The 70,609-nt window shown below is 50.7% G+C and overlaps 1 protein-coding gene across 2 annotated transcripts; it reads left to right on the forward strand.

Moving 5' to 3' along the window:
- Window positions 1-15,923: 15,923 nt before the first annotated feature.
- Window positions 15,924-55,380, forward strand: TMEM185A (transmembrane protein 185A). Of its 2 annotated transcripts, XR_008665528.1 has the most exons (8): window positions 15,924-16,115; window positions 39,387-39,563; window positions 42,092-42,299; window positions 46,785-46,868; window positions 49,993-50,169; window positions 50,700-50,823; window positions 51,943-52,372; window positions 54,286-55,380. XR_008665528.1 is itself a non-coding variant. In XM_055333836.1 (7 exons), the coding sequence occupies exons 1-7, from the start codon at window positions 16,078-16,080 to the stop codon at window positions 52,185-52,187; spliced, it is 1,053 nt and encodes a 350-aa protein (XP_055189811.1). In that variant the 5' UTR covers window positions 15,924-16,077; the 3' UTR covers window positions 52,188-53,623. The 2 variants fall into 2 exon arrangements, 1 of the variants encoding a protein (XP_055189811.1); XM_055333836.1 differs by lacking the exon at window positions 54,286-55,380 and having other exon boundaries at window positions 51,943-53,623.
- Window positions 55,381-70,609: the final 15,229 nt, after the last annotated feature.

The following is a 70,609-nucleotide window of genomic DNA, read 5'->3' on the forward strand; positions in this document are numbered from 1 at the left end:
ATACGCGTGCACAGGACACCCACTAGGTACCGAGGGGCGCTGTGTTTGTCCCGATGACGCAGCACGTGAGGGGGAAACTCCCTGCAGTGGGCCCCGCAATGCTGGACACCCCTAGACACCCTTGCGGCTGCTCGGCCGCCCCCGGGAAAGTAAACCCTTCACAGGACGGTTCTAAAGTCTGGCTGCTGGCCAAGGGACCCCACGGGAAGGGGCGCTTCCTCCCGGCCCCTGCCCCGGGGCTATGGGCGCCGCGGCCGCACAGCAGGCCTGTGTCCTGATGAGGGCCTCCTGGGTGAGGACTGAGAGCCCACCTGTCCCCGGACGCTGGGGGCCGCCGAACCCTGCGGTGCCCCTGCCAGCAGCCCTGGGCCGCCCCGGGACCCGCGGAGCCGGTGGGGCCCGAGCCGCAGCAACCATCCGTCAGGCGCTCAGGGACGTCGGGGCCTGAGAGGCTCGGCGTAAGGGGCGCGGACTGAGGTCTGCAGAGAGCCGGGGCCCCAGCCCGCCCGAGGCCAGGGAGGGAGGACCCGCGAGAGGACCCAGGGAGCCTCCCGCCCTGTCCTCCGACCACCGCCACGCGGAGCCCACCTGCAGCGGACGTGCCGTCAGCCCTTAGGGACCCTGGCACGGGGTCCGGATGTGACGTGGGCCGACTTCCGCCTCGGAGGTCTGAGAGAGCGGGGGGCCTCGTGTGAGGGGGCGCAGTGGGGTCCCCTGGAAGGAGGCCAGGCCCGGGCCGGCGGCAGCCAGGCGAGCAGGTAGCCCCGGGAGGGGGCTCGGAGGGCGGGGGAGGGGCCCCGGAGGGCGGCGGGGGGTGGGGGGCCTGTCGGGAACCCCCAGAGACCACGCGGGGAAGGCGGGGTCGCGGCCTCGAGCCCAGGCCTGGAAGATGGGGCCTGGGGCAGTGGTCTGAGGAGGGCAGGGACACAGGGGGTGCCGGTGGGGGCGCGGTGAGAGGGCGGGGACCCAGGAGCCCAGGACAGAGGGGACCCGGCGGAGGTCAGAGCCCACGGTGAGCCCGGGAAGGCCGCGTAGGAGGGGAACGGGGACGGATGGTGGCGGCGGGTGCGGCAGGCCTGGCACATCCGGGTACCCGAGAGCCTGGGGCCTGGTGTGGTGGGAGCAGACGCTGAGGGGGGCGGAGGGAGGGTCCAGGGGCTAAGGGGAGGCGAGGGATGGACCCTGAGGACGACAGAGGGGACCCGGCGGAGGCAGGGCCCTCGATCAGTCCGGGAAGGACACGGAGGAGCCGGATGGGGCCGGATGGTGGCGGCGGGTGCGGCAGGCCTGGCACATCCGGGTACCCCAGAGCCTGAGGCCTGCTGTGGCGGGAGCAGATGCTGAGGGGGGCGGAGGTAGGGTCGCGGGGCTAAGGGGACCGAGGGGACCCGGCGGAGGTCAGGGCTCATGGTGAGCCCGGGAAGGCCGCGCAGGAGCAGGATGGGGTCGGATGGTGGCAGCGGGTGCAGCAGGCCTGGCACATCCGGGTACCCGAAGCCTGGGTGCAGAGCCTGGGTGTGGCGGGAGCAGATGCAGGTAGACGGAGAGGAGGGCCCCGGCGCGAAGCAGGAGGGGAGGCAAGGGATGGACTCTAAGGGGAACAGAGGGCACCTGGCAGAAGGTCTCCAGGGAGGGGAGCACCCCCCACTCCAGGCCGACTGGAGATCTTCCGTTGGGCAGGTGCCACTCAGACTTTCCCGTCTGGGTCCCTAAGAGACTGGGGTTCCTTGGCGTCAGGAGCTGGGCCTGGACGGTGGGCAGAGGGGGGGGGAAGACCCAGGTGCCGCAGGGATTTCCGGTGAGCATGGGGAGGAGGGGTGGGATGCGGAACCCTAGACTCCAGGGGGGTCTGTCCCCGGACGGTGGGGGGGGTTGATGGGGGATCAAACACGTGATGAGGGCCCAATTCCGCATCCGGGTCTCTGAGAGACTTGGCGTTAGGAGCGGCTCTTAGGTGCTCAGAGTCCACGGCTGAGGAGCTACGGGGAGGCAAGGTACGAACCCCGAGGGAGGACAGAGGGGACCCGGCGGAGGTCAGGGCCCACGGTCACCCCGGGAAGGCCGCGGGGGAGCGGGATGGGGCCGGAGGGTGGCGGCGGGTGCGGCAGGCCTGGCACATCCGGGTAGCCAGAGAGCAGGAGGCCTGGTGTGGCGGGAGCAGACGCTGAGGGGGGCGGCGGGAGGATCCAGGGGCTAAGGGGAGGCGAGGGATGGACCCTGAGGGGGACAGAGGGGACCCGGCGGAGGGTCTCCAGGGATGGGAGCACCCCCCCTTTGCCCTCTGGAGATCTTCCGTTGGGCAGGTGTCCGGCGGTCGGACTTTCCCGTCTGGGTCCCTAAGAGACTGGGGTTCCTTGGCGTCAGGAGCTGGGCCTGGACGGTGGGAAGAGGGGGGCGGGGGACCCAGGCGCCGCAGGGATTTCCGGTGAGCAGGGGGAGGAGGGGCGGGATGCGGAACCCTAGACTCCAGGGGGGTCTGTCCCCGGAAGGTGGGGGGGGGGTTAATGGGGGATCAAACACGTGATGAGGGCCCAATTCCGCATCCGGGTCTCTGAGAGACTTGGCGTTAGGAGCGGCTCTTAGGTGCTCAGAGTCCACGGCTGAGGAGCTACGGGGAGGCAAGGTACGAACCCCGAGGGAGGACAGAGGGGACCCGGCGGAGGTCAGGGCCCACGGTCAGCCCGGGAAGGCCGCGGAGGAGCGGGATGGGGCTGGATGGTGGCGGCGGGTGCGGCAGGCCTGGCACATCCGGGTACCCGAGAGCCTGAGGCCTGGTGTGGCGGGAGCAGATGCTGAGGGGGGCGGTGGGAGGGTCCAGGGGCTAAGGGGAGGCGAGGGATGGACCCTGAGGACGACAGAGGGGACCCTGCGGAGGGTCACAAGGGCTGTGAGGCCCCCGGGGATGGGGACCTGCCCTCACGTGGGAGTATGGGTGCTCAGACCTCCACATCCGGGCCTCCCGAGGCACTGGGGCCCCTGGCGTCAGGAGCAGGGCCTAGGACATGTGGCCAGAGGGGAGGGCCCCGGGTGCTGCTGGGAATCCCGGTGAGGATGTGGAAGAGGCCCGGGGGACCCCACACCCCAGCCCAGAGTCGGTCCCGGGAAGGTCGTGGTGGGGTGGGAACACGTGGTGAGGCCCCCTCCCCATCCGGGGTCTCAGAGACCAGGGGCTGGTGTTCAGAGCAGGGCCTCCCTGAGGGGGCAGAGGGTGGGCCCAGGTCCTGCTGGGTTCCTGGCGAGGATGTCCATGGAGGACGGAGGGACCCCGCACCCCAGTCCACAGTCCGTCCCGGGAGGCAGGCCGAGTGGAGCCAGGCAGAGGCCCAGGCGCCCAGGGAGCCCCGCCAGCAGGGGTGGGGAAGAAGGGCCCAGGGAGCCTGTCCCCCGCCCCCAACTCAGCCCCCTCTGTGAGCCCTGGGAAGTCCCCGGGCTGGGTCGCGGTCCTGATGGAAAGACGGTCACTCCCTGTCCCCGTTGGGGTCTGGGAGGAGGGGAGGGCCTGGGTGTGAGCGGCCTGGCCTCGGCGTCGGCGCCGAGGGGCCCGAGGTCTCCTAGGGCTGGAGGGAGGACCCCCGAGGGACTGAGACCCCCGAGGGAGTGGGTTCCCAGGGAGCCCCCAGCACCGCGGCCCTGCCCCTGCTTCAGCCTCGGGAGGCTGCAGGGGTGGACAAGTCCCGAACTGCGTGGCCGCTTGGTGCGATGGGACCTCCCACACTGTGGCCATTGGGCTGGAGCACTGCCTCCAGGGTGTGGGCAGTGGTGGGGTCGGGTGGGGTGAGGGGCAATGGCCCACGTGTGGCTGGCAGCCAAGGCCAGTACCACAGGGGCACTGAAGCCCTAGGGACACAGACTAGAACGGGTCCTGGGAGTCCCCGGGCCCGATGACCACCTTGGGCATGCCCTGGCTTGCCAGCCAAGTCTCCTAGAGACTGGGGGCTTGGCGGAAGGAGCAGGGTAGGAGCCTGCCCAGGGCCGACCTGGGTCCTGAAGGGATTGAAGGTGAGGACCACAGGGAGGACTGACGGACCCTGGGCCCCAGCACATTCAGCTCCAGGGAGGAAGGAGGCCCCGTGCAAGATGAGCCCATGCTGCCGTCCTGATGTCCACGTCTGGGTGTTAGGGCCTGAGGGCTTGTGCTTCAAAGTGAGCAGGGCCTCGGGTTGGTTGGTGAGGGTGTGTGTGGAGGGCACTCGGCCTGCGGGGAGTCAGGGTGAGGACCTTGGGGACGTCCTGGCTGGCCCCACCTGGCCCATGAGCAAAGAAGCCAGTGCAGTGGAGTGGGGCCGTGCCCTGTGGGCAGCCCACGGAGGATGGGAGAGCGCTGGCCCTCAGTGGCATGCTCACTTGTCCCTGGGGCGGGTGGGCGGCAGGAAGGTGGCCTGACCTGGGGTTGGTATGGTCTTGGTGTGAGGGGCACGTGTCCTCTATAGGGGGTTGGGGGACCGGAGGAAGAGCAGGTCCTGGCAGGATAATGTTTCAGGGAGGGGAGGGCCTGGGCCTGAGGGTGTGGACTCAGGTCAGCAGAGGAGGCGGGTGCCCTGCCCTGGCCCTGGACCAGGCACTGGCGACGGTCGACGTGACATATGAGGGGATGCCTCCCACAGCAGGATCCCTAGGGACCACGTGTGGGCCATGGGGAGAGGCGGGACGGGTGGCCCAACTGATTTCTCTGGACTTTGGCTGGTGGGGGGTCGTGGCAGGGGCCCTTGCAAGGAAGGTGCAAGGAGGGTGGCCTCAGGGCTAGCCGGAGAATCTTCCCAGGCCTTGCGTGGGGTCCAGGTGAAGACCCAGAGTCGCTCCATCCCAGCCCAGATGGAAGCCAGAGCTGGCCCATCCCTTATGCATGATCCAGGAAGAATCCTGGAGACTTTGGCAGGTGTGGCCACGGCTGAGCCCCTGGCTTCCTCCTGCGGAGTGTTGCGGACCTTTTGATCTTGCAGGGACAGTTTGGCCTGAGAAGGACAGGGCCGGGGCAGTCTTTTAAGAGGCTAAGGAGGGGACTCCCCACCTTGACTGCTGGAGACCTCCCAGACTATGAGCCAGCCCTCCTGTCCACACTGGGGCCCAGGGCTGGGCTGGCAGTCTGCACCCAGAGGCGCCTTCTCCTTCCTTCCTGCAGGGACCTCAAGAAGTGACAGCAGAGGCCTCAATCTGAGGCAGGGGTCCCTCAGGTCAGAGACCAGAGTTGATGCGGGCCAGTGCCACTTGTCCAGGTGAGGTGCACGCTCTCTCCGTCCCTGGTTTCAGGGGTTCTCCCAGCCCAACACAGGGTAGCTCTCTGCAGGGGAGCTGGCACGGCCCCCTGTCAGCCCTGGCACCTCAGGGTATCTTGGTCGGGCTGCCCCATGACAAGTTCTCCCAACTCTATCTTCAGGTTCAGCCTGAATGTGTTACCATGCCCCTAGGTAAGAGCAGCGAGCTTTGGAAGCAGGGCAGAAGACCTAGAGGAGGCCCAGGGCCTGGTGGATGCCCAGCTGTCTGGGGCTGAGGTGGAGGAGGAGGGGAGGAGGAGGTTCCATCTTCCCCTTCTCCCCCTTCTCTTCCGTACCCCGTGTCTCCACTCATTCTGTACTCCTCCTCCTCCTCCTCCTCCCCCCCTCCTCCTTCTCCTCCTTCTCCTCTTCCCCTTCCTTGTCCTTTTCTGGCATGGTCTTTGGCCCCCCAGAGGAGGGGTCTGCTGCTCCCGTGGCCCTGAGTGCTCCCCAGAGCTCTCAGAGTGCTGACCCCTCCCCCAGTGGTGGGGCAGCTGGTGGCCTTGATCAGCCTGAGCCTCCTGGCCCCAGCATCCCAGTGGAGGCGGAGATGAGGAGTCCTTGGTGGAGGGCGTTTCCACATGAAGACTGCTTGCCCTGGTGATGTTCCTGCTCCTCAAGTATCGCATCAAGCAGCCCACCACCAAGGTAGATTTGCTGGAGGTTGTCACCCCAGAATACCAGGACGACTTCCCCGCCATCTTGAGCCAAGCGTCCATCTGCTTGCGGCTGGTCTTTGGCCTAGACGTGATTGAAGTGGATCCCAGCGAGCACTCCTACGTCCTCAACCCCATCCTGGGCCTCACCTGGGATGGGATGCTGAGCGATCAGTGGGGCCTGCCCAAGACCAGCCTCGGGCTGTCCTGGGTGATCCTCCTGCAGGACGACTGTGTCCACTGAGGAGGAGGTGTGGGAGGCTCTGGGGGTCACGGGGGTGTACGATGGACAAGAGCACATCGTCTATGGGGAGCCCAGGGACCTCCTCACCAATGTCTGGGTGCAGGAAGGCTACCTGCAATGCCGGCAGGTGGCGGGCAGCGATCCTGCCCTATACGAGTTCCTGTGGGGTCCCAGGGCCTACGAGGAAACCAGCAAGTTGCAGGTCATCGACTATGTGCTCCTGGTCCGTAGCAAAGACGTGGGTCCTCCCTGGTCCTGTGAGAAGAGATTGTGAGATAAGGAAGATGGGGCCGCAGCCCCAGGGGTAGCCAGGCCCTTTCCAAGCTTTTGTGGGGTCGGCATGAAGGGAGGCCTTAGGGTGCTTCCTCCCTGTGTTGTCCTGCTGGGTGTGTAAAGAGAAAGTCCTGGGCGTTCTCAGGAGTTAAGGGCCAGGGCAGGTTGGGGAAAGCAGGGCCAAGAGCCTCTCTGGGGCCCTGGGCTCTGTGATGACCCCGACATCCAGAGTTGGTTGCTTTGAGGAAGCTCCCCATGTTTGTTCTTTGGGATAGAAGGTTTCCGCAGCCCAGTGTGAGTGACATGCACCCCTTCGCGTTCGTACTTCCCCAGTTCAAGAGTTAAGAGTTTTGTCATGTCCTGGATACAAGTTGGGAGACCCTCCCTCCTTGTTTGGGTTCTGGATGAAATCACAGGGCAATGGCGTTGGAATTTGTTGGAAAGGCCAAGAGTGCAGCAGGCAAGTGCTGGAGTGTGCAAATAGGAAAATAAACCTTGTTCACTTTTGCTTCTTACCCTTGCCGTGTGCCATTTTTCCAAAGTAACGTCGATGTGCGCTCCTGCATTCACTTGGTTTTTCAGGAACGGAGAGAAGGGTCCTGTCTGAGGCCAAGGGAGCCCTGCTGGCAGCTCCCTCATGGCCACACAGCAGCTGAGCTCTGCTCCCTGCAAGGCCCTGTGTGTGAGCAGAGAGGACATGAGGGGCCCGGGTCACACTGCCTTCGGGGACTGTGTCTAGCGGCCACTATCCCACAGGAAGGCAGGGAGGGGTGCCCTGAGACCTGCGCCAGCCCACCAGCCCTGAGCTTTTCCTGGAATTGTGGGAGGTCTGAGTTGCCCCCAGCGGGCAAGAAGGCTGCCCCAGCGTCACGGCCATTGAATCCTATGTGGTCTGGGAGGGTCGTGTGCAGACAGCTCGTTCTGCTCAGTTTCTCTTCGGTTCCCCTTGCTCTCCCATCCTGGGATATGTCACGAGAACAGCAAATTCTTAGGGCAGGGGTGTGGTGGTGGACGTCACAATAAGGCTGGACCTTCTCCCAACCACTAACGGTCCTCATTTGCCAGTGGTCCCGTGTGCCGGTCTCTCCTGAAATGGGACAGTAGCAGAGACTGGCAGTGGCAGTGCATCAGGGGAAAGAGCACATTGTCAGCCCGTGGAGATTTTCGAGGTTCCTGCCATGGGAAGTGCAGCAAGGTGCTAGGAGTGAGGAGGATCGCTGCCCCTGAACCACCACAGCCAGGTGAGTGTGCAAAGTAGTGACAATCAGATGTGATCCTGCCTTGGAAGCACCTGCCCCACAGCTGGTGGGCGCTTGGGGGAATTCTGCAGAAGAGCCTCTGTGCCCCACAGAGAGGGCCGGTGGGCAGTCCTTCCTGCCACCTGACCCTCGGGTCCCCGAGACCCGGCCATCAATCCCCTCAGGCCCAGCACGAGGCTCCTTCAGGAGGCCGGCTGCCCGCTGACCAGTTGCCGGGCTGGATCGGGGGCGTCCTGCTCCTGGGGCCAGCTGGCAGCCCCCACAGCCCCTGCTGCCCGCCCTGCCCTGTCTCTCCTGACCGTGGCCTCAGCCTGCAGACCTTGGGTCTTGGTCCTGTCTCCCCACTGCCAACCGCTCCCTCCCCAGTGCTGCTGCTCACTGGCGCTCATCTTGCTGTGGGGGTCCCCAGATGGGATCCCCTCTCTGCCTACCTGTGCTCCCAGGGGTGCTGACCAGGCCGTGTCGGCGGTGCGTGTCCTAGGGGCCGGTAAATGACACTCCTAGCCTGGTGACTGTGGAGACTGTGCCTGGTGGTTCTTGTCAGAGAACTCCTGGGTGATAGCCATCGCTCCGTGAAGCTGGTGTCCTCGTGAAGGCCACTGTGAGGTTGGCTTTCTGAGGCTGAGCCAGAGAGGGGTGTGGACCTGTCAGCCATCCCCAGAGCTGCCTGGGACCCTAGGGTCCTGAAATGGCACTTTGAGCAGAGGAAAGTGTAGTGGGTGAAGGCGGTGGTCACCGGATGCTCCCCCACACCCCACAGGCCCCAGGCTCACATGAGGATTTTGCAAGCAGGCGGGCAGGAGGGCCTTTGGGTCCCCAGGAGGCAGGCAGTGCAGAAGGTCGGCCCCTCACGAGAGGGGGGAGGAGGAGCACCCAGCATCCTGAGGCTGGTGGCCTTGGCACAAGTCCCAGGAGCAGGCCCTGTGGGACAGTCTGCAGTTGGATGCCGGGACCCTGCATGCTGTCCTGGGAGGAAAGTGACTGCTGGGGCCCAGGGTTTGATCCAGGCCACCATGGACTGCTGGCAGGAGCACTCAGGGCACCCGAGCACCAGCATGAGGGTCCTTGGGGAGGCATCTCCAGGGTGCCAGGTCCTATCCCACAATGTCTGTGTTCACACACAGTGGCCAGGTGTCTGGCAGTTGTCACCAGGCCAAGGTGGATTATGCACGAGATCCCCTGTCCTCAGCAGGAAGTCTTGACTTTCCCTACATGCCCCAAGCCTGCCACTTTACATTCTGCCTTGGGGCGTCTCATCCTTGGTTCTGCTTCTCTGTTAAGCCCCCATCCCCCAGCCATGACACATCCTGCCCTAAATTCCAGCCTCCTTGGGGAGGAGTTGACTTCTTTCCTGGGTCTTGCCTGCCTTCTTCTGTGACAGATTCCCGGACAGCTGCCCTGTAACTCTTCATGAGCATGTATGGGGTGTGACTCCAAGGGACCTCCTGAAATAGCATCCAGGGTCAAAGGCACATGTACCTAGCACTCAGATGAAGAGTCTGTCCTAAGTCACTATAAGAAACTCTCACTGTGGGGATGCAGTGAATTTGCACAGGCTGGGTGGGTATGTTTTTCAAACTACTGGCCTGCTGTGTGTCTGACTTCCAACCTCTCCAGGCAGTGGGCCTGCAGGAGAACATTGGGTCTCCCAGTTGCCTGGAAGAGAAGGGGACCAGACTGGAGTGGAAGCCCCGAGAGCAGTGGCCAGGCCTGAACCCCTGAGCAGCCTGCAGTGGCCACAGTTCAACACTCACCTCCAAGTGAAAACTATCCTTACACCTTCTGTCCTAGAGCCCATCACTCCTCATCTCTGTTTCAGAATACATAGTGATCCAATTGGGTTGTGAAGGGACACATGAGCTGGTCCAGTATCTGGTTCTCTGTTTCCTCTTTGGTAAGATGGGGAAGATTTGTGCCTTGACTTGAGACTATACTCATTTCCTAGGACTACCTACCAAGGTACCACAAATTGAATGTGGGCGGATTTCTTTTCTCACAATTATGGATGCTCACAGTCCACACTCAAGGTGTTTGTAGGGCCATGATCCCCCTGAAAGCTCTGGAGAAGGTTCTGTTCTTGCCTCTTCCAGCATCTGGCACCCCCAATTTTTCCTTGGCTCTTAGTCTCATCAATCCAGGCTCTTCCTTCTCACATGGCTGCCTTCCTTCTGTACTTTTGTATGTCCAATTTTCCCTCTTCTTATGAGGACACCAGTCAGACTCATTATGGCCCCCTCTAATGAGCTCATCTGACCTGGAGTACATCTGCCAAGATGGTATGTCCAAATAAGGTCACCTCTCTTTTCTTTGGGATTAGTAGTTCAGCATAATTTTCAGGGGAGTGTAATTCAACCCCTAAGAAAAATTATATACAAGTTGTTATCTGTATATAAAATTACTGTCAAAGTAGGTGGGCACTAAGGAGCTATTACTTCTGAGCATCTGAGATATACATTCTCCCCCACATTTTAATATTGTTGAATCAGTTTATGTCCGATCCAACAATTTACACATTTACACAATTTACAATCCACATGTAAATTGGCTGATGCAGTGTTTTCCTCCCTTGACAATCAGTTAACAAATGGATGGTCCATCTCAAGTAGATGGGCATGTGCAAACGTGTCTAACTTATTATATAATAACACTTAAAAACCCTCAGTGTCAGTGACCTGGAGAACATGGAGCAGAAAGGAGAGTGGGTGCCTGCAGATAAGCCTGCAGCTACTACAGGCTGAGGAATAATAGATCATTGCTCCTGGCAGATGCCGGGGTCCCAGTTTGAGGCCTGGGGGAGGGAGCCCTGCTTCTTTGAAAGGATCTTGGGACATTGTGACTCCCGCCTGTATCTCCCAGGGGCTCCCTGGTTACTGACTGGATGCAGGATGCAGGGAGGGAGCTGCTGGCTAATGGGATTCAGGAGCTGAGTCCTCACTGTGCACAGGCCTAGGGTTGCAAATAGACCAGGGTAGGGGGGAGTGTGCTGTATGTCAAGCCAGAGAAAATAATCATTTTAGGCCACAGGATCCCAGGATGGACTGGAGACTGAGAGAAAGCCACCCACCTGTATTAGAAATGTATGGATCAAGCTCACTGAGACATGGCTTCATGTTGCTTGGCTCAATATGCTGTGTTTACACACAGGATCTCGCATGGCCCAGGTCAGTTCCTGTTCTGTTTCAGGGTCAGGCTGAGGAAAACACTTTTTAAAAAAATATATATTTTTATATATTTGACAAAGAGAGAGAGCACAAGCAGGGGGAACGGCAGAAGGAAAGGGCTCCCACTGAGCCGGGAGCCTGACAGACGTGGGACTCGATCCAGGATATTCCAGGATCATGACCTAAGCTGAAGGCAGAGGCTAAACCAACGGAGCCACCCAGGCACCCCAGGAAAACACTTTTTTAAAAAAATAAAATAATTTTTATTGGTGTTCAGTTTACCAACATACAGAATAACACCCAGTGCTCATCCCGTCAAGTGTCCCCCTCAGTGCCCGTCACCCATTCACCCCCACCCCCCGCCCTCCTCCCCCTCCACCACCCCTAGTTCATTTCCCAGAGTTAGAAGTCTTTATGCTCTGTCTCCCTTTCTGATATTTCCCACACATTTCTTCTCCCTTCCCTTATATTCCCTTTCACTATTATTCATATTCCCCAAATGAATGAGAACATACACTGTTTGTCCTTCTCCGATTGACTTACTTCACTCAGCATAATACCCTCCAGTTCCATCCACGTTGAAGCAAATGGTGGGTATTTGTCGTTTCTAATGGCTGAGTAATATTCCATTGTATACATAAACCACAGCTTCTTTATCCATTCATCTGTCGATGGACACCGAGGCTCCTTCCACAGTTTGGCTATTGTGGACATGGCTGCTAGAAACATCGGGGTGCAGGTGTCCCGGCCCTACGACCCAGCAATTGCACTGTTAGGGATTTACCCCAAAGATCCAGGAAAACACTTTTGTGATGAGCTCTCAGAGCCCAGCCTAGAGGACCTGCCTGAAAGGAGGGTGCCTCCACACTCCACAGAGACTCGGACTCCATAGAGAATGAACATAGATGACAGTTTTCTCCAAAGCTCCACCTGCCTCCACTTGCATGACCTCTGTGCCTTTGCAAGTGTTCTCTCTGCCTATAATCCCCTTTCTTCTCTTACTGGCTCAGCAGTTCTCCTGTCCTGGAAGGTGATCACATACAACATGGTGTATTAACAGTGCTTTTCACAGCACCAGGCACAAAGCGGATGCTTTGAGAAAGACATTAGCTGAAAGTGACAGAAGGAATGAAGGCTGCAAGCTGCCCCAGCTAAGAGTGCATTAGGAGAAGACATGGGGGAGGATGCCCGGGTGGCTCAGTGGTTGAGCGTCTGCCTTTGGCTCAGGTTGTGATCCCGGGGTCCTGGGATCAAGTCCTGCATCAGGCTCCCCGTAGGGAGCCTGCTTCTCCCTCTGCCTGGGTCTCTGTGTCTCTCATGAATAAATAAATAAAATATTTTTTAAAGGAGAAAACATGAGAAATAAGAGGGCATCTTATGTGAAGGGCAGAGGGTCCCAGAGACATGTGGCAGAAAGCCAGTATGGAATCACAAAGGGCAAAAGGCAAGCCATGAGTGGAGATGCAGGAATGAGAACATGACAGGAGTGAAGAGAGAAGGGAATTGTGTGGGCAGCTGCTTGGTGACCTCTTACAGGGACGTTTCTTCCTGTCTGTCCAGGAGGCCTGGCCACATGTACTTGACCTGGTCTTTACAGGTGCATCTCACTGGAGGACGGGGTCCTAGGAGCCTCCCTCTCCACCTGGGAAGCCTTCCTGGAGCCCCTGGTGACAGGAGAGGTCCAGGGAGGATAATACAGGGACACCATGGTGGCTCTGTAGGCCCAGACACAGCCTGCCCACTCCACCTTCCAATAGGAAATAATCCCTGTTCCCTTCACTGGGAAGTGTGCTCCAGAAAGGATGCTGGCCCACTTGCTTCCTGAGCTGCCCTTGGTGACAAGAGGGCCAACGGTGCTTTGGGACTGCCTTCCTTCCCTCTCATCTCTCCATGGTTGCAATTTACAGGTCCCTGGGGACATCTCAATGATAAAGAGTGGTTCCTTCTGGGCCCTTGAAGAAGACCAAGGATTTGCAGCTTGAAATCCAAGCAGAACCATACATATTACCTTCTTGGCTTCTTCCTTTGCTCCTAGCCTCCTCCCCAAGTTCCTGGAGTTCCCAAACCCAGCTATATGTTCTACAGCCCCCCTGTCCAGACTCCAACCACCTCTCAGGGAGATCTCAGGAACAAAATGATGACACACTTACCCAAGTCAACTTGAAGTAGCCAGAAAAAGGGCTGCCTCAGGAAGCAAGTGGTGCATAGCAGAGTCCTGGGGACTCCTGTGATTCTCTAATTGGTGGAATTCAGGATGTGGACTTTGGGGAACTTAGAGTGGAGAATGTGGGGTTGAAAGTGATTTAGCCTTCAGCTGGCATCTTGTGTCTCTTGGCTGAAGACATTGTCAAGCTGATCCCCCCCCCCAGGGAGTTTAGGGGGCCTGCTGGCCTTCCCCAGGATTGGATCCCAGCTCTTTCTCCTTCCACTGGAGCAGTGGTGAAGCTGGTTTGAGTCATAACTCCATGCTCTGTCCACCCTGCTGTGCCCCAGGCCACAGCCACTTCTTTCCCCTAACCCAGGCCCTCTATGACCCAAGTGTCTGAATGTACCAGATTCTCTCCTTCACAGCCCTGCTCTTCAGAAGCCTGCCCTCCACACAATCACTTTGGAGCCAGTGTGAATGTTGAATTGGACAAGCCACCAACTTATCAGAAGGATGGTACAAATCCAAGGTAGTCTTCAAAACCATGTTATATGCTGATGTTTCTGGGACACTGTAACATGTACCCGCTCCAAAGCCACATGGATGTGCTTTCTGGCTTATTTAGGGTCATGCTTTTTCAATTCTGTGCCATTTCATGCCTTTGAATAGGGAACATTAGGAATCTGTAGTAAGATGGCCCTGAAATTTGGTGGTGAATCAAAATTTGCTAGGGGAGATGATGTGGGCATCATCCTGTGTATGGCCCAGAATCTTTCCTCAATGTCTGGGTAACTCATGGGTCTGTGCACACAGGCCAGTAAAGCTTTGGGCCTTTGGTCAGGGCGAGACACTGAATGAGAGGTCCGGCGTTGGCAGTACATTGGCAGCAGGGTCTTTTGCACTTGCCAGAGAGAGGACAAGAGGGACACCTGGATATTCTGATTTTCATTTCCATGAGTGCACCAGTAGAGTACAGGGCTGGGCCTCCTGTGAACCCAAGGCAGTCCAGATACATCCACTTCGTGAGGATTGGTGATGTGAGGCCTTGGAATAGTCCAATGCTTCCCTTATGTTCCCATGGACAGGCCTATAAGCTCCCCTCAGCAATTTGGCTCGTTAGAGCAAAAGATTACAACAATTGGTTTGTACATTAGTGTTCTGTTCCTCAGGCCGGGCAGCCCTCATATCTGGTCATGTCTGGGGGACTGTGAGCTGCAGAGCTGTGCATCAGCTCTGGGACTCCCTGGGACCTTACCAAAGTAGTGCCTGCCCTCAAAACTCTGGCCTCTAAGCAGCCTACTTGGTCTCGGTCGGTGAAGTTTTTGAAAGGGCAAGAATAGCTGTTGTTAAAGCATCTTAGCACAAACCATCTTAATGCCTGTTTATGGGAGGTCACTGGTAATTAAGATGGTGTTGGCAAGTACTTCTTTGCAGAGTGCGGGCTGCAGTTCCAGCAGCCTCCCACTTACCTGTACTAGCTGGGTAGCCCAAGACATACCATAGAAACCTCTCTGTGCCTCAGCTTTCTCTTCTGTATTTAAATGTTCACTGAGAACCTCCTCAGGGGTAGACACTAGACTGTACCCAGAGGATGGGTAAGGGAGCTGGACCAAAAAGCCTGGGACTGGTTTCTGGTGCTTCAGCAGCTGACAAACCTGATTCAGGTTACTCATCCTTAAAAGCAGCTCCTGTGGTAATATCTATTCTCCAGTGGGTTTGGGAAGCCTAATTATCACTTGTGAAATGTTTTCAGTTTCTCAGAAGAAAGATGATACATCATGACAAGGTATGACTATCATAATAACTGTGATCTTCTCAAGCTGCCCCCAGGGCTAACCCATATAAAAATTGCCATTCATGAAACTCTGTTATTGTAACAAAGTACAACTATTATCCATAATGATGCTAGACTAATGTATAAGGTATTGCTGTGCTCATGGAAAGTCTTAAATAAGCCGGAAGTGAAGAAGGTAGAGTAGGTCACCTGCTGTGAACTTGTCCAGCTCTCGAATTCCAAAAGTAAATAGACTCTTTGAGGAGGTAGGGCCTGGGAAGAGCGCTAGAGAGTAACAACACTCCCTGAGCACCTGGCGTGAGCCAAGCAGTGCTATGCATGCTATGCCATCAAAGTTTAGGAAGTTGGTTTTATCATCTCCATTTTGCAGAGAAGAAAAATTGAGGCGTAAAGATGTTGACTTGTCTAAGGGAGATGAAGCTAGCAGTTATAAATAGGATGGCCAAGAGTGGAGGAAGAGTCCAGGTGGGAAGTGACCACAAAGCCTAGGCAGGGGCCAAGGAGTCTCTAACTAGGTTAGCAAATGGGAGGATGACTACCCGATCCCCAGCGTGGCATGCCCCCATGAATAGGTCTGCTGCCAACAGAGAGGGCAGCCCAGGAGGAGAAGGCGGTTGGGAGGAAAGATGACTGTGGCACAGGGTAACCGGAGTGTGGGACCGCCCAGCAGCATGTGGCCATATGCTGGTCTGGGCCTTGGGAGGGAAGTTGAGATGCAGACTTGGGAGTCACCGACAGGACACGTGAAGCCTGGGGTAAGATCGCCAAAGCGCAACGAGTCCCCGTGGCCGCAACTCCGCCAGCCCCACCGCGAGTCTCCGGGGAAATCTCCCGAAGGCAGCGCGGGCTAAGGTGACGGGCGCCTGCGAAGACCTTTCCGGGTGGTGCGCTCCTTTCCCGCAGGACTGGACCGAGCCGCCTCGCCCGGGCTCCCCGTCTCTCACAGCCTCCACGGCCCCCGCACGAACCCGGGGCCGCGTGCCGCCAGTTGTGAGGGCAGCGTCGCACGAGGCTCGCTCGCGGCACTTCCCCGGCCGACGGGGCGGGGCTGGGCGCATGCGCCGCCGCCGTACGGAAGCCCGGAAGGAGGGGCGGGGGGCGGGGGCTCAGGTTTCTCCGGGCGGCGGCGGCGGCGACGAAGGTGGTGACGGCGACGGAGGTGGTGACGGCGGCGGCGGTGGCGGCAGCGGGGACACGGCTCGCGCTGGCACCATGAACCCGCTGTAACGCGCAGGCTGCGCGGCGCGGGGGGAGGGGGGAGGAGGAGGCCGCCGCGGCGAAGTTCTCCGCCATGAACCTGAGGGGCCTCTTCCAGGACTTCAACCCGAGGTGAGGCGCCGCTGGGGAGGCGCGGCGGCTGTGAGGCTGCGGCGGGCGGCGGGGTAGCTCCCCGCGGTGCGAGCGGCGCTCGGGGCAGCACTTCCCGCTCCCGCGCCCGGTGCCTTCAGCGCCCCCACCCCACCCCACCCCACCCCGGGCCTTGGCCCCGCGGGAGCCGGGTTCCTCTTGGCCAGCCCACCCTCGCTGCTGGCCCAACGCTCCCCTGGCGTCCCCTCTTCCCGCACCCCGCTGCCTGCCCTCGGTTCCACGCGCCGGGGCCCTGTCGCTTGACCCAACACCCCTACTGCCCCCCCTCCCAACTGTTTCCTCCAGTTTCTCTGAGCCCTTGAGGTTTTCTTTGGATGTATGCCCACCCCTCGCTTGTTTGCTGCTTTGTCGGGTGATATCTGAAACGACGTTGAATCCTTGGAGTCGGTATCAGGGTATGGCAATACCTTACATAATGCCTCTGGGGGTGAACCTGACGATTTTCCGTGCGCCGTTTCTCATCAGTCTTCACTGTAAGTTTATTTGCAGGAAGTAGATATTGCCGTCCTGCTTCCCAGCTGGGGAATATCCAGTGGACTATGTGGAGAGAACACTGACTAAGGAAGGAATCCAGCGCCTGTCCTTGCACTTGCCCAAGTGTTCTGTAACTCTGTTCCCTCCCCCAGGCTGTGCGCTCCCTGAAGCTGAGACCCATCTCCTGCATATCTCACTATTCCCAGCACCTCCCACGGTGGCGGCGGCATCTGAAACAGAGCAGGCCCTTATAAAATGTTTGTGGAACTAAACTGAGCCAAAAGACCTGGATTGAAGACCAGGCCCCATGTGACTGGGTTACATATTCTCTCCTCATCTGAAGAATAAGGAGTTGGCCTAATTGATCTTCCAAATCCACTAGTTTGTGAAGAGATACCTGTTTCCCTTATTTGCTGGTGGGAAGCTGTGCCCTCAATCAGCCTTTTGTATGCTAGGTCCCATGCGAGGTGCTTCAGATGCTGGGAGGTCCCAGTTTAGGGATGGAGTAGGATATGTAAATCGATGATTTACAGCACTGTGCAGTGTTGCACTGTGGGAGCCCTGAGGAGACCACTGCCTGGGTTGTTTGTGGGGGATGAAGGGAAGTCTTGGGAGAGACTGTTAGGAGTGCAGACTCCCTGGGGACACTGACATTTTAAACTACAAGCCATTGTGACTTCCTAGGTGCTCTTATACCTCTTTGAGCACTACTGAGTTCATATTCTAGTCTGGAGTGCCAATGTCCCTATCACAGTGTAGTCATTATCATTGTTGGCCTCAAAGGCATTTTGCATAGAGGAGCGTGTTGAGAGCAAGTGAGGGAGAAGGACTGCAGCACCTTCCTCTGCTAATCCTAGGGCTGAGGATTGATCTACAGGGTAGCAGGATTGGGGCTGGAGCTGGAAGGGCTGTGTGTGTCTACATTGTTTGGCGAGGGTGGTAAGAAAGATAAGTAAAACCTGAATTGTTTTGTATCCTTGGGCCACTTGCTTATCTGCTTTATCTGTACAATGAGTATGATCTCAGCAGGATGGGAAGCCAAATTAATGATTGATTGCAAAGTGCTTTACAAATAGATAGTTCCAGCACTATTTTGCAAGGCGACAGATAATTCAGAACCCAAGAACTGCCTCAGGTGTTCTAACTAGCTGACAGTTGCCAAAGCACAATAGTGCTGCAAAGATAACATCCTTCACCACTTTCTTTTCCTGCAGCCCCTTCACCACCCCCAAAAATTGGTGTATGGAAATTACAATGAAATATTAGTTATCTAAAAGGATTTATAGTAATCATCAATATATTTACCAACACTTTAATTCTACTGGGATTGAGATGTATCTCTAAGTTTATAGACCTTTTATAGGGCATCATTTTCCTGATACAGTGTTGCTTCAGTGGGAGTGAGTCCTGTTGCCTCCCAGTGGTGACTGCTAAGACAGTGGCCAGGTAATATTGGCAGGTCTGTTGTGTCATGCCTCGGGGGCACACCTAGTTTTTGACATTGTTCTTTAGTCTTGTTCCATGCTGAGGAGGACCTTCTAGACAACTAGAGTGCAAACCAAGGGGGCGTAGACAGGAAGATACCTTGTGCCAGGGTCTCTAACCTTGGTGCTGCTGCCTTTCTCCCTGCGTCTGATTTGGAGCCAGTTCAACATCCCCCTGGGTAGAAACCCCAGGACGTCGGCACATGCTGTTCTCTTTGCCAGGAATGTTTCCCTCTCCTCTCCTCTCCTCCTGATCTAGTTAATTCTTATTTATCCTTGAGAACTCAGCTCACTTGTTACTTGCTGAGGGAAGCCTTTCTGACTTAATAGGTCCACTGATATCTGTTTATACAGTCTCCGTAGTATGCTGAATTCTTCCATCATAGCAGTTATTTGTACCCTTATATTTGTGTGCTTATTTGATTAATGCCTTTCTCCCCTACTAAACTATAAGCTTCATGGGGCCATGGCCATGATTTCTGTCCATTATGTTATCCTGCATACCTGGAATAGCACCTGACTCAGTAAATATTTACAAAATGGATGGATGACTCTCCAGAGCCTATAGGAGAAATCTAAAACAGCTTCTTCCAATCATGGCTTTTCTGGTGGTCTGTGGCTTGGTTCTCTTTCTTCTCGTATTCTGCCTTCCTTCAGAATGCAGTCATTCCATTAGAGAGACAGGAAAGACCGTGACGCTAAGGCAGAACGTGGCTGCCTTTACTCTGTGGATTATGTGTGTCACAAAAATAGTCACTGTCATGGTTTTGTGGGTCCCACGGCATGGGCCATGGCTCCAAATCTCCTTTCCAGTCTTTTGATCTTGATGAGTCTGAACCCACTGCTGTACTGCCAGGGCTCTGGAAAACTGCAGTAACAGACAATGATTCACAAATGTCAGCGCTCAGATGCACAGGGCTGCCAGCTGACCCTCTGCCTATTTCCATCTGGCACAGAACTGGTTGATCATGAACTTCTTTTTAGTTACGCAGGTTAAGACTCGCTGAAACAGGCACACTGGACCCACCAAGTCCTTCTCTGAATGCCTGATGCTTTCTAACATAACAGTGAGGGAGCCTTCTTCATTGAATAGGAGACTATCAGTAGTGTACAGAATTGGCAGACTGATTCTGAGGTGCTTGTAGGAGGTGGGGATCTGGGAGTAGGTGGCATTAAGCCAGCACCCTGGCCACACTTTGGAGCCTTGATATTTTCTGCTAACTTGCTGGAGTTGCTGGCTTGGAGAAGGCCTTTCAGCCATTGTAGCCCGGCAGTGCTGGAAGGCTGTGAGAACTCTGCTAGGCCTTCTGAATCATCTGCAGTGAGCTCCTGACACTGGTACATCCCACAGGTGTCCTGGTCTGGGATGAAAGCTGAGGGATGCTGCTCATGGGAGCACGGAGTACTAAGGAAGTCAGTAGTGTTTAGAAGTTTCCATATGCCACAACTTCTAAATCCATTCTGTTGTCTGTGTAAGTTATCTTGTCTCTTCTTTGAATTTAGGAAAAATGGATGTGATTTCTGGTAGCTGTTAACAAAAGGTAGCTACCTGGCCTTTACCAGTCATTTATAAAATATTTATATTTAAAGCATTCATCAAACATCTCCCAAGTTCCTACTGTGTGCCAAGAGATGCTCTAGGTGTTTCTAAGTACAGAAACAATTCCTCTCCATGCTCAAGCCTGGCAGTAGAAGCAGAAATTGGAAGAGAAGTTAAAATTCACCACAGAAACAGGCATTCCAGAGATGGGAACCAAATGCTGTGGAAGCACGAGGGGTAGAGCCACCAGTTCTGGCAGAACAGTCAAGGAAGGTTCCATGATGTGATCCTGAAGGGTATAATTGTAGGGTTTTGTCAGACAAGAGGGCAGGCATGTTAGGAGGGACAGAGGATGTAGAGGCACAGGGTTCCTGAGAGGGCCTGGTATGCTCAGACGAAATGTCAGTGTGGTGGCAGCATTGCAGGTGGCACATGTCCTATGATTTAAAAATAGTACATGTGGTATTAATAATGATTACTGCAAATATTATTTACATATTACTTTTTTTGTTTTAAAGTCGGCTCCAGACCCAAAGGTAGTGAGCGTATATTGGTTCTTTTCATGACCTATTCACCCACCACCCAAATTTCTGTTTGTTTACCTGTTATTCTGTCATCGCAAGCCACCTAGAGTAAGGAAAACCTCTCAATTATGCTGAGGTTATTATTAATCATCGGTGTGACTTATGGGGCACCTAGCATGGGTTGGGCATTATCTCACATCTTTGCAACAACCCTGCAAGTTAGATGATCAGCCTTGTTTTGCAGTCTTAGAGACCTTGCGACATCCCTGAAGTCACACAGGCAGCAAGGGGCCAGGCCAGGATTCTGACGTGAGTCAGTTGATCTTCTGAAGCCTGTGCTCATTCCTGCGTGCCATGCGACCTCTCTAATTTAGAGACAGGCCTGCCCATGACACAATGGGTCCAACATCCCAAGGAGCCTTCTATTTATGAATTGTGATTACACAAAGCAAAACTTATATCTAAGCTTACACATCCAAATGAATATTATCCCTCTAAGAAGTTACTTAGGAAAAAGAAATATGTATCTACCAATTCCACTACTCATATTCCTTGTTACTCATCTGAAATTTCCTTCAGAGTCAGATTACAAATCATATAAGGAAATCTGTCTCATTGCTTAATAATCATGGATCATTTTTGAACGAAAATAGTGCCATCTAGTTTGATCATGCATCTTATTCACTAAACTTGGCTCTGACTGACTTTTGGCCATTTCCAAAAATTGAATTCACTCTCAGTGAAGAGTTGGCACCATTGAGGATATTCAAAAGAAGAGACTGCAGGTTCTCAAGGCGATTCCAGGAGGAAAGCTCTAAAGGTGGTTTGAACAATGAAGTGGAATTAGCTCATTGCCTCCCAGGGGGACTGTTTAAAGGCGACAAGTCCCATTTGAATGCATAATTTCTGGTTTTAAAAATATCATTCCCATTACTTGATAATTACACACATATCACATGTTTTTCTTGGCTGTGAGCTCTTTGAAGTCCAGGATGTTGAGGCATTCAATAAATGCGCTGAATGAGTGGATGTTGAGTACAAATAGACATGTACCATCGGAGACTCTGTTATAGGGGAGAGACAGTGGGTGGGAGGAGTTTTAGGTGGTTTCCTAGGACTCTAGGAGTTAAGCCTCCCAATACTGAGCTTGAGGTTTCCGGTTGCCTTGCCTGATTATAGGTTGTACCTGTACTAGAATTCAAGATGCAAGCCTTGAATTGAACTTGAGATAGGCTCCTTATATCTAATGATTCTTATTTTGTCAGCTATGGCCTAGTAGGGAGAAAAACAATTGCTAAGTGGGATTGTTACAACTTTTCTCTTTTAGAATACTCGTGGCAGCAAGAAATAGGTAAAATCATCGATCATCTACACAAGGCTTCCACGTCCCCCATTCTTAGTGAATTAATATGTGAGCAAATCCAGGAGGAGATAGGCTTAGGGAGAGTGAATCCGCCCCCCCCCCCACATGATTGCATAGCTGATAAACTTCCAGTCTGGCCTCATTCTAGTTCTCCTTAAGAGTGACTTGTTTTTATTGGGCTTTTGTGCTTTCTTACATCTTATGGTTATATGCTTTTAAACATTTTTCATCTTAATGAAACCAATTAAAATTGGCACTAAGAGAATTTAAATTTTGTCAGTAAGGTTCTGCTCAGTGTAAGAGATACAGTCCCTTTAACAGTTTGGGAGAGTGTCAGCAGTTTGTCAGTTGGAGCCATTCTCTGAAGTAGTAGACAGAGAGGCACCCACAGGGATGTGTCACCCAAAGTGTGTGTGCACGCGTGCGTTTGTGTGTACATGTGTATGCATGTGCATGTGTGTATGCCTGCTGCATGTAACTGGAAAAGACCGATGGATCTAAAATGAGTCCATCTGCATTCTTTTGATTTGCAGAAAACAGATATTGGAACTTTGACACTCAGAGTCATCTCTTTCCTACCTTTCCCTCCCTCCATCCCTTTATTTTCCCTACAAAGTGGAGAGAGAGAATTTGAGCCTCAAGCAGAAAGCTCCGTATACATTTCAGAGAGGATACTAGCTTTGTAGTTTGACCCCTGTAACACTCCATAGTGATTGTGTACTAGCATGGCAGATTTATAGAGTGGAACACATCCACTGTAAAGGTATAATTGGAAAAGTGAAATCTAGGAAGTAGTGGTTTATGCCACAATATCCAGCGGAACTTCCATTTGCTGGTTTGTGGAGAATTAAGCAAAATCTATTTTTATACTTGGACTCTGGTCTAAATGTTTCTTGAAAAGTGACTCAAAGTAGTTTAGGCTTTGACTGTGACTTTTTTGTTAAATAAATTTTCTTGTCATTGTGTTATTACTGCATCACTTCTCTGCTCGCCAGTGAGGTTTGGAATTCCCTATTGGATATGCAGTCATCTTTTTAACTTGGCTCTCAAATGTGTTGGTATAGTTGACATACCTTCTTCCCCAATTACAAATGTGTGTATAAATTACATCTTCTAAAATTTCTGAGTATGTTATTTGACCAACTTTGTATGTTATTTGACCAACTTTATAGTTCATTTTTTCAAAGAACCAGCTGTTGGTGTTACTGATTGGTTCATTTTTGTATCTGTATTTCTGCTTTTAGTTTTACTATTTTCATATTTTGGCTCCTTTGGGTTTTTTCCCCTCCCTAAATTTCTTAAAGACTTAGTTCATTAGTTTTCCCTTTGCCTCTTTTTTTCTTTTCTTTTTTGCTTTTAGTTCTACTTTTGGAGTGGTTATGTTTTCTCTGAACCTTGCTTTGGCAGCAGCCCGGATGTTTTAATGTTTTAGTAGTATTTTAAATGTTCTCCAATAGTGTTCTGTTTCATCGTGGATTTAGTCATTTCTTAAGGAAGGAAACAAGCATTTATTGGCTCTTACCTGCTAGGTGCCAGACCTTGCAATAGGTGCTTTCTGATAGGTTATTTAATTCTTACCTCAGCACTGCCTGTTAGAGATAGTATTGTCTGCATTTTGCTCATGAAAAACTGACAATTCAAACAGAGCTGCACAAATAATCTCTTTGGCTCTGCTGCACTGCTTCACAAGTGGACATTGAAAAAGATCCATATGGTTAGGCAGCATTCAGTCTATTGTTGTCAGTTTATTATGAATTGTGTAGAATTTCTGCTTCCAATCTCTGCCAGTTACAATCTGCCTTACACATTGTTCTATGCCTTTTTTCTGTTCAGAAAATCTTCAGGGTCTCCCCATTGCCTGTTAATAAATTCCAAGGACTTTACCTTAGTATTCAAATCCCTCTACCTCATTACCCCAGCATACTTTCCCCTTATTTCCTCTGGTGCCTTACCTCCTGGTTGCCTAGCTTCCTGCGCCTCCCCCCGCCCCCTGCAAGATTTACAGAATTTACTCTGAGTGTTCCAGTCCCCTGGGATACAGCAAAACTGTTTAATACTTCAAAAAATCTTATCTCCTCCCTCTGTTCCTATTAGTCTTTGAGCTAACTTCTGGGCAGAGACTTCCTTTTTCATTTTTATACATTCCATACGTTGAAAGCACTCAAACAGTTTTTTTTTAAGATTTTATTATTTATGATAGACATAGAGAGAGAGAGAGGCAGAGAAACAGGCAGAGGGAGAAGCAGACTCCATACCGGGAGCCCGACGTGGGACTCCATCCTGGGACTCCAGGATCGCACCCTGGGCCGGAGGCATGCGCTAAACCGCTGAGTCACCCAGGGATCCCCTCAGTTTTTTAAATTTTATTTTATCTTTGAAAGATTTTACTTAAATTGTAGTTAAAATTATAGTGTATTATTAGTTTCAGGGGTAGAATTTAGTGATTCATCAGTTGCATGTAATGCACAGTACTCGTTACATCTGCCCTCCTTAGATTTGTGTTTATTGTGTGTCAGTGCCTCATGATCCTTTTTGTCCCCCATCTGGAAAAATCTGTGTGTATGTAAAGAAAGCCTAATTTTTTTCCTGCTACTTGACACTCTCTGTAGAGAGAATCATGCTATTTTTATGTACTCTAGTGTTCATTTCCATAGTTTCCTTAGGAATTTTGTCAACTTTATCTGTGATTATTTAATAAATAGTAGCATGTAGAAGCCCACAATGAAAATATCTATGTATATTATTAAAAGAAAAATGGTCAGATTAGTGTCATAGTCTATGGCCATATTGCTAGGTTTTCATTGTTTACATTTTCATTATTAGTCATTTTAACATTTTAATGATTTATCTTTGAAATCTACCAGATTACTAGTAGACTGCTGCTCTTATCCTCACCCAGACATGATAAACTTTGTCATCTCCTTTCTTGTAGTTGGTTTGACTTTTGAAATCAGTTGCAAATGTGACTCTTGAATGCAACAGATTTAATTTTTTAATCCAGTAAGTGAACTTTCTTATTATAGGTCTGTGATAGGCAGAATAATGCCCCCCCCCCCAAATATACACACATCCTAATCCTAGGAACCTGGGAATATATTCCATTATATAGCAAAGAGGAATGAATGTAGCAGATGGAATTAAGGTTGCTAATCAGCTGCCTTGAAAATAGGGAGATTATTCTGGATTCCCTGGCAAGGCCAATAATCACAGGTCTTAAATGTAGAAGAGGGAGGCAGAAGAGGAGGTCAGAGTGAGTCAATGTAAGGAGGACTGAACTCTCCCCCACTGGCTTTGAAACTGGAGGAAGGGGCCATGAGCCAAGGGGCTACAAGGCAGCATCTGGCAGCTGGTCAGGCAGGGAAACTGTCTTCTCCTAGAGACTCTGAAAGGATCACAGCTCTGGTGGCACTTGATTTTAGCCCAGTGAGAGAACCATTTCAGACATTTGATGTCTGGAACAGTAAAGATAATAAATTTATGCTTTTTAAAGTCATTATGTTGGTGGTAACTTTGATAGCAATAGGTGAGTAGTATAAGAACGTTTCATCCTGGGATCCCTGGGCAGTTTGGCGCCTGCCTTTGGCCCAGGGCGTGATCCTGGAGTACCGGGATCGAGTTCCGCATCGGGCTCCAGGCATGGAGCCTGCTTCTCCCTCTGCCTGTGTCTCTGCCTCTCTCTCTCTCTGTGTGTCTATCATAAATAACTAAATCTTTTTTTTTTTTTTAAAAAGAACGTTTCATCCTATTTGTATTTTTCAACCCCAGTATTTGAAGTAGGAATTATATTTTTGTATTATTATTTGTCCTCTTGTAAGTTCATCTTGTTTCTGCTTTTAATTTTTCATGTAATAGACCCAGAGCTCTTAATTTCCTTTAAAATTTTTAAAAGATTTTATTTATTTATTTATTTATGAGAGACACAGAGACAGAGGCAGAGACATAGGCAGAAGGAAAAGCAGGCTTCCTGTGAGGAGCCTGATATGGGACGCAATCCCTGGGCTGGGATCATGCCCTGAGCCAAAGGCAGATGCTCAACCGAGGACCCACCCAGGTGTCCCATAATTTCCCTTTAAACTACATCAAAAATTATGAAGTAATCAGTTTCCCAACATTTTAAACATTTTGGTACTTCTATTCTCATAATTTCCTACTATATTCTTCAATTAAATTAAAAGAAACCTCTTTCAGGGAAGATCATGAGTTTAGCTCGGAGGGTTTACTCTCCCAGTATCTCATCTATTTTTTGTTTATAGTTTGAAAATTCTTTAGAAAAATTTTACCTCTATGTATTATTTAATTTACCTATGAATCCTATATTTACCATTGTCCTTGCATTTGTTAATGTTCTCATTCACTTATCTTTTCTAAAAGTCTGTTTTCAAGTCCATCCATTGTTTCTGGTAATGGTATATGTAGCCATAGGCTTTGGTTGACAAATCAGTCTGGTTTTCTAGTTTTTTCACTATATCTCCCTTGTGCTTTCAGAGAGAAAAAGTCGCTTCTGCTGATTCCTTCTCTGTGGTGATAACTCCGTTTCCATTAGCTTGTGAGTCCCCCTCAAGCCTATTTCTTCTTTAGAGGCTAGTGGTGAGGTCATTCTTACCTTGGCAGCTTTCAGTGGTAGCTCTCTTTGGCTTTGTAGCACCTCACAAAGAGCCTCCCTTGGTTTGAGAATTAATAATCATAACTAACATATATTTAGTGCAGCAGTTATCAAACCATTTTTCACAGACTCCCCTTGGGGGTGGGGCTTGAGAACCTTTCTGCAAGGCCATAGCTGTTTTTTTTTAAGATTTTATTATTTATGTGTGTGTGAGAGAGAGAGAGAGAGAGAGAGAGGGAGGGAGGGAGGGAGGGGGAGAGAGGCAGAGAGAGGCAGAGACACAGGCAGGGGGAGAAGCAGGCTCCATGCAGGGAGCCCGATGATGTGGGATCCATACCGGGTCTCCAGGATCATGCCCCAGGCTGAAGGCAGCACTAAACCGCTGAGCCACCTTAGGCTGCCCCACAGCTGTTTTTATAATACTAGGATGTTCTGTGCCTCTGTCTGTGTTGACATTTGCACTGATGGTACAAAAGCAGTGCTGGGTAAACTGCTGGCACCTGAGCATGAATCAAGCTGGTGACAGGAAACCATGCTAATAGTCATTGGATTCTTCACTGCGGTCTGCTTGCAGTTTTTTTTTTTTTAAAGCCAGTTCACATAAGGATGTCCTTAATAAAGTATAAAAAAATACCAGTCTCATTAAATATTGACCTTTGAGCAAACATCTGTTTAATATTCTGTGTGACAAAATAGGAAGAATGCAAAAAGTCTGTCTGCTGTATACTGAAGTACAGTGGTTGACTCAAGGGAAAACATTTGTGGGGGTGCCTGGTTGGCTTAGTCAGTAGAGTCTGCAACTCTTGATCTCAAGGTTGTAAGTTCAAGCCCCATGTTGGGTGTAGAGATAACTTTGATCTCAAGGTTGTAAGTTCAAGCCCCATGTTGGGTGTAGAGATAACTTACAACAACAGAAAACCCACTTATGTGCCTGGGCTACAAGCTGCCTTTTTTCATGGAACACCCATTTTTACCTGGGAGAACAACTAACAGGACTATGGCTATTTGTATTAGGGCATTTGGCAGACATTTTCCCTGAAAATCCAAGTGAACCTGTAGCTTGGAAATAACAGCACTGATACACAATAAACACAAACCTAATTTAAAATTCAAACAACTGCTGTTGGAGTGCCTTCAGTGTTTTCAACAAGGAAAACAACTGATGGTGTTTTTGTAAACAGTAAAATTGGAGCTTTCAATGGAAAATCTGAATTTTTTAGAAGTTTTGGGAAGCCTGGGTGGCTCAGTGGTTGAGTGTCTGCCTTCCGCTCCAATCATGATCCTGGGGTCCTGCAATTGGGTCCTGCATCGGGCTCCCTGCAGAGAGCCTGCTTCTCCCTCTGCCTGTGTCTCTGCTTCTCTGTGTCTCTCATGAATGAATGGATAAAATCTTATAAAAAAAGAGTTATTGAAAAGTTTTATCTACCCGTGAATTTGACAGCCTCCCATTACTTAACATATTTCTTATAAAATAGGTTGTGATAATAACTATTGTGATTTTTTTGCCTTTGTATAGTGTAATGTGTCAACATGTGAAAGATTTTTATTACTCAGTGAACTAATATTTTTCAATCAACCCACATGGTATTATAATTACGCAGGGATAAAACATTCATTCTAAGTGCAAGAGACCCATGGATTTTAATGTAGTGGACTACAAAAAGTTCATTGATAGGGTTTCAGATTCCACATCACAGTTAACCTTCAGGAAAGTACCACTGGTTGACTTTTGGTATCCTGTCAAAGAGGAATATCCACCATTATCTGAAAGAGCTATTAAAATACTCAGTTCTTTTCTAACTACAAATCTCTGTGAAGCCAAATTTCCTTCATATGCTCAAATCAAAACAACATATTGCAATAGAATGAATGCACGATGTAGATATTAAAATCTAGGTGTCTTTTATGAAGCCAGACATTTAAAAAATTTTCAAAACTAGGGATCCCTGGGTGGCGCAGCGGTTTAGCGCCTGCCTTTGGCCCAAGGCACCATCCTGGAGCCCGGGATCGAGTCCCACGTCGGGATCCCGGTGCATGGAGCCTGCTTCTCCCTCTGCCTGTGTCTCTGCCTCTCTCTCTCTCTCTGTGTGACTATCATAAATAAAAATAAATAAAAAATAAAAAATAAAGGGGGATACTCCCTAACATTTAAAAAAATAAAAAATAAAAAATTTTCAAAACTATAAAAATTGTGGAAAATGTTTTTTCTCATTAAAATTATGTTACTTGTGTTAATATATAATGACTTTATTATTTTTAAGTGAACTAATATTTCAAAAATAACCGTTTCAAAATTTAATACAGTGAATAACAATAGATATGACCCATATAAACAAAGCTTTTGGGTTCCTCAGTAATTTTTAAGAGTGTAAAGGAATCCTGATACAAACAATTTTGAGAACCACTAATGTAGTGCTTTACACAAAGCATTTTTTGTATTCATTATCTTTAACTTACAACCACCTTGTGAGGTACATGTTACTCTGATTTTATAGACGAGAATATTGTGACACAAAAAGGCAGTATATTATATTCTAGATAGCAACCTTTCCAAATCTGATGGTCTTCCCACTGTAGTTTTTTTTTAATTGTTACCATTATAATTGTTACTGTATGTATTAAAGGAGATTTGGAAATCTCATTATAAGTGTTACTATGTATATTTTTTGAGCTTTTGTACTTGAGTTTATACTTCATTTAACTTTTTAAAATTCAAATTCAGTTAATTAATGGAGGTTTGCTTTTGAGTTGAGTTTTTTGTAGGTCCCATCTCCTCACAACCTCCCCCTCTTTTCCAATTCAAGTTTCTTTTGTTGTTTTTCAAATGCAAATGCAGTACTTGCACCTTGAAGAAAAATCCGCAGTTATAAACAAGAATGTAAAGATTGTCCTTAATCCTCTGGGCTGGAGGTTTCTGTTAATTCTCAGTGTGTATCCATCCTGATGCTTTTCCAAGAATGTTGATTTATCAGTATAATGTCAGTATTAAAAGGACTTTGGGGTCAAATGTCAAGTAGATCTAAGTTTGAATCCCAGCTCTGTGAGCTGCTAGCTGCTGGGACAAGTTATTTAACATCTAAACCTTTGTTCCTCATTCGTAAAATGGGATTATTCAAGATGCCTCCTTTGCAGGGCTGCTGTGAGCCTTAGGTGAGATCCTGTATGAAGAGCAGCCCAGTATTGACATGTCATAAACATCCTGTAACTCTCAGCTACTGAGGTAGTTGTACATGCACAGGTAGATATGCCAGGTTTATTGAAATATGTATATGTTACATGTGGTAAAGTTTACCCTTGTTTAGTGCACAGCCTTCTGTGTTTTGAGAAGTCCATATATTTGTGTAGCAACCACCCAAAGATATAAACATAGCACAGTTACACCACTGCAGAAAATACCCTCATGTCCCTTCGTAGTCCACTTTTTCCCCAACATAGCCACTGGTAACCACACTGATAATGTTTTCTGTATTTATATTTTTACCTTTTCTAGAACATCAACTAAATGGAGTCATACGGTATGTTGTGTTTTCAGTTTGAGTTATTTTACTTAGCATAATGCAGTTGGGGTTTACACATGTTGTTGCATGCATCCTTATTCTGTTCCTTTTTACTGCTCATTGCTATTCCATTGAACGGATAATACGACAGTTGGTTTACCTGTTCACCAATTGATGGACTTTTGGGTTGGTGCCAGTGGCTGTTACAAATAAAGCTGCTTTGAACATTTGAATACAAGTCTGTGGTGACATATACTTTTCCTTTTCTTGAGTGAATACCTAGGCATGGGATTATTGGCCATAGGGTAAGTATGTGCTTAACTTTATAAAAAACTGCCAAAGTGTTTTCTAAAGTGACCATACTGTTTTGCATTCTCAGCAGCAGTATATGCGGGGGTTCCAGTTGTTCCACATCCTCAGCAACTGTTGTCTAAGTTGATCATTTTAATTGTAGCCATTGTGGTGAGTGTGTAGTTTTATCTTGTTATTTTATTGCATTGATATTGTATTTCCTTAATGCCTGAAAATTTTGAGTATCTTTTCAGATGCTTATTTGCCTTTAAATAACTTCTCTGATGGAGTGTCCTTATTTTCTTTTTTTGCCATTTTTGAATTAAATTGTTTTCTCATTTTTTAGTTGTAAAAGTTCTTTATATGTCCTGGATACAGGTACTTTGTCAGATATATGTTTTCAGAATATGTTCTCCCAGTTTTTGGCTTGGGTTTTCATTTTTTTTAACTGTCTCTTTTGGAGATTAAGAGTTTTTTCTTTTGAAGAAGTCTAGTTTTGTATCCCATCTAAGAAATCTTTTCGTAACCCTAGGTGACAAGTGTTTTTTCTTATGTTTTCTAGATGTTTTATGGTTTGGGCTATTACATGTAGGTCTGTGATCCATTTCACATAAGTGTTTGTATAAGCCATGAGGTCAAGAGTCTAGGTGTATTTTCCTCATCTTTCCAGTTGTTTCAGCACCATTTGTTGAAACACAATCCTTTCTCCATTGAATTGCCTTGGAACCTTGGTCAAAAATTAACTGACCATATATGTACAAGTCTGTTTTTGGATTCTATTCTGTTCTCTATGTCTCTCCTGGTGCTAATACCACATTGTCTTGATAATTGTAACTTTGTAATAAGCCTTAAAGGCACGTAGTATAGATTCTCCACCTTTGTTCTTACTCACAATTGTTTTGCCCATTATAGGTCCTTTTATTTTCATATAACTTATAGAATCAGTATGTCAGTTTCTACAGAGGGATTTTCATTGGGATTTTGTTGAATCTTTAGAATAATTTTATGACTGTGGTAGGCAAAATAATGGCTGTCAAAGATAACCACTTCCTAATCCATGGAATTTGGGAATATTACCTTCTATGGTAAAAGGGCGAATATTAGCTTATGTCATACAATATGTGATTAAGTTAAAGATCTTGAGATGGGGACAGTATCTAGGATTATCTAAGTGGGTCATAAATGCAGTCATGGGTTTCCACATAAGAAGAAGGCAGAAGGATGTACTGTTAACACAAGAAGGCAATGAAATGTGAGCAGAGAAAAAATTTGAAGATGTTGCACTGCTGGTTTTGATGATGGAAGAAGGGGCTTAAGGAGTATAAGGAATATAGTTATAGAAACAAAAAGAGATGGGCCCTGCTGACACCTTCGTAAGAATAGTGAAAACTATTTTTGGACTTCTGGCCTCCAAAACTATAAGAGAATAAGCATCTATTGTTTTAAGCCACCAAGTTGGTGGTAATTTGTTATAGGAACCATAGGAAATTAATACACAGAGTATGTAAATCTTAGCAATACCAAATTTTCTAATCTATAAACATGGTAACTCTTCATTGGTTTAGATCTTTAATAGTGTTTGGTAGGTTTCAGTGTACAGGTCTTGCACATCTTTTGTTAACGTTTATTTCAGTATTTCATATTTTGATGATGTTTTTAAATGGCAGTCTTCATGAACTTTTAATTTTAGAATAGTTTTAGATTTTTAGGAAAGTTGCAGTAAATGATAGTTTGGATGTATCTTGCAAGAAGTTACTGTGGCTGAGTTCAAAAAGGGTGTTGCCTGTGTTCTCCTCTAGGATTTTGATGGAATCTTGTCTCATATTAAGATATTTCGTTCATTTTGAGTTTATCATTGTGTATGGTGTAAGAGAATGGTCTAGTTTCATTCTTCTGCATGTGGATGTCCAATTTTCCCAGCACCATTTATTGAAGAGACTGTCTTTTGTCTAGTGGAGAGTCTTTCCTCCTTTGTTGAATATTAGTTGACCATAAAGTTGAGGGTCCACTTCTGGATTCTCTATTCTGTTCCATTGATCTATGTGTCTGTTTTTTGTGCCAGTACCACACTGTATTGATGACCACAGCTTTGCAGTACAACCTGAAATCTGGCATTCTGATACCCTCAGCTATGGTTTTCTTTTTTTAATATTCCCCTGGCTATTCGGGGTCTTTTCTCATTCCACACAAATCTTAAGATGATTTGTTCCAACTCTCTGAAGAAAGTCCATGGTATTTTGATAGGGATTGCATTAAACATGTAAATTGCCCTGGTTAACATTAACATTTTCACAATATTAATCGTTCCAATCCATGATCATGGAATATTTTTCCATCTCTTTGTGTCCTCCTCAATTTCTTTCAGAAGTGTTCTGTAGTTCTTAGGGTATAGATCCTTTACCTCTTTGGTTAGGTGTATTCCTAGGTATCTTATGCTTTTGGGTGCAATTGTAAATGGGATTGACTCCTTAATTTCTCTTTCTTCAGTCTCATTGTTAGTGTGCAGAAATGCCACTGACTTCTGGGCATTGATTTTGTATCCTGCCACACTGCAAAATTGCTGTATGAGTTCTAGCAATCTTGAGGTGGAGGCTTTTGGGTTTTCTATGTAGAGTATCATGTCATCGGCGAAGAGGGAGAGTTTGACTTCTTTGCCAATTTGAATGCCTTTAATGTCTTTTTGTTGTCTGATTGCTGAGGCTAGGACTTCCAGTACTATGTTGAATAGCAGTGGTGAGAGTGGACATCCCTGTCTTGTTCCTGATCTTAGGGGAAAGGCTCCCAGTGCTTTACCATTGAGAATGATATTTGCTGTGGGCTTTTCGTGGATGGCTTTTATGATGCTGAGGAATGTTCCCTCTATCCCTACACTCTGAAGAGTTTTGATCAAGAATGGATGCTATATTTTGTCAACTGCCTTCTCTGCATCTATTGAGAGGATCATATGGTTCTTGTTTTTTCTCTTGCTGATATGATCAATCACATTGATTGTTTTACGAGTGTTGAACCAGCCTTGCATCCCGGGGGGATAAATCCCACTTGCTCATGGTTAATAATCTTAAAGTACTGTTGGATCCTATTGGCTAGTATCTTGTTGAGAATTTCTGCATCCATGTTCATCAGAGATATTGGTCTATAATTCTCCTTTTTGGTGGGGTCTTTGTCTGGTTTTGGAATTAAGGTGATGCTGGCCTCATAGAATGAGTTTGGAAGTACCCCATCTCTTTCTATCTTTCCGAACAGCTTTAGTAGAATAGGTACGGTTGCTTCTTTAACTTTTGAGAGAATTCCCCAGGGAAGCCATCTGGCCCTGGACTTTTGTGTCTTGGGAGGTTTTTGATGAGTGCTTCAATTTCCTCCCTGGTTATTGGCCTGTTCAGGTTTTCTATTTCTTCCTGTTCCAGTTTTGGTAGTTTGTGGTTTTCCAGAAATGCGTCCATTTCTTCTAGATTGCCTAATTTATTGGCGTATGGCTGCTCATAATATGTTTTTAATATCGTTTGTATTTCCTTGGTGTTGGTAGTGATCTCTCCTTTCTCATTCATGATTTTATTAATTTGAGTCTTCTCTCTCTTCTTTTTAATAAGGTTGGCTAATGGTTTATCTATCTTATTAATTCTTTCAAAGAAACAACTCCTGGTTTTGTTGATCTGTTCCACAGTTCTTCTAGTCTTGATTTCATTGAGTTCTGCTCGAATCTTTATTAACTCTCTTCTTCTGCTGGGTGTAGGATCTATTTGCTGTTTTTTCTCCAGCTCCTTTAGGTGTAAGGTTAGCTTTTCTATTTGAGTTCTTTCCAGTTTTTGGATGGATGCTTGTATTGCGATGTATTTCCCCCTCAAGACTGCTTTTGCTGTGTCCCAAAGAATTTGAATGGTTGTATCTTCATTCTCATTAGTTTCCATGAATCTTTTTAATTCTTCCTTAATTTCCTGGTTGACCCTTTTATCTTTTAGCAGGATGGTCCTTAACCTCCACGTGTTTGAAATCCTTCCAAACTTCTTCTTGTGGTTTAGTTCTAATTTCAAAGCACTATGTTCTGAAAATATGCAGGGGACAATCCCAGTCTTTTGTTTGGGTTCAGACCTGATTTGTGACCCAGTATGTGGTCTATTCTGGAGAAAGTTTTATGTGCTCTTGAGAAGAATGTGTATTCAGTTGCATTTAGATGCAAAATTCTGGAAATATCTGTGAAATCCATCTTGTCCAGTGTATCGTTTAAAGTTTTGTTTCTTTGGAAATGTTGTGCTTAGATAACCTGTCGATTGCAGAAAGCGCTACATTGAAGTCATGAAGTATAAGTATATTATTATCTAAGTAAGTCTTAACTTTGGTTATTAATTGATATACTTGGCAGCTCCCACATTTGGGACATATATATTGAGGATTGTTAAGTCGTCTTATTGGATAGATCCTTTAAGTATGATATCGTGTCCCTCTTTATCTCATTACAGTCTTCAGGATAAACTTTAGTTCATCTGATATAAGAATGGCTACCCAAGCTTTCTCTTGAGGACTATTTGAGTGGTACATGGTTCTCCAACCTTTTATTTTCAGGCTGTAGGTGTCCTTATGTCTAAAATGAGTCTCTTGTAGACAGCAAATAGATGGGTCTTGCTTTTTCATCCAGCCTGAAACCCTGCGCCTTTTGCTGGGGTCATTAAGCCCATTCACGTTCAGAGTTACTATCGAAAGATATGAATTTAGTGTCATCATGATACCAATTCAGTGATAGTTTATTAAAAAAAACCAGTGTCCCAGTTTTTCATTGCTAGCCTAAAGAAATATAATAATATTTTTTGTACATTTACCTTGTATCCTGCAACTTTGTTAAATTCACTTATTTGATTTGGAGGCAGGTTTTTTTTTTCTTGTTGTTAAATTAGCTAGGATTTTCTACATATATAGTCATGTTTTCTGCAAATACCAGATTTATTCCTTCCTTGAAATTCGTTATCGTTTTTATATCTTTTTCTTGTATTATTGTTATGGTAGAACCTCCAGTAAAATGTTGAATAGATGTATTGAAGTAGAGGTACTTGCCTTGTTTCTAATTTTAGGGGAAGTATTTAGTCTTGCAGCATTAAACCTTATTTTCATAGATCCCTTCTATTCCTAATTTGTTCAGAGCTTTTATGTTGAGTGGGTAGTGAATTATGTCAAGTGCTTTTTCTGGAACTGTTGAAATAATCATGTTTTTTCTTTTTCATTCTATTAATACAGTGAGTTACATTAATTGGTTTCAAATGTTAAACCAAGCATGCAATCCTGACTAAACCACACTTGGTCATACTGTAATATCTTCTTTATATATTGCTGGATTTAGATTGATAATTTTTAAGGTTTTTATTTTTTGCATCTATGTTCATGAAGAATAGTTTTCTTTCTTGGTCAGATTATGGTATCAGGGTAATGCTAGCCTCATTAGGTAAATTGGGAATTATCCCCCTCTCATCTCTTTCTGTAAGAATTTGTGAAAAGTTGGTACTATTTCTTCTTTACGTATTTGATAGATTTTTTCAGAGCCTGGCAGTTTATTCTTGAGAAGGATTTTAACTACAATTTTAGTTTATCTATAGCTATCCCTATAGCTGTGAAGAAATATTCTTCTTGTGTAAATTTTGATAATGTCTTTCTTCCAAGAAATTTACTTGAATAAACTTGTTCATTAGTATCCCATTTTAATCACTGTAATGTTTGTAGGATTTGTAGTAATGCCCCTGCTTTCATTTCTGATATTGGTGATTTTTGTCTACTGTTTTCTTCTGATCACTCTGACTATATAGGTTTACTATTTTTCTTGATCTTTTCAAAGAACTAGGTTTTAGTTTCATTGATTTTTTTCTGTACTTATGTTTATGAATTCCTTTCTTCTGCTTTTAAAAATCTCCTTTTCTTCATAGTTTCTTTTTTTAAAGATTTTATTTATTTATTAGAGAAAGAGCATGCACATTTGTATGCACAAGTGTGGGGAGGGCAGAAGCAGACTCCCCGCTGAGTAGGGAACCCCACTGGACTGGACTGGTGGGATCATGACCTGAGTTGAAGGCAGACACCTAAGGACTGAGCCACCCAGGTGCCCCTCTTCCTAGTTTCTTGAAGTGCATCTTAGAGCATTGACTTTAGATCAATGAAAGCATTTGATGCTATAAAGTTCCCTTTAGTATCACTTTAGCTGGAGCTCACAAGTGTCAGTAAACTTTGTTTCCACTTTCATTTAGTCTGGAATTTTTCAAATGCTTCTTGTGTATTTTTTCTTTTGTCTGTGGATTATTTAGAACAGAGTTGTTTAATTTACAAGCATTTTGAGAATTTTCCAGGTAGCTTTCTGTTGTTGATTTTTAGTTTAATTTCATGGTGTGTAGAGATTTACTTTGAACGATTTTGATCCTTTTAAATTTGTTGAGTCTTGTTTTATGACCCAGATTTCAGTCTATCTTGGTGAGTATTCTATGTGCATTTGAAAGGAATTTTGTATTCTGCTGTTGGAGGAAGAATGCTATATCAATATCAGTTAGGTCATGTTGGTTGATTATTACAAACTTGTGTATCCTTAGTAATCTCTATGTGTTCTATCAGTTATTGAGAAAGAAGTGTTAATTTCCAATAATAATTGTGGATTTCTCCTTAATATCTTCTACATGTATTATGAAGCTTTGTTACTAGGCATACAAATATTTACAGTTATTGGATCCTCTTTGACAAATTGACCTCTTTATCATTATGGACTGCCCCTATTTGTCCCTGGTAATATTTCTTGTTCAAAAAACACATACCTTGGGGCACCTGGGTGGCTCAGTGGTTGAGTGACTGCTTTTGGCTTGGGGCATGATCCCAGGTCCTGAGATCGAGTCCGGCATCAGGCTCCACACAGGGAGCCTGCTTCTCCCTCTGCCTTCTCTGCCTCTCTCTCTCTCTCTCTCTCTCTCTCGAATAACTAAATAAATCTTTAAAAACAAAACAAAAAATCCACATTCCTTGTTTTATATTGTGGCAGGCAAAGTGGCCCCCCAAAGATTTCCAGGCTTTAGGCTCTGGAACCTCTCTGACTGTTAAGTTACATGGTAAGGGGGACTTTGCAGAAGTATCTAAGGTTGTAATATTTGTTTCTATTGTTTCCATGACAGATTACCACAGATTTGGTGTCTTAAAACTACACAGAACTTATTATCTCACATTTCTGTGGTTCAGAAGTATAGGTAGAGCAGTGCTAAGTTGGATTTTTTTGCTTAGAGTTTCACAAGGCCAAAATCAGAGTGTTGGCAGAGTGTTGGCAGAGTGTTGGCTGCATTCCTTTCTGGGGCTCTGGGGATTAATCTGCTTCCAGACTCTTTTGGGTTGTTGTCAGAATTTAGTTTCTTCCAGTTATAGGGCTAAGAACCGGTTCATTTTTCTTGCTGGATCAGCAGGAATCATTCTCAACCTCTAGAATCTGCCTGCATTTATTGGCTCATGGCTCCCTTCCTCCACCTTCAAAGCCAGCAAAGGCAGGTTGAATCCTTCTCATGTTTAGAATTTTTCTGACTTCCCCTTCTGCCTCCTCTCCTGCTACCTCTCTCTGACTCCTCACTCGTAGGCCTCCCTTTTCTGCTTTTAAGGATTCATATGATTACATTGGGCTCACCTGGATAATCTGGGCTAATCTCCCTATTTTAATACCACCTGATTAGTAACCTTAATTTTATCTACAAAGTCTTTTCGTGGTTGTACCTAGATTAGTGTTTGATTGAATAAGCAGAGGACAGGAATCTTGGGGAACATCTTTAGCATTCTGCCTACTGCAGTTATGGACTTGATGATAGGAATAGTAGCCTGGATTATCCAGGTGGACCCTGTCTAATCACATGCGCTCTTAAGCAGAGAACTGTCGTTGGAAGCAGGAGCGATATGGCAGAAGGAGAAGCCAGAAGAATTTTAAGCGTGAGAAAGATTCTCATTGTATGCTGTTGCTTGCTTTGAGATGTGAAGGCTTATACGCAGGGACCAGAGAGACCTAGGGGACCCAAGGGCAGCCCCAGCTGACAGCCAGTGAGGAAACTGCGATCTCAGTCCCACGGCCACAGGAAACCAAATTGCCAGCAACCTGAGTGAACTTGGAAGCAGATTATTCCCAGAATCCCTTGGTAAGAGCCCAGCCAGCTGACATCTTGATTTCAGCCTCATAAGCATGTGAACAGCTAAACCAACCAAGCCTTTCTGGACTTCTGACATATATAGCCGTGAGATAATACATTTGTATTGTTTTAACCTGCCACATTTGCGGTGGTTTGTTAGAGCAACACTAGAAGACTAGAACAGATATTATGAGCTTTCTTTTGGTTAGTGCTTTCTTGGAATAACTTTTTCTGTCCTTTTAGTTTTAGTCTGTGATTTTATAGGTAGATGAAGTGGTTTTCTTACAGGTAGCATATAGTTGTCCTGCCTTTTAATCTAATCTGATAATCTGTCTTTTAACTGGTAAACCATTTACATTTCAAGTAATCATCAGTAGGGTTGGGAGTTAAGTACTTTCTTGCTGCATCCTGGGAACTGCCTCTAGGCAATAAGCTGGAGCCGTAATAAAGTTTACCGCCTTTATTTTCTTCCTTCCTCCCTTCCTTCTTGTCATCACAGTCCTTTGCTGGACCAGCCTTTGTTGTCCAGTATCTGAAAGCTCTTGTTTCATAAATTTTGTCCAGTTTATTATTTAAGGTGAGAAGAAAAACCCCATGCCCCTTACTTTGTGAAAGCTAGAACTAGAATTCCTCAACAGTGTAATTTCTAATTGATATTTCAAGGACATCCTCATCCCCTTTTATGGGAAATGTGTGTGTGTGTGTGTGTGTGTGTTTGTGATCTGTTCAATCACAGAAAGTATGATACATGTACTAAAATGTGACTATATCTGAACACGGCAGATTAAAAGTGCCATACCCTTTTAAAAATAGAATCCAGTGATGAGTCGGTGACAAAACTTGACCATCTCCTAACATGTCAGCCTTTTTCAGCCTCCATGTCTTGGTATGTCTGGTTCCTTCTGTTCGCAATGCTTCCTCATCTCACGGCCTGTCTTGCCCAGCAGCTCCCCACATACCTTCTGGAACCCGCTCCAGGGGCACCACTTCTCTGCCTCCTGGTGCCCCCAGACGGAAGGAAGCCAGGTGTGGTCTTTTAGGATCCCTCACACTGCACCCGAGCAGTGTTCCAGCACACCACAGGCCCTACTGTACTGCTCTGTTTTGGTGTAGACCACCCCACCCACCCACCAGGAAGCCCTGGGAAGCAGGGACCTTATTTTGGTTCTTCTGTGTACTTCCCAGCCCCCTAACCCAGTGCACCTACTACAGGGAACCTTCCAGTACATGATTGTTGAACTAGCGACTCCATGCGTGCTCACAAATACTGCTGTCAGTACTCTCCCTTCGGTGTCATATTTGTAAAAGTGAGTCTTCATTAATCATTTTACTTTTCTCCTAGTAAATTCCTCATCTACGCCTGTCTCCTGCTATTCTCTGTCCTGCTGGCCCTCCGTCTGGATGGCATCATTCAGTGGAGCTACTGGGCTGTCTTCGCTCCGATATGGCTGTGGAAGCTGATGGTCATTGTGGGAGCCTCAGTTGGGACTGGAGTCTGGGCACGGAATCCCCAATATCGGTAATGCTGCTTTATGAAACCTATCAGTCTCTACCCTCAGGGAGCAATATCTTGTTTTTCACTTTTGATTAACTGAGGTCTATTTTTCTTTGCCTATCTGGGGTTTTATAAAAACTATAATATAGGCAAACTGAGTTCTGTTCTAGTTTTAAAAAAATTAGGTGTTTGATATGCATTTTTAAATAAAAGCAGTGTTGTTTGGGGTGCTTAAGATCCTAGCCAGCCCAAAAAAGCCAATGTAATCTAAAATGCATCCAAAATATCGAACTGTTATACTATGCTAGACCAGAAAGTATAAAACTACCATGTTTGCAGGAGCAGGTCTATAAAACAAAGGCCTGGTTTGGTCATGAGGGCTACATCTGTTTCCAGTTCAGTCCTAGAACTGAGGTTCCCCTTGTCCCAGGCTCCTAGTCCTGGGGTTTTAGGACTGTTAGCAAGGGGTGTTGGGGGGTAGCTTGGCCAGGAAACAGTGAGCCCCTGAGACAGGGAGATGAGGCCTAGATGCTGTGAAGGAGGGCAGAGCCTTTGGGAGCCGGGCAGAGGCCTGAGCCTTTCTTTCCTTTTGGCTGCCTCAGCTTGTTCAAGGTCCTGGAGTCAGCTCAGCCATGGGGTATAGCCTGGTGCTGCTGGGACGCAAAGAGTCTCTTCTCCCTCGCAGAGACTGGCACTCCAGAAAGGGAAAAGAAGGGCTTGAGGGGCTGTTCTCCACCTTCCCTGGGAAGATGGGGAGGGAGGGAATGCCCGGTGGATGGGTGGGACATGTGCGCTGGTCCTGGGAGAAAAGTGCAGCTGTTTAAACCTTGGTTAACTTTAAAAATAAGAGTTAGCTCATGTAACATACATTACCACGTATGTATCTGAGAACTTTAAAATAGACATACAAGAAGCCATGGCAGATGGGGGACATTTGTATGTAAGCTGTTTTAAAGTCCTTAGATTTCCTTTTCTTTTCTTTTCTTTTCTTTTCTTTTCTTTTCTTTTCTTTTCTTTTCTTTTCTTTCTCTTTTCTTTTCTTCTTTCTTTCTTTCTCTTTCTTTCTTTCTTTCTTTCTTTCTTTCTTTCTTTCTTTCGAGATTACCTGTGCAGTTTGCAAATCTTTTCTTTTTTATGAGATATTTTCAGATATCTAATGTTTACAACTCGAAGAATGAAAATTTTACTTTTTTATTTATTTAAAAGATTTTATTGGGCAGCCCTAGTGGCTCAGCGGTTTAGCGCCGCCTACAGCCTGGGGTGTGATCTTGGAGATCAGGGATCCAGTCCCACGTCAGGTTCCCTGCATGGAGCCTGCTTCTCCCTCTGCCTGTGTCCCAGCCTCTCTCTCTCTCTCTCTCTCTCTCTCTCTCTCTCAATAAATAAATAAATAAATAAATAAATAAATAAATAAATAAATAAATAAGATTTAAAAACTGTTTTAAATAAAAAAAATAAATAAAAGATTTTATTTATTCATGAAAGAGAGAGAGAGAAAGAGAGAGAGAGAGAGAGAGAGAGAGACAGGCAGATGGAGAAGCAGGCTCCATGCAGGGAGCCTGACGTGGGACTTGATCCCGGGTCTCCAGGATCACGCCCTGGGCTGAAGGCGGTGCTAAACCGCTGAGCTACCTGGGCTGCCCAAGAATGAAAATTTAAGTAAATATTTCAGATTCTGCTAATTGATATTGAGAAGCTATTTGAGCCTTTCCCTGTTGGTTTAATTGAAGATTTTTGATTGAGGAAAGGAATTGTATGTGTGTAGTTGAACATAGTCAGTGTGCAGGAATGGTCATTCCAGTGTTAACATTATCCAGTGGAATGTTGCTGGGTCCTGTACAAGTGACCACTGGCTTCATTTTCTCTGTGTCCTAAGCTCAGGTGTATTTATCACCAAGTACATACTTCATAAATGTTTATTTGTATTTTGAATGAAATACAGTGGGCTTTCCAAATGCATCTTTAAGCATTATCCTGATTAGCAGCCTAATTATTTTTCAATTGTTAATCTGATAAGTTCCTGCCTGATACTTAAACAGCTAATTAAACTGATTCTGCTTAGAAGCAGTTTTAACTGCTCTTCTTTCTCTTTCATCTGCAGGTGTTAATTCATCCTAATGGACTAGAAAGGAAAATATAAAAAAAGACGTTCATAGTTTTATTGGCATTTTTGAATAGTACTTTACAATAGTTACTGTATTTTCTTGAACTATAACCCACACATTCATACAGCTAGTAATTTTTATAGTATTGCGTGAAATGTGATCTGCATGGTTTTTAATTCATTGAGAGGTGAGGATCATGAGATTAAGAGATATTTGTCCATTTTTAGTAGTGGAAGCAATCAGCTTGAATGATATTGGAAGTAGTCAAATTTAAAGTCATGAACAAAAGCATCGATGTTTCCCATCAGGGAAGTAATAACTCTGGCTTTATAGTTATCGTTCATAGTATCGAACGATACTATGTTGGTGTCTGCCCAGACAGCCTATCTGTTTTGGAGATTCTGAACTGAGCATTTTTCTTCTTCTTCTTCTACCGTCCCTTTTTAGAGCAGAAGGAGAAACATGTGTGGAGTTTAAGGCCATGTTAATTGCAGTGGGCATCCACTTGCTGCTCTTGCTGTTTGAGGTCCTGGTCTGTGATCGGATCGAGAGAGGAAGCCACTTCTGGCTGCTGGTCTTCATGCCGCTGTTCTTTGTGTCCCCCGTGTCCGTTGCAGCTTGCGTCTGGGGCTTTCGACATGACAGGTCGCTGGAGGTGAGATTTCATCTATTTAAGGATGTTATAAAAAGTAAAATCTTTTGGTCAGCTAATGTAATGTAGATGTCTTGCCCTTTGTCGGAAAGCTTTACCTCTAGATTGTGGTATATAAGGAAACTAAAAATGGTGAAAATAATTGTGTTTCTCTTTCTCAAAGAGTTTCTTTCAGAACTCGGGCTTTTCACCCAGCCCCTCAGGCTTCATCCACCTTCGCAGCTTTCCCTAGCCAGCTGTGTTAGTTAGGCTTCTCCTGAGATAGGACCAGTAGAAGAGGTGGGGAAAGGGAGAAGGGAAGGAGGAAGGAAGAGAGGGAAAGGGAGAGAGAGAATGATTCAGGTTAAGGAGCTGGCTTGTGGACTTAGAGGGGGCTGACAGGTCTGAAATTTGGGCGGACCAGCAGGTAGAAGATGCAGCCTGAATTTCTGCTGCTGTCTTGCGACAGAATTTCTTCCTCTCCAGGAAGCCCCCTCTCCCCTTCTGCTGCCTCTGAGCATTTACTCCCAAGCTCATCCACGCTCTGTCTGCTAACTGTGGGCTCTCTCATCTGAAAGAGAAAACTGAATGACAGCAGCGAAAGCTTCTCTGTCATCTGTTTGGCTCCTGTGCCTTTCTCTTCATTCACAGAAAGGCTTCCTACAACAGAGCCTTTCTGACCCCGAGCTCCCTGCGCAGCCTCATACTCCCCAAAACCGACCACAGCCAGTGAGCCCTTTCAGCTCTTTTTTTCTGGCCACCAGCCACGCAGCAGCTCCTGCCACTCATGGGCCTTTGACTACACTGGCCGCCTCTGCTTTGGCTCCATTCTCACCACTAAGGAGCCTAAGCTTGGCTGTTTTCTGTCCTCACTGTGCATACTTCCTCGGGGGGGGGGGTGGTCTTGCTTACACTTCCTGTCTCCACTGCCACTTATGCGCTGTCGCCTCCAGCATTCCCACTGCTGAACTCACATTTCCACGTGAGCTCCAGACTCCTTTTCCTTTTTTTTTTTTTTTAAATTTTTATTTATTTATGATAGTCACAGAGAGAGAGAGAGAGAGAGAGAGAGAGAGAGAGAGAGAGGCCGAGACACAGGCAGAGGGAGAAGCAGGCTCCATGCACCGGGAGCCCGACGTGGGATTCGATCCCAGGTCTCCAGGATCGCGCCCTGGGCCAAAGGCAGGCGCCAAACCGCTGCGCCACCCAGGGATCCCACCAGACTCCTTTTCCAACCTCACCTGAATCTCTACTCCCTGTGCTGGCTAAAGGCAGCATTTTCACCCAGTCATCCTTACTGTTCTGCTTTATGCCCATGTTGCTTTGCATGTTTTCTCTGTTACCTGAGCAGAAGAAGCAAAGCCAAGCTGCAAAAATGATTTGCAAAAACTTAACATTAAACAAAATCATTGGGATCACACATTCCAGATATTTTCTATTTGTTTTTCTAAAGTTATTTTTTATTCATTCATTCGTGAGTGACACACACAGAGAGAGAGGCAGAGATATAGGCAGAGGGAGAAGCAGGCTTCCCACAGGAAACCCTATGTGGGACTCGATCCTGGGACTCCAGGATCATGCCCTGAGCCAAAGGCAGACACTCAACCACTGAGCTACCCAGGTGTCCCAGATATTCTCTATTTGGCTCAACGTTTCTTGGTGGGAGAGGGACATGTGCTGTTGGCCTTTTGGAGAGGAAATGTTTTGTTGAATGGGACTGTCTAATGCATGGCAGGATACCTCTGTCTGCCCTCTTTCCACTAAATGTTGGTGGAGAGGCTCTTGCCACAAGTGTGTATGAGACCCAGGGGCACCCCTGCTCAGTTCCTAGCCTTCGGGGCAGGGGCAGTGTCACTCAGGTCGAAAAGCACCGAGGGGACCATCCAAATATAGTTGGATAGGAACTGAGGAAGCAGTTAAGGTACATGTTCAAATTTGGAACTTGGTTTTTCAGAAAGTAAAAGCATATACAAGGGCTAGGACTGCATTGGGCATGAAACCATATTTTCCCAATGCAGAGTTACAAAAAGTGAGTCATTCATATAATCCCCCTTGGCATTCTGGCCTGGAAGAAGAAACACTATGTCAGGAGTTGAGCTCCCTTCTGGTGCTTGTGTCCGGGGAGAAGAGTCCCACATTTACTCAGGGGTGACGGGATAGGCTTGCACAGAGACATGAAGGAACTGTGGGCTTTGCCAGGGTGCACCCTATGCAGGTGTGGAAGGGGGTGATATTTCCCAGAGGGACTCTACAAAGATGTAGGGGCAGGAGAAAGTGTCACGCACAGTGAGCTCTTGTGACCCCAAGATGACTGGAGCACAGTTTGGCAAGACACAGAGACTTCTAGAGATAGATGTTGATGACAATCGCATAACAGTATGAAGGTACTTAGTGACGCTGAGCTATATAGCTACAGATAGCTAAGACAGTAAGTTTTCCATTGTATGTATTTTACCACACAGTTTAAAAAAATTGCCTGGAGCATGAAGTGGAAAGGAGAGAGTGGTGGGAGCTGGGGGAGAGGAAGGATGTAGAGAGGAACTGGGCTGAAGGGAGGCCAGCTCCTCAGTCCTCAGAGCATGCACTGAGTCGCCCCAGGCCTCCATAGTGAGCTCTCAGGGCACCATGGGATATTGGCCATTTTTGAGGGGGAAGCAACGTGATACCAACCTGCTGTGGGGATATGATATGAACTACTACCTCCAAGTCGTTTACAGTTTTATTATTAGGTTACCCTACATTAGTTTTGATGATATTGTAGAAGAGGCGGAGTTGTTGGTAGTTACTGTGAGGGGAGGGTAGTACTTACTATGTAAGAATTTGTCTGGAGAACAGCTAATGAGGATGGCAGTGCCTTAAGAAATGATACAGTACCAGCAGGCACATGTATCCTCTTAGGAATCAGTTGTGGTTATTTAGGAATGAAATAAAAATCATTTTTCCTTTTGATTTATATGACTTTTATTATTTTTTTAGACGGCTACCAGTGATATAAATGTGAAGTTTAGATTTAATTACTTAATCCAATGGAACTTGTTAAGGATTTCTTTTAGCCCAGAGGCCTAGGAAAGAATGGCTCCCTCACTGAATGCTCTGTGAACTGACAACTTTGGGAAAACTCTAGGCCAGATGAGTCAGCTTCCTGTGATTTTCATTTTGCAGGCAGTGGCAGGAACAGAGAGCCTTCCAGACTGGGAGGCTAGTGGGGGGGGGGGAGGCATTGGAGGCATTTGGGGGCGCTGGTGAGGAGAGAGGCCTGACAAGGCAGTAGCTGTTGGGGTGGTAGAGAGGACAGGACGTGGTAACAGCTTTCAGGAGTGGGAAGAGGAATACAGGGTGCTTGCTGGTGGTGTGGCTCAGGTGATTGGGCTGCCATGGTGCCTTACAGCAAGGTGGGAGGCTCTGGAAGGGAGTGGGACTCTCTGGAAGGGAGTGGGACAGGGTAAAGGTGGAGCAGTTAATGGACTCAGTCTGAGGCTGGCTCTGACTACGGCATCTCTATGAGAGCTGGGCCTGGGATGCAGCAGGAAGGCTGTGTCAGAGGCAGCTGGTAGCAATAGCCAGCAGGCAGTCACACCAGTCAGGGCCATGGACAGCAGGCTGAGCGAGTGAACGCACACAGGTTTGTGGCTGTGTCTCTCACAGAGACGGAAGACTGGGTTGAAGGTTCTGGGGGGCATCAGGGTTCAAGGAGAGGAGGGTACTGAAAAAGAGCTACCTAGAGCTTCAGGAGGAGGGCGAAACCGTGCAGGGTTCATAGAGATGCCACACATGTGCCCCGTAGGATGATCTGGCATTGGGAACCTTGATGCAGCAGTTGCCAGTGGTCAGGGCTGGAGGCTGGGCCACAGTGCTGAGAGCTCAGAATGGCAAGGGAGGCCATGGGGGCCTGAGCACCCATGATGTCTCACAAAGCCAAGTGCTAGCACTGGGAGGGATACAAGCTTGAGGGAGGGATGGGCTCATTTGGTCTTGGGGTTCTTTTGTGTTTAAAGGGACTGAGCTGAATTTGTTTCTGTGCTTCTGGGAGGGATCAGTTGAAAAGGCAGGATTAAAGATGAGGTAAAGAATTGATGTCCTGATGTGACAGGCTCCTCAAGGAGCCAGAAAGGAAGGGGTGGGGTGCAGAGCTGAGCCCTGGGTACGAGAAGAAAGTACAGGTATGGAATAGAGATTTATGGGTGGGGGCAGGAAGGATGCTTGGAGTGCCTGCCACAGATTGCCTCTATTCAACGAACCTGGAAACAAGATGATTGTAGAGAGCACATAAAGGGCAGGGCAGCCAGTAAGCAGAGGGCACGAGGCAGGAGACTTGGGGTGGGGGACAGGTTTCTCTTTGCTGCTGCATTGCTTCACTCCTTTGATGCTGAAGATCAAGAGGTCCCAGTATAACTTAATAAAGCTTTTACCATATTATAATTTGCATTGCCTTTTAGTGTGTTAACCAAATAATTGCAGTATTGAATGCAACTTTTACTTTGTTTAACCGATTCTTCTCTTCATTTTTAGTTAGAAATACTGTGTTCTGTCAACATCCTGCAGTTTATATTCATTGCCTTAAGACTGGACAAGATCATCCACTGGCCCTGGCTTGTATGTAACTTTTTAAATCCTTAAATAAACTTTTCTTTTTTTAATTATAAAAGTAATTTGTGTTCATTGTAGAAAACTTGGAAAAGACAGATGAGCTTAGGTAATAGAATGATAATCACCCGTAACCCACTGGGAGAGAGTATGGCTAGTGTTTGGGGTTTCCTGTGCTGGAGGTTATTGCTTTGTGAAGGTAGCTGAGCCTATGCTACGCACACGGTTTGGTGTGCTGCTCTCTTATCCTAATGCATCCGAAGCATTTTCCCATGGCAATAAAAGGTCTTTGTAAACATAAGTTTTAAAGTTTAATTGATGTAGTATTCTTCAAACGCATTTACCAAACCATCCCTTCCTTCCAAACACTGAAGTTGATACCAGTGTGATTATAAATCACGATAAAACATATATTTTTGTGCCTAAAAGTCTTTGCCTAATTTTTTTCATTGTTTTCTTAGGAAAGACTCCAGAGACCATATTACTGGGCTGAGGGTGGGAACTTTTTGAGGTTTTAAATACAAACTACACTGTCAACTTGCTTGTCAAAAAAGTTGTGCCACTTTACGTTCCTGCCCGGGGCAAGGTCTAAGTCATGCTTGGAACCTGTTCCTTCAGTTTTTGGGTGTTTGGTTAAAACTGACTGCATAAATGGAGAGAAGGGCAGGTGGATAGGAGGATGGATCGGTCTAGATACAAACATATGTAATTATATATACATGTAAGCTACAAATTAGAGAATCCAGTAGGACTTGGACTTCCAACTATGAATGCCTAGAAAGCAGGTGAGAACTGAGGTGGAAGATGTGCCTCTGGGAGATAAGGTCATATCAGTGTTGCTTGATGTGTACTTTTGCATATAAGACATTTTCTGTTATGAACATGGTTTACCTTTTTAAAAAGTAACAAGTATACCAAAAAAAATATTCATTTGGTGACAGGGAAGAAAATAAGGGAACATAGTCATCTCCATAATGAATAAAGGCAAGACTCTTCACCTCTACCCAAAGTCTTTGATAAAGCAATTATGATTAAAAAGTTCAGGTACCTGTCCTACATCCTTAGGGTGGTGTATCTAGAGCATGGTAATTGGGTTCAGGATTTTCTGTTGTGATGTGGAGGAAACAAATATCAGACAAACTTTTAGTGTAAGGTGCAATCAGAAAAAAAAAAGATTAAGAATTATGAATGTTTTCTGTAGGTGAGTGAAGAGATTTTTTCCAGCCCCAGTTTTGGGCAAGGTCCCAGCAGATGGAACAGTCTGAGTGCATGCTTCTTGCAGTGACAAAGAGAGACCATGGGAGGCCACTGCGCTCCCTAGCATTCCACCTGAAGGGGGCCCCCATGTGAGTGTGGCTAAGTGAGGAGGGGCATAGGAAAGAGACTCCATAGATTTTATAGCAAAATGTACCATCAGGAACTCCAAGCTACTAGAGAGTATTAAAAACCACACAGCAATTCAAGTCCTAGGTGTAAAAACAAAATGGAAAGCCAAAAAAGTGTCTGAAGAAAACATAGGAGAAAACCTTTGGGGCCTGGAGTTTGATGAGGAGTCCCTAAAAGTGACACTAACAGTAAGGTCCATAAGAGAAGGTCAGAATGGAGATGAAATGAATGAAAAGACAGGCCACAGAGTAAGAAAAAAATATTCGCAAGGCACATGTCCAGCTGAGGACTTGTATCCAAAACATCTAAACTCTCAAAACTAAAAAACAAACAAACAAACAAAAAAACCTCATTTTATGATTGGCAAGAGACCTGAAAAGATAATTCACAAAGAGGATATACATGTGGCAAGTAAGCACACAAACAGAATATCCTTACCCAGTAGGGAAAGGCAAATAAAAACCAGGATGAGGTCCACAGTACAGTCATCAGAATGGCAAAGCTAAATAGCGTGGAGTGCAGGTGAGGGTGTGGAGTGCAGGGATGCTGGCACCTCGCTGCTGGGATTGCCGAATTGTAGAGGCACTCTGACACAGACTGGAGTGAACGTGATTTGGCAATGCCATTCCGGGGTATTTCCCCTAGAAAATGAAAATGTACAGCCATACAAAAACCCATGTGTTAGTGTTTGTAGCAGCTTTATTTGTGACAGCCAAAAGCGGGAAGGCACCCACATTTCCTTCCACGGGTGGCTGGACAAACAGGCAGTGGGTGCACCCATTCTATGGAATGCCACTTGGCAATAAAAAGAAACAGGCTGTCGTTATATGTAACAACGTGGAGGAACCTCACAGACGTTCTGTGGATTGAGAGAAGGCAGTCTCAGAAGGTGACACGCTGTGTGATGCTATGCACATCGTGCTCTTGAACAAACACAAGTGTAGTGATAGGGAGTGGATCAGTGGTTGCCAGGGGTTGGGGGTGGGGTGAGGGTAGGACACAGTGAGGGGGCAGCATGAGGGAGTCCTGTGGGGTGGAGAAGCTGTCCTGTGTCCTGCCTGGGGTTACACAGCTCTACACACGTATGTGTGAAAAGTCATAGGACTGTACACCAAAAGAAAACAATTGACCGTGTGATAACATAAGACAGAGGGATGACAGATCCAAGGACCAGCACAGGAGGGAGAATGATCTAACCGGGGAGCCTGGTGAGGCCCCTTGGGCTTCTCCTGTGGGCTCATGTGGAGGTGAAGCAAGGTGTTTCTGGTGCAGCAGCAGCAGACATGGGACCCGCCTGGGCGAGGGGTCAGGGACTGGGCGGCAGAGCGCTCTCAGCGTCACTGCACCTGTGAGCGGAGGGCAGCTGAAGTTCCCAGGGGCACGGGCCCCACAGTCTACCACCATGGCACCTCCAGCAGGATGGGCAAACAGCTGTGGAGAGGGTGTGCTGAGGGCGGCAGACTGCTCTGCTTCCCTTGCAGCAGAGCCAGGCGCAGGCTGAGTGAGAGCATATCTTAGAAGGGCAACCACCAGGCTCTTCTCCCCAAGTGTGGCCCATGGCAGAGCATGTCCTGGAGCAGGCGGCAGCCCTGAGCCAGTGTCCCCACAGTCCTGGGATGCTTGGCGGCCATCCTCACTCATGCTTGCACTGTCTTAACTGCAAGATGTCCGGCAGGGGGTTGGCTATGCCTCCCTTCAGGTACTGGGCACAAACTATAAAGATTTTTCTCTCTCCTCCTTCCCTCAGGTCGTGTGTGTCCCTCTCTGGATTCTCATGTCCTTTCTGTGCCTGGTGGTCCTCTATTACATTGTGTGGTCTGTCCTGTTCCTGCGTTCCATGGACGTGATTGCAGAACAGAGAAGGACACACATAACAATGGCACTGAGCTGGATGACCATCGTCGTGCCTCTCCTTACTTTTGAGGTAAGCTTTCGACAGTAGAACTTCTCAGGCCTTGGGTCCCACCCTGTCCTGTGACAGCACTCTGTGTACCTAGAAAGCACAGTAGATGGGGGTGGGGATGGAGGGCATGATGCCAAAATTAGAGCATCCTTTCTTTTGGGGGACTGGCAGTGAGAAGTGAGTCCTTGTGGCCGTGATGCATCAGTACGTGTGGATTTGTCTATATCTAGAAAGAGAGTTGGTTATTTTTCGTTAGCATTCTGTGCAGAATTATAGAATGGGCACCGTTGACTCCTCAGAACGATCACCAGGAGGAGCTTCCCATAACAGTCCTGCTGTTGGAAGCCTCCCAAGTATACAGATTCTGCTTGGTCCTGAAGGACATGAAAGTAGGTGTCATGCTACCCCACAAGATAGAGCGTATCTGTAGTCTTCTGTGGAGCTGACCTTACCCCTTGTGAGACCTGACAAGGGAGGGCTGGACTGGCCTTAGACATTGTCCGTCCTCAGATGCTTTATCAATAGGACCTCACCTGTTTCTCTTTCCTTAGATCCTGTTGGTTCACAAACTGGATGGCCACAACGCGTTCTCTTGTATCCCAATATTTGTCCCTCTTTGGCTCTCCTTGATCACTCTGATGGCAACCACCTTTGGACAGAAGGGAGGAAACCACTGTATGTACTCAGCACTTTGGAAGCCCTCGACCTGTGTGTCTCTGTGCATGTGTGCATGTGGCCCCATTCTATGAACAATGAGCCTGAGAGTCCCAGTTAGGGAGGTCACAGAGGAAATGTATGCCTGAGGAAGGCCTGGAATATTCTGAGGGAAGAGTGCGCTGTCAACCTTGCTTTCTCTGACCTGCACCATGCCCTTCCTATGGCACACTGTGCCATTTGAGGTAGGCCTCTCAGCCCTGTCCCCTCTGCTGCAACATGAGGATGAAGTTACCTGCTTTCCAGGGGCTCCTGAGGACTAGATAAAAATCCACATCACCCTCCAAACCCTGGGAGTCCACTCAGGTTCTGTGCCCCACCCTGCTCTCCCCAGGGACATTCCCGACATCACTGTGTCTTGTCAGTGGGGCCCTGCTTGCTCTCCCTTCTCTCCACCTGTGTGATGGGACACTCAGTTTTGAAGTGATCTTTGACAAGAGTCCTTTCCTCACTAGATCATAGGCTCCTTTGCAGGTAGCCCCAGAGCATGCCATTCTGGAAGCCAGAGGATGGTGGGGTTGCACTGGGAGCGCCAGCACTGAGTGGATGGTCCTGTGGTATAGGTAGCACGAACAAAGCCTCGGAGGAGCAGCTGTGAGGGGGCCCTGTGAGCTTGGGTTGCCGGCTGGCCTGGACCAGTGCCTGCCAGATGCTGACAAGTCCCTTTTTCCGGTGACATTCTCTGTCGTATGTGAGCATATCCCAGATAGGGAAGGCGAGAGGATGCTGACGTCCCAATGCCTCGGGAATGTGTCTGAGGCTCGCTAGAGCAGTCTTGACTGCTGGGACCCCCATCAGAGCACCCGGGAGGCCTGTGTCAGTGGACCACCCCACCTCCCCCACTTTCTGATCTCTAATGGTGTCGCAGTGGGCCAGCCCGGGAGCCCCACTTAGAGAGCTGCGAGCCACAGGCCCATCTTCTTGCCCTTCATGGGTATCCAGGCCTTGCTTAGTTGTCATTTCTAAGGCACCGGGAGAAAGGGTTACGTGGTCCAAGTAAAACTTCCTGTTCAGGGTAGCACAGCCACAGCAGATCCCATGGAGGCCAGTGTGGTAAGCAAGTGCATCCTTGTTTTTCAGGGTGGTTTGGGATTCGCAAGGATTTCTGTCAGTTTCTGCTTGAACTCTTCCCATTTTTGAGAGAATATGGGAACATCTCCTATGACCTCCACCATGAAGATAATGAGGAAACAGAAGAAACACCCGTTCCAGAACCTCCTAAGATTGCCCCGATGTTCCGTAAGAAGACCAGGGTGGTTATCACCCAGAGCCCTGGGAAATATGTCCTCCCACCTCCCAAATTAAATATTGAAATGCCAGATTAGATACCACTCCCGCGGGCAGAACGCCAGTGGACTGGGGCACACGCTCTCTTCTACCCTCCTCTGCGTCTTTGTTTACCCCACCCAGAACTGGAGCTGGAGCTGGGGCTCTGGGGACTTCCATCTCATGCCTTGTTTGCACTCAATGCCTACCAGTGACTCGCCATGATGGGACACACAAATGGCAGGTGACTGGCACATGAAGCCGGGCTGGGGTGGGGTGTGTGTCGGCGGCCGCGGGTGTGACGGAGGGAGCGCGAGGGACACGGAGAAAGCAACCCCCTCTGGGCAGGTGCCTCAGGAGCCAGCTTGGATCTCTTAGGGGTGGCTGATCAGGCCACAGGAGTTATTGGTTTTCAAAGTGCTAAAATTCCCATCAAAAGTGTTCTTTGAAAAGGTTTTTTTAAACCAGGCTGGCCTCAGTACGTAGCTTAGCGTCTGCTGTTGCAGAATAGTCAGTAGGAACCTAAATATTCCTTGAGGGCATCAAGCTCCAGTACCCACTGTCATTATTACTGTTTGTGTTCCTGCTGTGGAAGTAGTTGCTCTTCCAGTGAGGCTGACAGCAGTTTTTAATGGCCTCATTGGTGAGCCCTTTCTAATGGAGTGATTCCGAGCCTGTATAGTATTTATACAAATATTTTAGCATTGTAATATACCGTGTTAAATCCTAGTTCTGTACAGTATATTCTGTTAAAGTATTTTTTTACGAGCTTGTATTGGAGATATACGTGTTCTGTTGCAGAAGTAGAAGCTGCTGGCACACCTGTCCTACAAAGGGGGTGTCACCCCTTAATGGGACATCATCATTTCCCCCCTGAAATCCTCCACATACACAGTAGCTGCTACTGCCAGAACAGCCACAATAAGCAACAAATGGTTTATGCTTTTCCTACATTCTGGGAATATTCGTTTGTCAGAAAACTATCCAGCATGACCTGCAACTAGAGTGCTGGACTTGCGGAGACTGGGAAGAGCCACTGGATTGTGGAATTGGAAAGGTCTGAGGCCTTTTGTCTACTCCAAACAAAAAGCCTTCCGGATGCCCCAGGCTTTTAACTAAGAACACAGTCCTTCCGAGAGCTGCTGGGAGAGCCCTGAATGAGCAAAGAGGGACTCAGATCCTCCAGGCTGAGAGCCTCCTGCCTGAGAACAAGCAGCCATTTGTTACAGGAGGGAAAGGGGCACCGACCGTCTCACCCAGGAGAGGAGGGGAGGGTTTAATGCAGGGAGCTGCAGACGTGTCTCAGCCTGGCCCCACTGACGCCCAGCACCCCGGGTACCCCAGGGCCTGGGTCCCGACAGACTGCCGTCTCCGGGGGAGAGGGGGAGCATCTGGAGTGGCAAAGCCTTCCCTGCCTGGTGTGTGACAAAGGTGGCGTAGTCCACTAGTTTTGCTCCCTGCAGCTGTTCAATAAACCGATTCCTCCTTTTCCATGCTACCGTGTGCATCTTACTTTAGATGTGGTCCAGGACACGGGAACTCCCAGCCAGCGTGCACATGGCCTCGGGTGGCCCCGGGCGGCCATACATCTCTGATGAGTCCTCAGGTACAGCCTGAATGGACAGAGTGTAGAGGGAAAGATGGACACCCTGGAGACTCGACCTCTGGCTGGGGACCATGGAGCCACCTTGTTACAGCTGAGGAGCCTTCCTAGAGGATTCTCGAGGCTTGAGACAGTTTACCCTGAAATGGGCACTTTGGTGGTCCCGAGGCATCGCCTGGTGAGACTACAGGCTGAGAACCACTTACATTGCCATAAAATGCCCTGTGATTACTGGCTAGCTTGCCGGGGGGCAGTTGAGTGTCCCCTAATGCTCCTTCAGGAAGCCCCAACCCCACTCCCCCGTGGGCTTGTCTGCAATCCCAGGTCAGGTGGCTCTTGTCCTCATCAAAGGCGCTGGGGCTTTCAAGTCAGCGAATGAGGCCTAGGTGACAGCAGGTGCACAGCTTTCCTTTGGGGCTGCAACCCCCGGAGAGGGAGGCCCCGGGACACTTGGCTGAGAGCCCGGAGGCACCCAGAGCGGCCTTGCCGGTGCCCCAGGCCCTGCCATGACCTGGAGTTTCTGTCCCCCTTTCCATTTGGAACCTCAATTACAGTTCTACAGCAGCCCTCTCTTCAGGAAGGACTGCCCCCACCTGCTGAACAAGAGGAGAGTGGGCAAGAAGGCGGCCCAAAGGCAAGATGAAGACAAGGCGGAAGAGTTAGGAAGCCCAGCAGAGGTGGAGCCCGCCAGCAGGCCACCAGAGGAACTCCTGGCCCCCAGAGAGCACCAGCGGGAGCAGCAGCGGGAACAGCAGCGGGAGCCGGCAGGTGGCCCGGAGCAAGACCTTCCCACCACCCAGGTCAGGAGCGAGTCCGCCCCTCCCGCCATCCTCGGGCAGCAGCCAGGCACCCTCTGACCCTGGTGCTCCCCGTGGCCGAGCTGCTACCTCTGTGCCACTCATGTTTGCCCATTGTGGCTGCAGGGCCTGTTGCCCCCATGCCCCCCATACCTCCTTCCCCGGGCCCGTTCCCCTACTGCCCGGTGTGCCACTGTTTCCTGGGATACCTGCCACCTATGGCTGGGCGCCCAGACTGCCCCTACAGCTCTCCCTACCGCAGCTAGAGGGCTCGGACCGCGGGCGGGGCAATAAACTGGACGGTGACCGGGCAGTTGTCTGCTGAAGCCAGGTGCTCCCGGCCTCTGGCACGTTTCTTGCCAAGCAGCCGGGTGGCCAGAGCTCTGACTGCTGCCCTGGGTGAGAGGATGGATCGCAGTCCACCGCTGGCATGTGTGGGGCCCTGCATGCTCACTTAGGTACCCGAGGTCCCGCCTCTGTTCCAACAGAGGTGTGTGGAGGCGCTGGGCGGGCCCAAGAACCGGGCATCAGGGCCCAGGGCTAACCAGGGCCTTGTGCTCCTGCCCAGCAGGCCCATTTCCCTGTCGAGTGGGGGCCTGGGTCCCACAGGGCCTTCGCGTTCCCCACACCAGGATGTCAGGTCTCCATGGAGCGGAGGGCTCACAGGTGCCCTCCGGTCCCCAGCACCAAGATGCGGGTGGGGACAGTGTCCCCCAGAACCCTCAAGCGTTGCAGTGCAGGGGTGCTCGCTGGTACCCAGACGGTAGCACCTACATTTGACTTTTGCCCCAGCAACTGGACCTGGGAATCCCTCTCTCAAAACAGTTATAATCATACATTTAATTTTTTTAACGATTTTATTTATTTATTCTTGAGATACACTGAGAAAGAGGAGGCAGAGACACAGGCAGAGGGAGAAGCAGGCTACCTGCAGGGAGCCCGAAGTTGGACTCGATCCCAGGACACCGAGATCACTCCCCAAGCCAAATGCAGGCACCCAACCACTGAGCCTCCCAGGTGTCCTATTCCTCTGTTCCTTGCTAAGTTTCTGAGGCTCTTTTTTTTCCCAGTAGCAATAGGTTTTTATTGTATTTTCCCGGGGTGAGGAGAGGAGGGAAAAGGGTCAGCATGTGTGTTATAAGACACTAGCAGGTGGGAAAGGAAGTGCCCGCCCAGCAACATCACCCAGCAAATAAAGTCTCCCCAGAGCTGGAGGGTCTCCAGCCCCGTAGGGCCCAGGGTCCTGCAGTTCAGAGCTGAGGGGAAGGAAGCAGGCTCAGAGCAGGGAGCTACAGCTTTCCAGATGCACCCCACCCTGACCACCCCAAGAAATTAGAGATTTCACACAAAGCTTTGGTTTGTGGCAGTCCACAGGGAGTTACATGCGCCTGTCACCTGTTAAAGGGCCTTGCGGCCACGTTGACAGAAGCTTCTAGCACCTGCATAAAAGTTCCTGTGTGACCTGAGTATACCTTCAGCTCCCCTTTCTGGGTCTTCCGCACCTCCTGTGTACATGCAAGTCTCCCTTCGTTGCTTCTTCCCCTCTACCGTCAGACTGGAGACTAAAGCAGGTTCGCTCCATGCAATACAAGTGTATTAGTATGAGTCACACCCAGCAATGGTCTCCACCCAGGAGATGGGGAAGGAGGGAGGAAGTGTTCTTGCTTCTTCAGAGTGTGGGGCTTTTCTTGGCAGGGGGGATAGAAGAGGGGTAAGGAAGAACCAAGATTTAAGGACCCAAGACCTGGCCCAAAAAGGGAAAGCCATGCATGAAGTCCTACAAAACCCAGACAAATGGGGTCACGAGAGGGGGCTGCAACAGGGGAGACAGGGACCCAGGGGCAGACATGCACCCCGCAATGCGTTCCAGGGTATGTACCCCGTTTGAACACAAGTGAAGTAGGTTTGTGGCGATCTGGCCGCACGGTGAGGAAAACCTCCTTTTATCCTTTCGCTACCATGACCCTAATCCCTGCTGCAGCAGGACAGGACTCTGGCTCTGGGCGCCGCAAAGGAGCCGTGTCTTATGGTCTCTCTGGAAGCCAGGAAAAGCCCAAAATTGCAAAAGTTAAGACAATCAGCCTTTGCTTCCTACCCCCATCCCCGGGCAGCTCGACCTAGGTCCAGGGTTACTATCCATAACCTATCCTCACCAACTCATGTTTAAAACACACGTGCACACAGCCGCGCACACACACGGGCACACACACGCCCTGTTGTGCGGGGTCGGCCCGGCCCAACCCAGCAAAGCATGGGTCTGGTATGTAAAGTGAGGCCCGTGCCCCGGGCCTGGATCAGGAATCCCGGGTTACATGTCTGGACAACCCTCGACTCATCCCGGCCTCCCCCGGCACCTGTCTGCCGGTGGGGCCTCTCCTAACCCTGCTTCCTGTTCCAGCTCTTCCTGTTCAGACCAATTTCCCATCCTCCAGTGGGGGGAGGTCACGTCATGGCGCAACTGACTTAAGACCTGGCGTCTCCCGTGGAACACTGCAGGTCGAGGGGTTCAAGAGAACACTACAGCAGAAAAGCCAGCTCAATCGGCAAAAACGAGGTCATTGAGTAGGCTACGCACTCCACATACTCGTTCTCCCTGCTGAGAAAGCACAAAGCATTCCTGCCCTGCAGACCTGGAGCTGCTGCCAACTCATCCCTGGGGTTGCCCGTGTCCCTGAGAGCCCAGTGCAGGATCGAGGGCCTTTGATCAACATACACAAGACACAGAAGCAGAATATCTCTATTACACCAAAAGAGACAGCACGAGATCCGTCATTCGCACACAGCTAGTGCAGCTGGCATCCTGGGGAACGTGGGGCCCAAGTTGGGGTTGTGCAAGGGAGCAAAGACAGAAAATCCTCTAGGCCAGGATGGCGTGGCAGTGAGCTTAGGAGCAGGAGCTCTGTGGCTCTTCCCCCCTCAAGCCCCGTGGCGGTCGTCACAACCCACTGCTAGGGACAGCCCTCAGCGCCCCATCCCACGAGGGGGTTATGACACAAGATGGGGAAGGAGCCTGCGCTGCTGCCCCCGTGAGGCTCCCTCCCCACAGAGGACAGAGGTCCGTGGGGTGGGCCCACCAATCCGATTTCGGGCCTCATCTCTACACTCTGGCAGGGGAAGAATTATTCTTACATGTCCTTCCCTGAAAGGAAAACCACTTCCTGATCCAGGCCACTCTCAAAAGCCAGACACCTGGGGCTGGAGATTCAGATAAAGCCCACGGGCGGGGAGGTGCAAGGAGTTTTCTCCAGAACCCTCCCAAGCGTCTGCACAGAGCTTGGTTGGTGTTGCTTTGCCTCAACTCGTCCCCCTACCCGGCTGAGAGAGAAGGGGGTGATGCCAGGGGACCCTGGCCAGAGCTACACGGCAGAGCCAGCTGCCCCTGCCCACCCTGTCCCTAGTTCTCCAGTCTGCCTACTAGTGCTTCCTCCTCCAAACTTCCCGATTAGCATGGATTTGCCCGCCCCGCTGGGCCTCAGCACTGGGCCTGTGGGAGCCGCAGACCCATGGGTCTCCTATTCTTGGTCCTCCAGAAAGGTGGTTGGCCTTCCCGTGAGCCGGTGGCCTGCTGGACCTTCAGGGGTGTGAGGCCACCATGTGGACGACGCTCGGGCAAAGTGGCATGTCTCCGGCTAGGGGGCAGCTTGCATTCCCTGGCCTGGTGGCCAAGCTCGCGGCCCTGACCGCCAATGGTGGCTGCAGGCACCAGAGAAATCCGAGGCCAGATGCTGAGGTTCCTCACTTGGTCCATTCCCGGTGCTTCAGCTACATCAACGGCGGAGGTCGACCACAGCCCCGGCAGGCTGGAGCACTAAAGGGGCTTGGCCTGTGGGGATCGACGCCGGCTGGGGCTCGGGCTCTCGCTGGGGTGGGGGGGACAGCCGCGGGGTTTGGAGAGAACCTTCAGGAGGAAGGCCTCTGCGGGGAAGTGTGCACCAGCAGGTAAGTGTCAGGCCCCGCCAGCGTCTCGTCCATACCTCCGGCTCAAGGAGGTCAGTGGCGTGGTGACAGGTGCAGGGATGTACCCCAGGCAACCACCTTCGGCCCATCACAGGTCCTCAGAAATGATCGGGGGGCCATGTTGCTGGGATGGACCTCACTGCCAGGTCCCCGGAAGGGCCGTGCCCACTGTGCTTCAGCTTCCAAGCCTCCGGGCAAAGGAGCCTCCTCCTCCCCAGGGTGGTCCTGGCAAAAAGGCCAAGCTGCTCTTCAGGAGCCCCAGGCTCCTCTGTGACCTCCGCTGCACGGGGGCACAGCGAGGGAAGTGGGAGCCCCGGACCTCCATCAGGAGGGTCCTCGCGGGGTTCGACCCAAGTCTAGGCCAGAGGCAGCCCTGGCCTCCCAGGACCCCCTGTGGATGGGCACGGGGAGGCCGGAGTCCACTTTTAGGTCTCTGGCCCTGGGCGGGACTAGGTGACTTTCCCAGTTTTGACACGACAGCAGGGTCCAAGCCCAGCGGGGGTGGGGCTAAGGTTGAGCTCAGGTACCAAGGATGGTACGTCCACCAGACGAGCCAGACTAGCCCCGGGTCTGTCCTGGTGGCATTGCCCACTCCTGCTGGTCACAGTCCCACAGCTAGTGGGGTTGGAGCCTTCCCGGGAAACCTAGCAGAGCCCCAAAATGTACTCGCACAGACCAAAGTCAGGAAGGAGAGAAGCTCCCAATAGAATCCAATAGAACCAGGAGGCAACCCCACCCTGTGTGAGGGACCCAGCTCAGTCCTCTTCCAAATTGCTCTGGTGCAGCCCTAAGCCCCGGCGCCACTGGATGTACTGTGAAGGCCCCTTGGAAGAGGGGAGGTTGACCGAGGCCATGCGGGTCATCAGCCCTAATCCTGCAGCGCTAGCATCTCCAGGAGAAGCGGAGGACACGTGGACATCTGCCTCCCCGCCCCACCTGCGCACAGAGGCAAGGCACCGGGAGAGACCCAGCGACACGATGGCTTTCTCTGAGCCGGGATGAGAGCCTTGCCCACCCCAAAACCGGGATGTCCAATGCCTGGTTCTTGGACTTGGAGCCTCCAGACCTGCGAGAACATGAGGGACTGTGGGGACAAGGCCGGCTTCCCACACAGCAGAGCCCGAGTGGCCCAGAGACCAGGAGGGGAACCCATGCCTCACCCAGCACCAGGAGACCCTGGGGCCGGAAAACAACTGTGCCCATCTGTCCCCGACGTCACACAGCGGATGTTCCCTGGCCGAGGTGGAAGGAGCACGGTCCTCGACCCTGGGAGCCCTCCTGTGAGTTTTCAAAGAGCTAGAAGTCAAGCAGCCACTCCCACATGCTTGAGCGCGTGTGTCCCGGCTGCCAGGACAAGTCATGGGTTCTCTCCCAGATCTGAAGCCCGGGAGTCGAAGGGTACGGTGCCAGCAGGCTCCTGACCTCTCGGTTCCTTCCGCAGGTGGCCACGCTCTTGCCGCCTCTGCACACGGTCCTCCCGCATGTGTGCATGCACGCCCCAGGTGCTGTCGCCTTCCCCACGTCCCCACCTACTCTTCCTGAGGACACCAGCCATATGGCATTAGAGCTCACGTTGACTGCCTGCCTCTGAACCCAGTCAGCACGTGGAAGGTCCAAAGTCCAGCAGCACACACACTCGGAGGTGCGGGCGTATGGTGGTAACATGTGAATCTGGGAGGCACAGCGATTCAGTCCCTAACAATGACCAGCGGACACCCCGGGAGTCAACAGGAAAATGTCAAATGCTTTGAAATGAACACAAAACCATAGCAGGCGATTTGAAGCTTATCGGATGAGGCCAAAGCAGCCCGGAGAATTCTCCAGCTATAAAGGCCCAACAACACAAACACAAACCCCACACACCTAGCCCTCAACACCGGGAAGCTGGCCAGGGAGCAAAGCGAACCCTAAGCAGGCACACGGAAGGCAGTGAGAGAGAACAGAGTGCACAGAGGTGAAACAGAACAGAGACAACAGGGCGCCCGGCTGGCTCCGTCAGGGGAGCGCAGCTCTGACATTGCAGCCCCACCCTGGGTGGGAGAATCCCTGCATGTAAAGGCCTTACAAAGACAAAGGAAATACAGAGAAGATTGAGGTGAACAAATGTTTGTTCTCTGAAAAGATCAAGAGACGAGAACCACCTTTAGCTAGACTCACCGAGAGAGAAAGAGCATTCGAATTACTCCCAAACAGTCTTAAATGTCCCGCACCCTGTGGGTCCCAGTGTGTGGCATCTAGAAAAGGCTGAATGACAGAATGGGTTGAAAAGATGGGCTAGTACCGTGGGTTTGGGCTAAGGGAAGAAGGACCCGATGGCGGAAGACCGGGGATATATTAGGACACTGAAACCATTCGGTGCCACCCTGTCCCTGTGGCTCTACGGTGTCACGCGCTTCTCTAAACCCAGAGAGCGTACACATGAGAGGGTACCTTCAGGTACACGCGGTGCACATGCGCAATTACGGCGACCATCGGTGCAATCCCAGGGAGGCACGCAGCCTGTCCAGGAACCCAACCCTGGCAGAAGTATTACAAAACTGTCACTCACCGTCACGGGAGGGGCCAGGGAGTGGTGTGCTGAGCTAAGGAGATTGGAGGCAGGGGACTCTGTGGGAATAAAGCCCCAGGGGATGACATAAGCACAGTGTTGCAGTCCATGGAGCTGCTCCCCGAGATGGTGAACACAGGTGAACACCACTGATGCTGCCGTACAAAAACACCCGAATGGACAAGTATGCAAATGGTGGCCACTGGGGGGAGCCGGGTTTCTCACTGTTGAAAGGTGTGTTTACTTATCAACCAGGGCAGGAGCCTACAAGGATCCAGCTGGAACTGGATGTGAGTGGGGGTGGTCAGCAAGAGGCCATGGGAAGCTTCCTGTAGAAACACTAGATCAAAGCGCAGGAAATGTGTGGGGACACACACAGGGCTGAGGTCCGTGTATAGGTTTCCCCGCTCTGTCAGCAGACACGGCCAAGAAGTAGTAACACCCCAGTCGCCAGGAGTGCACCCAGCAGGCACATCTTGGCTTCTAAACCATTCATGGAGGACAGGAAGCAGGACCCTCAGACGTCAGGATGATTCCGGACTGGGGCAGGAGATACGAAACATGAGCGACTAACAGACCATCACGGTTCCCCCCATGAGCTTGTCCTCTATTCCCACACTCCGGCCACACCCCAAACACATCTAACACTTCTGTGGGCTTTCCCTCCCCCACCCCTCGCACCAAGCGATTCTCTGCAACACCAGCTGGGTGTCCCGGTTCCATTATTGGTTCGCTTCCCACACTCTCTACCCAGAGACAGCACCACGCCCCACGGGTCAGGGGCTCAGGCCCACAAGACCGCATCCCACCATCGATGCCAGTCCCAGGGAGCAGGTCCTCAGGTTCCCCACGGCTCTGCCTGAGAGGGCTACAAATCAGAGGTTCCCTCGGCCCTCCCACCATGGAGCTGACCATTTGCTAGAACAGGTCAAGGAACTCAGAGGAACATGTTTACTCTTCTAGTAGAGGGCAGGAGCGGCCAGGTGAAGACAATACTGAGGGGAGGTCTGGGAGGATCCCGAGCACAGGCCCACCTGTGCCTGAGGACTTGGGTGGCAGCACTCTCCTGGAATGTAGAGGAAGCCTGGAAGCCCCCAAACCCCATTAATATTGGGATTTCATGGAGGCTTCCTCGTGCTGTCATGACTGATTATTGATTGCTTCCAGGGCCTCTCATGCTCTGGAGAATGGGGGGATGGGGCTAAACGTTTCAACCATCTAATCATGGTTAGTCTCTCTGGCGAGCAATCCCCATCCGGGGTCACCCGGAGCACCCCTCGGGGCCCCTGGTTAGGACAAAAGGTCCCCCTCATGCTCCTATAGCTTGGGAGCTGACAAGGGCAAGGATTACATGGTAGGGCAAAAGAGACTCCTAGCACCCCCGTGGACAAGGGCTTGAGGAGCCTGTGTCAGGAAGCGGGAGCAGACACCTGTGCAATGGAGAAAAAGACAGAGATGGAGAGAGAGTCAGACATAATATAGACACAGAGATCTAGAAATCTAGAAATCTAGAAATCTTATATTCTAATTTCCCAAGGAGCCCGGAGCATCTGGAGCATCTTGTGGTGCCTCCAAGTAGGGACCTGGTTACAAAGAAACCAAAAACCAATAAACAAAACAAAACTCCAATCCAACTGCATTGTTCATCAAAGGGAAACTGAGACACCCTCCAAAGAGTGACGTGGGAGCAGCTGACCGACCAAATAAAGTCATTTAGGAATGTAACCTACAACTCAAAGAAACATCCTGGGTCCCTAGTGAGAGAAGTACGAGATGGATGGGAAAGGAACAAATGTATGGGAGTAGAGAAATTTGCCCTACGGGAACACTCCGGAGAACCGGGGTAGATACCTGCCCTCAACGAAGGGAAGCACCTTCCTTCACCCCAGAGGTGAGCTGTGCGGTGACCTCCTGCCACACAGGACAATGTGGAACAGGCACGTCCAAGAGTCACTTTGCACTGGGGACACCTGACCGCCTCTGCCTCCCCCACAAGGTCAAGGTCTTCATGGACAGAGGCAAACCCTCCTCCTAATCTGTCCTCACCCTCCCGACGGCGTGCTACGAATGCACTTTTCCTCTGTGCTCTTCCTCTCGGGAAGCTGCAGCCTCCCTCTAAGCCTGGAGAAATCTCTCCAACCCCAGGTGACAGACATCCTACCGCGCCTGCGACCAGACTTCTCAGAAATGGCAAGCTCATCAACACCAGCATCCAAGAGACTCCCGCAGCCAAGGGGAGGGCTAGGGAGACGCCGGACCACCCGCTGGGGTGGGGCACCCTGGATGGGATGCTGGAATGGAAACACGCGCAGCAAGCAGAAAACGGAGGCAATCTGAGGACCTGGTGACCTTGAGCTCATACTATCCCAAGGAAGAGAGCTCTCGAGTCGTAACTCCCTGACCCAAGATCTGCGATGCTAGTACCAGGGGAACAGGGGCGGCAGGGTCCGGAGACTCTGCAAGGCGAGGACACTTTCTGTGCAAATGAGACTCTCCGACATCAAGTCCACGGAAATGTACAGAACTCAATGGATGATGAACACGTTTTAAAAAGCAAGAGCCGAAGCCAACACACACACGGACAGGGCGGCAGGACTCGTAAGGATCTGCAGGGTGACTCCAGGCTTCTGTCCTCCAGGCGCCTCAAAGCCGGACCCCGCTGCCACTCTGGCCTCCTCTGCCTCGCGCACACCTCAGGACCCGCTCCCTCCCTGCAGGTCTGGCCAGGTGACAACTCATCTTGCTTCTGGCTCAGTGGGACTGCAGCAGGGGCTCCCTCAGAGCCCAGGTCCATTGGCAGCCTCCACGTGGGGGTCCCAAAGGGCCTTCCTGGCACACAGGTGCCCCTGTGTGCTGCGTCCACACAGAGCTCCTTGCCACCCTCACCAGTGGAAGTAGCCCCCACGGGCCCACCCAGGACTCCGAGGTCTTGTCCAAAGACGCCACGCACAGCGAGGTCTCCCCCGGTCCTGCCCTTGCTGACGGGTACTGGGCAGGTGTTTTTCTCGGCCAGGGCATCTCGAGGACCCAGCTCAGCACCCCATGAGCCACCTGCTGCCTAGCTGCGTCCCTGCAGCCTGGAGTAAACCGGATGCTCAGGAGGGGCCCGTTCAGGGAAGGGGGCATCAGAGCATCCCTGGGGGTGCATTGGAGCAGGCGTTGTCCCCACAGCCTCCAGGTGGGACCCCACCGTGCTCTGAGAACTCTGGGCTGAGCGTCCACAGCAGGACAGGGAGCCCAGGGACGTTAGAGGCCGGCCCAGCGCTGGACTCTCCGTGTCCCATCCAGGGACCTGACAGTCACGCTAGCTGGCTCCAGGCAAGAGGGACCACGTTTGCTCACTTGTGACCTGGGAGGGGAACAGGCCTGGGTAACACACCCACAGCGGGAGAGCAGGACCTCCTTCCTCCCCGGACCCAGGGATCAGAAGACAACCATTGCCTGGTTCCCAATCTCCACACCCGGGGAAAGCAGGCCCGAGACGCACGCTAATGACTGCGGGGTCTGTAGATGCCAATGTGGACCGGACCTTGTACGTCCGGGTGTCACCCTGCCCAATGCACAGCAATGCTTGACCTTACAGGGAGACTATTCCCGTGTCACCCTTGTGACCGTGTGACCCGTGTGACCATGCACAGGGTCAGCCTTGCGAAGCATCCATCGGGGCAGTGGGAGGGGTACAACGCCCCGTCCAGCTGCGCGCCCTCCAAGGGCGAAGCCTGGTGGCTTGGGCCTGAGGGTCTTCCCTGCCATCTGTAAGAGTCCACTTGTCCTCCAGCGAGGACATCGTACCAACGCTTACATCCCATGATTGGGGGACCGTGGGAGGGCTGGGCACCAATGCCACCCGCAGCCTGACACAGACCCCCGCCCACGAGGCCTCTTAGCAGCGCCTCAGGGTCACCATCCGTTCTAGTTGGTTGCCAGGCACCGGGGCCGTGTGGGGGCAGGACTGAGTGTGGGAGGAGGGAGAGGATCGCACACGCATGGGGCTGGAGGAGCTGTGGCCCCTCGAGGACCTCCCTGGGGTTCAGGCTTGACCCTGGCCCAGTCTGGCCCCTTGTCTCCAGGCTGACTGGTGCCCCATTCATCCTACAGGCTCATTGCCCTGGTCAGGCCACACGTCAGCCACCCAACAGGCCAGCAGATCAATACACCACGCAGGGGGTCTCAGGCCCCGAACTACATCCCCACAGGGGACAGTCCCGGGGACCCTTGGCATACCCCCTCTCTCTGAGGGTGGGGCCAGCTTGGCTTGGCCAACTCAGTGCCTGAAGACAGGCAGGGAGGCCCAAGTCGGGCCCAGGAATGACCCCAGGGCAGGTGCCAGCGGTATTTGTCACACAGGGCAGGCAGGTGGAGGCCAGATAGCAGGTCAGAGACCAGCCAACGGGGTGCATTCAGAGCAGGCTTGGCCATCGCTCGGCAATGAGGTCTCCTGAGGAGCAGGACCATGGCTGAGGTGCCTTCTGCCAGCCTGTCAGGACACCAGCTCAGGGCATTTACATAACGTCAGGACTTCCTGCTGGTAACAGGGGACATCATGCATAATCCACCTTGGCCTGCTGACAACTGCCAGACACCTGGCCGCTGTGTGTGAATACAGACATTGCGGGACAGGACCTGGCACCCCAGAGATGCCTCCCCGAGGACCCACATGCTGGTGCTCGGGCGTCCTGAGTGCTCTGTGTGAGCAGTCCATGGTGGCCTGGATCAAACCCCGGGCCCCAGCAGTCACTTCCCCCCAGGACTGTCACACTGGGCCTGCTCCTGGGACTCGTGCCAAGGCCACCAGCCTCAGGACGGCGGGTGCTCCTCCTCCCCCCTCTCGTGGGGCAACCGACCTTCTGCACTGCCTGCCTCCAGGGGACCCAAAGGCCCTCCTGCCCGGCTGCTTACAAAATCCTCATGTGAGCCTGGGGCCTGCGGGGTGTGGGGGAGCATCCAGGTGACCACCGCCATCACCCACTACACTTTCCTCTGCTCAAAGTTCCATTTCGGGACCCTAGGGTCCCGGCAGCTCTGGGGATGGCTGATAGGTACACACCCCGTGTCTGCCTCAGCCTCAGAGAGCCAACCTGGCAGTGGCCATCACGAGGACACCAGCTTCACAGAACGATGGCTATGACCCAGGGGTTCTCTGACAATACCCACCTGGCACAGTCGCCAGGGTCACCAGCTAGGAGTGTCATTTACCGGCCCCTAGGACACGCACCGCCAGCCGGCACAGCCTGATCAGCACTCCTGGAGCACAGTTAGGCAGAGAGGGGATCCCCGTCTAGGGACCCCGACAGCAAGATGAGTGCCCGTGAGCAGCAGCACTGGGGAGGGAGCAGTTGGCAGTGGGGAGACAGGACCAAGCCCAAAGATCTACAGGCTGAGGCCACGGTCAGGAGAGACAGGGCAGGGTGGGCAGCAGGGGCTATGGGGGCTGCCAGCTGGGCCCCAGGAGCAGGACGCCCGCAATCCTGGCCCGGCCACTGGGCAGCAGGCTGCCGGCCTCCCAAAGGAACCTCGTGCGGGGCCTGAGGGGTTTGATGGCCGTGTCTCCGGGACCCAAGGGTCAGGTGGCAGGAAGGACTGCCCACTGGCCCTCTCTGCGGGACACAGTGGCTCATCTACAGAATGCCCCCAAGTGCCCACCAGCTGTGGGGCCGGTGCTTCCAAGGCAGGATCACATCTCATTGTCACTACTTTGCACACTCATGTGGCTACGGTGGAAACTTGTTGGTTTCCTCGAAGGCCCTGGGCCCCCCCAGGAACTCGTTGCAGGCAGGGTCACTGTCCGCCACCTGCCGGCGCTCCAGGTAGCCTTCCTGCACCGACACGTTGGTGAAGTGGCCCCTGGGCTCCCCATAGACTATGTGCTCTTGGCCATTGCCACCCCCGTGAACCCCAGAGTCTCCCACACCTCCTCCTTGAGGACACATCCGTCCTGCAGGAGGATCAACCCCAGGACCAGCCCCAGGAGGCTGGTCTTGGGGATACCCCACTGATCGCTCAGCATCCCATCCCAGGTGAGCCCCGGGATGGGGTTGAGGACGTAGGAGTGCTCGCTGGGATCCACTTCAATCACGTCTAGGCCAAAGACCAGCCGCAAGCAGATGGACGCTTGGCTCAACACCGTCTTCATGTGGAAACTGCCCTCCACCAAGGGCTCCTCATCTCGTGCCTCCCCTGGGCCACTGGGGCCAGGAGGCTGGGGCTAGGCAACGCCACCGGCTGCCCCACCACTGGAGAAGGAGTCGGCACTCTGAGAGCTCTGGGGAGCACTCAGGGCCGCAGGAGTAGCAGACCCCTCCTCTAAGGGGGCCAAAGACCATGCCAGAGAAGGACAAGGAAGGGCAAGACGAGGAGGAGGAGGAGGAGGAGGAGGAGGAGGAGGAGGAGGAGAAAAAGGAGGAGGAGGGGACAAAAAGAGATGAGAAAGGGGATATGGGGAAATGGGGGAGAGTGGGGAGGTGGAGCCTCCAACTCCCCTTCCTCCTCCTCCTCAGCCCCAGACAGCTGGGCATCCACCAGGCCCTGGGCCTCCTCTAGGTCTTCTCCCTGCTTCCAAAGCTCGCTGCTCTTCCCTAGGGGCATGGTGTCAGATTCGGGCTGAACCTGAAGACAGAGTTGGGAGAGCTTGTCAGGGGGCAGCCCGGCCAAGACACCCCGAGGTGCCAGGGCTGACAGGGGCCGTGCCCGGCTCCCCTGCAGAGGGCTCCCCTGTATTGGTCTGGGAAAACCCCTGAAACCAGGGACAGAGAGAGTGTGCACCTCACCTGGACAAGTGGCTCTGGCCCACGCCTCCTCAGTTCTGTGTCCTGAGGGACCCCCGCCTCAGACCAAGGCTTCCGCTGCCAGTTCTTGAAGTCCCTGCAGGAGGGAAGGAGAAAGGTCCTCAGGGTGCAGACTGCCCAGCCCAGGGGCCCAGTGTGGACAGGAGGGCTGGCTCGTAGTCTGGGAGGAACCTGGCAGTTCAGGTGGGAAGGTACCCGCCCGGGCGTCTCATGGGTCTGCCCCGGCCCTGTCCTTACAGGCCAAATATCCCTGCAAGAACACAGGGCCCCGACACTCCACAGGAGGAAGCCAGGGGCCCAACCGTGGCCACACCTGCCAAAGTCTCCAGGATTCTTCCTGGATCATGCATAAGGGATGGGCCAGCTCTGGCTTCCATCTGGGCTGGGATGGAGCGACTCTGGGTCTTCACCTGGACCCCATGCAAGGCCTGGGAAGACTCTCCGGCTAGCCCTGAGATCTGTCATTCATACACAGCTAGTGCAGCTGGCATCCTGGGGAACATGGGGCCCAAGTTGGGGTTGTACAAGGGAGCAAAGACAGAAAATCCTCTAGGCCAGGATGGCGTGGCAGTGAGATTAAGAGCAGGACCTCTGTGGCTTTTCACCTCTCAAGCCCCGTGGCGGCTGTCACAACCCACTGTTAGGGACAGCCCTCAGCGCCCCATCCCACGAGGGGGTTATGACACAAGATGGGGAAGGAGCCTGCGCTGCCCCCAAGAGGCTCCCTCCCCACAGAGGACAGAGGTCCGTGGGGTGGGCCCACCAATCCGATTTCGGGCCTCATCTCTACACTCTGGCAGGGGAAGAATTATTCTTACATGTCCTTCCCTGAAAGGAAAACCACTTCCTGATCCAGGCCACTCTCAAAAGCCTGCCCTGTCCCCAATTCTCCACTCTGCCCACTAGTGCCTCCTCCTACAAACTTCCTGATTAGCATGGATTTGCCCGCCCCACTGGGGCTCAGCACTGGGCCTGTGGGAACTGCAGGGCCACAGGTCTCCTATTCTTGGTCCTCCAGAAAGGCAGCTTCCCGTGAGCCGGTGGCCTGCTGGGCCTTCAGGGGTGTGAGGCCACCATGAGGCCAACGTTCTGGCAAAGTGGCATGTCTCTGGCTAGGGGGCAGCTTGCATTCCATGGCCTGGTGGCCGAGCTCGCGGCCCCGGGCCGCCGGGGGTGGCTTCGAGCCCCAGAGAAGTCCAAGGCCAGGTGCTGAGGTTCCTCACCTGGTCCGTTCCCGGCGCTACAGCAACATCGACGACGGAGCTTGCCCCGCGGCACCAAAGGGGCTTGGTCTGTGGGCCCGGATGCCGGCAGGGGCTCAGGCGCTGGGCACTCCCTGGGGTGGGGGCGACAGCTGTGGGGTTTGGAGAGAACCTTCAGGAGGAAGGCCTCTGCGGGGAAGTGTGCACCGTGGACTGGCAGGTTAATGTCAGAGGCTCCTCCAGGGTCTTGTGCATACCTCCGGCTCCAGCAGGTCAGTGGAGTGGTGCAAGGTGCAGGGACACGCCCCAGGCCACCACGTTCGGCCTAGCGCAGGCCCTCAGAAATGGGCGGGGGTCCATGTTGCTGGGATGGATGTCGCCACCAGGTCCCCGGAGGGCCAGACCCACTCTGCTACCCCAGCGCCAGGCAAAGGAACCTCCTCCTCCCCAGGGTGATCCTGCCAAAAAGCCAAGCTACTCTTTGGGAGCCCCCAGGCACCTCTGGGACCTCCGCCACCCGGGATGCACGGAGGCACAGCCAGGGAAGTGGGAGCCCCGGACCTCCATCAGGAGGGTCTGAGCAGGGTTCGACCCAAGTCTAGGCCAGAGGCAGCCCTGGCCTCCCAGGACCCCCTGTGGACGGGCATGGGGAGGCCGGAGTCCACTTTTAGGTCTCTGGCCTTGGGCGGGACTAGGTGACTTTCCCGGGTTTGGTATGACAGACAGCGGGGGCTGAGTCCAGCGGCTGGGGGGTGGGTTGAGCTCAGGTACCAAGGATGGTACGTCCACCAGATGAGCTAAACTAGCTCAGGGTCTGTCCTGTTGGCATTGCCCACTCCTGCTGGTCACAGTCCCACAGCTAGTGGGGTGGGGACCTCCCAGGAAACCTAGCAGACCTCCAAAATGAACTCGCACAGACCAAAGTCGGGAAGGACAGAAGCTCCCAATAGAACCCGATAGAACCGGGAGGCATCCCCACCCTGTGTGAGGGACCAAGCTGAGTCCTCTTCCAAATTGCTCTGGTGCAGCCCTATGCCCCGGGACCACTGGTTGTGCCAAGAGGCCCCCTAGGGAGGCGGGAGGGTGACCGAGGCCATGCAGGTCATCGGCCCAAATCCAGCAGCACTAGCGTCCCCGTGAGAAGTGGAGGACACGTGGACATCTGCCTCCCCGCCCCACCTGTGCACGAGGCTGGACCACGGGAGGGACCCAGCGACACGAAGGCCTTCTCTGAGCCGGGACGAGAGGCTTGCCCACCCCGGAAACAGAATGTCTAAACCCTGGTTCTTGGACTTGGAGCCTCCAGACCTCGGGGAACATGAGGGGCTGCGGGGACACGGCCGGCTTCCCACACAGCAGAGCCCGAGCGGCCCGGAGCTCAGGAGTGGAACCCAAGCCTCGCCCGTGCCAGGAGACACCGGGGCCGGAAGACAGCTGTGCCCATCTGTCCCCAACGTCACACAGTGGATGTTCCCTGTCCGAGGTGGAAAGAGCACGGTCCTCGACCCTGGGAGCCCACGTGCGAGTTTTCAAAGAGCTAGAAGTCAAGCAGCCACTCCCACATGCCCGAGTGCGCGGGTACCGGCTGC

The sequence above is a fragment of the Nyctereutes procyonoides genome, unplaced genomic scaffold (assembly GCF_905146905.1).
Source record: "Nyctereutes procyonoides isolate TBG_1078 unplaced genomic scaffold, NYPRO_anot_genome, whole genome shotgun sequence".
Lineage (NCBI taxonomy): Eukaryota > Metazoa > Chordata > Mammalia > Carnivora > Canidae > Nyctereutes > Nyctereutes procyonoides.

What these genes read in the sequence shown, in the direction of transcription:
- TMEM185A (XM_055333836.1), top strand. Translation starts at nt 16,078, where the DNA reads ATGAACCTGAGGGGCCTCTTCCAGGACTTCAACCCGAG. An exon ending in GCACGGAATCCCCAATATCG is followed by an intron (nt 39,564 to 42,091) that starts GTAATGCTGCTT and finishes GTCCCTTTTTAG; the next exon opens with AGCAGAAGGAGAAACATGTG. An exon ending in TGCCTCTCCTTACTTTTGAG is followed by an intron (nt 50,170 to 50,699) that starts GTAAGCTTTCGA and finishes CTCTTTCCTTAG; the next exon opens with ATCCTGTTGGTTCACAAACT.